General features: G+C 43.2%; 1 protein-coding gene across 2 annotated transcripts; it reads right to left on the bottom strand.

The window, feature by feature from the left end:
* Positions 1 to 25,696: 25,696 nt before the first annotated feature.
* ZWINT (ZW10 interacting kinetochore protein) lies at positions 25,697 to 57,046 on the bottom strand. Of its 2 annotated transcripts, none has more exons than XM_043596129.1 (9): positions 56,943 to 57,046; positions 55,968 to 56,058; positions 55,753 to 55,876; positions 55,451 to 55,617; positions 55,284 to 55,340; positions 54,583 to 54,725; positions 54,347 to 54,506; positions 54,155 to 54,258; positions 25,697 to 26,295 (listed from the first exon to the last, which is right to left on the bottom strand). In XM_043596129.1, the coding sequence occupies exons 1-8, from the start codon at positions 56,981 to 56,983 to the stop codon at positions 54,181 to 54,183; spliced, it is 861 nt and encodes a 286-aa protein (XP_043452064.1). In that variant the 5' UTR covers positions 56,984 to 57,046; the 3' UTR covers positions 25,697 to 26,295; positions 54,155 to 54,180. The 2 variants fall into 2 exon arrangements, with proteins under 2 accessions (XP_043452064.1, XP_043452065.1); XM_043596130.1 differs by lacking the exon at positions 25,697 to 26,295 and adding an exon at positions 51,772 to 53,723.
* Between the last annotated feature and the right edge of the window lie 15,043 nt (positions 57,047 to 72,089).

Here is a 72,089-nt window from a genome sequence, read left to right as displayed (position 1 = left end):
TATGAGGTTGTGGGGAATAAGCTTAGGAATTCCCTGAGCCTGCACGATGGGTTAACAAGGCAGAAAGAATTAGACAGCCATAGGATACTCACACCCAAGTTTGGGCAAACAAGATTAGGTAAACAGGGCAAAGGCCCCCAGTATAGGACAAATGGGGCCAAGGCATCCAGTAGAGGACAAAGGTATAGAAATAGGAAATCTCAGGATGAAAACATCCAAGACGTGGCAAACAAGATTAGGTATTCAGGGCAGAGACGCCCTGAACTTAGTTCAACAGCAGAAACCTGCTTTCAAAGGAAGGAAGGACCAAATTAGGTAAATAGGTAAATAAGGCTATAGACCACTGCTGGGTGAAGTTGCCCAGAGCAGAGCTAATTAGCAAAAGAAAGGTGCCTTGTTGACCCTGAGGTAGCATGCTCTGTCTGTCTTGTCCCCAGACCAGTTTAGGTAAACAGAGGTGGGCCCTCATGTCTACTGTAAACAACCATCGACTCAGCACCAGCATTTTGTTTTATATTGACCCAAGCCCCTAACACCGCATATCTTCCAAACCCCTTTCCCTCACACCCATGAGTTAATGTTCACAGTTTCACTGTCTCTTTGTGCACGTCCGTCATGCTTGTAAGCCTTCCAATCCTAATAAAAACGGATCAAGGACCCCTACTAGGGGCTGTTGTCTCCTCCCAGACATTAGGCTCTCTTGCATTTTCAATCCTGTGTCCCGCTCTCTTGCTGGACAAGACAGAACTCCAGACCCAGAGTCTACGACATGAGGTGGGGCAGACATACATCTAAAGATGAGTTTGGCCTTTTAGACTAAGTATTTGGGAAATAATGTAATTTGTAAATAACTTAAAGGGCACCTTTGAAATACATGAACTAAGGACACTTTAATAGTCTAATATCTCTCTGTACTGCGTAAAATTAAGAACATAACAGTGGAATCTTCAAAATGTTTTTCAGAATTTGAAATTTGACATATTATTGCTGGATTCTTGGAGAAGGGAAGAGCAAATAGGGGATACTGTGGTATGATAACGGAAATCTATTCTGAGAGGAGAACAAGATTCTAGGAAGCATAAAACCACTTGCTGGAAGATACCAAAAAGTTCTCACTGACACAACGTGCCTGCTCATATTGCCAGCGCACTTCACCTGATATAAATGGTAAGAACCAAGCACAAAAGATCATAAGATGGTGAAGAAGAGGAGGAAGACCAAGTAAGTAATGCTATTTATTATTTTTTGGAGATTCTTTTATGTGCCAAGACCCCTGGCAAGAACAATATATATGTTTTGTTTTCATTCCTCACTACGTTAACAGCAAGTTAAGAAAGTTATCCCTATTTTAGAAATGTTCCTATTTTATAAATCAGCAGTATAACTGTTAAAGAGCTTAAACAATCTGTCCTGCTTTTGAGTAAAAGCATTTCAACAAGGGATTTGAATAAAGGGCCATGCTAACATCTACACTTGTAACCGGTTTCAAAGAGATTCCCCCAAAAAACAATAACCATGAAATTCCATCTTCCAGAGCCACCTCTCTGTGCAGACCCATCCAGATTGCCTAGGTCAACTTTGTGAGAATGGAAAGGTCTCCAGCTCTGGAGACAGGGGACAGAAACTTGAGCAGACCAGCTTCATGTGGGATGAAAGTCTATGGCACTGACATCCCAGACCCAACTGTAGCCTTCTCTTCCTTTGGGGGGATCTCTGTTTGCAGGACCACTTTGTTTCAGACTTGTACATTCCACTACGTACCAAAGATCTCCCCCTAAGTTTACAAGGTGTCCTCAGAAAGTACCACTTTCCTCCTTTATCTTTGCTTCCCCACATTTATGCTCTGTCTCTTCATAAACACAGTAATGCAGTTTCCCAGGCAGCTACGTGGGATCATTCTACCAACTTCTCCTATCTTGCCCCATCCTTCCCATCTGCTGCCCAGCCAGGCCTAATCGTTTCTTCCCTAAGCTCCTCCAGGAGCCTTCTGAGGCACTCTCTTTCCCCCACCCCCTGGAACTAGGACCCACACTGATTCCATGATAGCCCTTCTGGAACATGTGTCCAGTCCTCTGCATAAGACCTCTCCATGTAGAGCATGGCTCTCACGAGATTCAAAGATGTGTGCTTAAGGCACAGCACAGTTCAGATCGTCTTTCATTCTCTTTAGACTCTCTCCCATCATCCCTGCAAACTCACTGTTTTCTCCCACCGTACCCTAGATCCGAGTTTGGGGAAGATGTTACGTGTTTTGCAACTTTGTGTTTTTTTTGATCCATTTGCTCCTTCGTCTGCCATGGTCCTTAGTCTCCTGTACTCTAGACGTCAGCTTACTTACTTCTCTCTGCCGGTGGATCCTGAGTCTCTTGAGGTTAAACTAGCACCAAGCAGTTTGATATATGAGGTTACTTATCAAATATCTGAAGAGTCAAGAAAAGAAGAAAAAACAGTATTTACATCGAGCTTTCTATTATACCAAGTGTTTTCAATTTGTATAATTGGTATTTTGAAAGAGAGATTCAAGCAAAGTATCACTACAGTTCTGAAACAGAAACAAAGAATGCTAGAATAACATTCATGAGAGTGGTAGACAGTGACTTAACACCAAAGAAGAGTGAATTTTTAGTAGTGTGAGTGATATTCTAGGGCATAGGCAAAGGTCTTGTTAGGAAAGCATAGACTGTGGTCAGAAATACAAATCTAAATTCTATTTTACTGGGCATTTACACATTGTTTTGGGCAACAATCGTAGAAAGCTTAGGCCATGACATAAAACACTTTTAGAAACAAGTGATTGCTGAGGCTAGGACTTCCAACACTATGTTAAACAGCAGCGGTGAGAGTAGACATTCCTGTCGTGTTCCTGATCTCAGGGGGAAAGCTCTCAGTTTTTCCCCATGGAGGATGGAAAATCTATAACTAATTCTGAAAGCAATAGGGAGTTAGTAAAGATTACTTCTGATTTCTCTGAGACCTAATTAAATCTCTATTCAAGAAGATCATGGAAAGTTCTATGACTCAAAAATGAGATTTATCAATATCCAAACTCCCAATCTTATTTAAAAGAAAGAATATTTCAAATTATTACTATCACACAAATATATAAAATAGTTGTATGTTTACTTATTCCTACTAATAAATTATAAGCAAGCTGGATGAGAAAAGTATCTTAACTTTTTCTCCAAATCACAAAGTACCTTGTTATGTACAGAAAAGATAGCTAATAAATGCTTGCAGCATTAAACAGTCCTCAAAATATTGGCATTCAACAAAATATAGTTAACCCAGAAATGAACCTAAATCTAGTTTACTTCTCTTTTTAAATTTCTCAAGACACTCTGCAGTCATCTATATAATCATTGTAAAGATCAATTCTCACTCTTTAGGATTAAAAAAGAATGCATATGTGAGATATTTTTTCCCGTGTTCAATTCTTAATACACTCAGTGCCTGGTAGTAAATGTTTGTTCAGGATCCGCCTCAAGTCAGACCTGTACTTACCAAACATCTCCATTCAGATTTACCTTATTATACCACATATGTAATCCATTTAAGAAGCTTTCAGTGTATTTATTATTGCACTAGACAATTCAAAGAGTTTTCTGTTGAAAGCACCAGCTTCCGTGTTATTTAGAAGATATTTCCTATACTGTCATATTCTGTTATTCCTGTAAGTATTTTTGTACCTGTTCTTCTTCTGCGCATTGTTGCTCCTCGCTGTTAGGAGGCTGAAGAAGGAGATATATACATTTGCATCACAGCTACACAGGAACTCGGTAGCTATTTTACAGTTAACATAATTCTTATATTTTCAAATCTTCTGTGTTCTTGGCTGTATTGGACACAGGATGATACAAGACAAGGGGACACAGAGTCTACAAAAGACAAGACCGAATATGATCACTTGATATGACCCAAAACACTCAAATAGTTCTCCACGTGCAGAATATATGATCTTCCAGGGGGTCAGTGTTGCTTCGTTAACTGGCTTCCTTGCATAATTGCCACCAACTAATTAAATTTAAAAAAATTTATTGAGCACCTTTTATTGTGCAAATTACTTTCCTGGGCGTCCAGAGTGAGATCTGTTTTCAAACAGGGAGTGAATATACTCTCTCCTTTGTTTTAGCTACAATTATTTTCAAAAGATCACTATTACGTCTTTAAGTCTCTTTACACATTTTCACACTTTCTTGTGGCCAAAGCTTGGGTATTTGAGAAAGTCCAGCTTAGTTTGTTGAGGATGTAACAGGGCAAAAAAGTTGACAGGTGGACTTTTTCTTTTCCTGTCCAACCATCTACTGTGCCTCCAGCAGTTGTTAACAGGCCGACGAGTTGAGTGAAATTCCCAAGACGACACGTGGAGCATGTTGCCTAGTGCCGGGCGACATCACAGGAAGCCCATGAAGCTGTCCATACTCTCAAGGCGACTGCCATTACTTGTTACTACAATGGAGCACTTAATTCGGGGTTATGCATTACTTGAGTGAACTAGGTGCCGTTGGGACCCACATCCCCATGTTATAGATGCTATAACGCCCTCCCCTTTATAGATGGGAGTGTTCTGGAAGTAAACGTGTAAAGGGCAGGCTGCTAGACCTCAAGTTTCTAGCTTAGCCTCCAGCTCTGGGCTCCGCTTCCGGTAACATACTTGCTTCTAAGTCTGGAGCCAGAAGAAAATGAGCTGGGGGTCCCAAAGTGCCCAGATACCCTATTCACAGTACATCATGTTAGACACACACACACACACACACACACACACACAAAATCTATTCTTTACCCACTCGAACATGAAATAGTTCAAGGAAAATCGAATCAAAGTATACTTTGTGTGATATAAGAGCTATTGTCAGAGAACAGCCTGGAGAGTTTGGGGAAGAGTGTAGTTTCCTTCCTGACCTGAATTCCAGCAGAACTATCTGGCAGCTGTAACAATATCCCTACGAGAAATACTGGATGTCTGCATGGCATTTAGTCTGAACTCAGTGAAAATGAAACTCCTGGAAAGACGTGTCTCTGTCGTGTGTCGAGGCCCAGCGGGTCACAGAGTCTGATATGATCCGAACTGTTAGAAGAGCTTGCTGTGCTGAGGATTTCCGTACCGAGTTAACTTACTGCTGTCATCTGCTTCCTACGCTCATTTGCAGTAACCAGCTTTGACAGGGAGTTCTTACATTTAACACCAGGAAACATGCATCTGGAAGCCAGATTTCTTGTAGTTTTTATAGACATCAATAATACACTATTAGAAAGGAGAGAAGCCATTCAGTTTTAGTTGTACAATTGAGTCACGATATTTATTATGGATTTATTTTACGTGTATGTTTATGTATTGCTTCACAATGTTTATTATGGATTTATTGTGTATATGTTTGTATATGTGTATGTACATGTGTGTACATATAACTTTAGTTTCAGATGGCCCCTCCAACCCATAATTCATAATTTTTCATTGGTCCTGAATTATAGTCAGTGAATTTTTTTCAATTTTTTTTAACATTTATTCATTTTTGAGAGACAGAGAGAGAGCATGAGTGGGAAAGGGGCAGAGGGAGGGAGACACAGAATCCGAAGTGGGCTCCAGGCACCGAGCCATCAGCACAGAGCCGGACACGGGGCTTGAAGATCTCACGAGCCGTGAGATCACGACCTGAGCCAAAGTCGGACGCTCAACCGACTGAGCCACCCGGGTGCCCAGATATAGTCAGTGAATTAAAAAAAAAAAAAAAAGATAGAGATTGCTATAAGTGACTGTAATATAGTTTATATATTGATAGGCTTCTGTTATCTGGTAATGAGTTCATCAGTAGCTGTGAATTTTCTATATAATGGAAAGCAAAATCTTTAATGGCCACTACAACAATTTAACTTTTTCAATGAAAAATACATTATAATAGATTCTTGGTGTTCTTAAGGGAAAAGATCCCGCTAACATTGTTAACCTTACATTTTGTTAACACTTTGATAAGCAGTTAGCCGATCCAATGGGGTAAGGTATATTCTGAATCACTGTACACTTACCAACCCAAGAAAAACAAGGTGACACTGAGTTGTGGGTGGGACGAGTGGGCTTAATCTCTTGCTGTGCCTCCTCCTTGAAATATTAATCTTGCTTAGGTTTTGTGTTTCAGGGAAATGCCAAACACTTAGATAGTATTAAGCTTCAAATTAAGCCTTGAATCATAAATTCCACGTCTATTAAAACCAAAAGAATTACTCTGGCTGTTTCTCTTCTCTTTTCAATTATTTCTTATTTTTGAACCATGACCTACAAGTTTTAAGTTATGATGACATAACCTTTAAGTAAGTAAAATGTTGTTACTCTAAACACATTACAGACTGAAAATCGTCAGTTGGGCCATTTGTGAAAAATAAGGGCTGAGGAATACAGTACTCTACATACATCCTTAAAAATACAGCATGCTTTAAAGAAATTCAGTACAAGATAATCTGAGAGGCATGTGTATTACTTAAATTATGATGATCTAAAACAGTATTTCTGAGTATTCCATAAAAGGGAAAAATTAGTTTAAAAATGATTGGAAATACATCAACTAAGAGCTACCACTTTAACTATGGTGATTAAAACTTCATAACATAGTTAATAAAAAATCTTTTAGAGTCAAGTGCACATGAGTTCAAATTCAGATTTTAGTTCTCCCTTGCTGTATAACACAATATTTCAACATCTCTGACTCTCAGTTTCTTCACGTAAAAATGAAGATATAATTGTACTTTCAACGTAAGGGAGATTGGGAAGTGTTAGAGAGGGCTTCATGCATTATCAACAACCTCAGCACTCCAATATCTGCTTACAAAATCATCTGTGTATACCAGATTATGGTAGTTTTAGAGGAAATTATTAAGTAGTAGTAGAGAAGGGATCTAACTTTGTTAATCTTGATGTCTGACCAAGGAAGTAAAATAATATACAAAATACCAGGGTGCCTGGGTCGCTCAGTCATTTAAGCGTCTGACTTCAGCTCAGGTCATGATCTCACGGTCCATCGGTTCGAGCCCCGCGTCAGGCTCTGTGCTGACAGCTCAGAGCCTGGAGCCTGCTTCGGATTCTGAGTCCCCCCCCCCTCTCTCTGCCTCTCCCCCGTTCATGCTCTGTCTCTGTCTCAAAAATAAGTAGTAAAAAAAATTTTTTTAATAATAATAATATACAAAATATAACCTACTATATGCTTAGAAAATACATGTGAATAAAATAATGAAAACTTGGCATATGTCATTCTACACGACTGCCATATTCTCCTTTTTTTCGGGCACAGTAACTTATTTATAAATTGGTAAGACCCATGGGGCACCTGGGTGGCTCGGTAAGTTAAGCCTCCATCTTTGGCTCAGGCCATGATCTCACAGTTCATGAGATCGAGCCCCGCATCAGGCTCTGTGCTGACAGTTCAGAGCCTGGAGCCTGCTTTGGATTCTGTCTCCCTCTCTCTCTCTCTCTCTCTGCCCCTCACCCATTCATGCTCTGTCTCTATCTCTCAAAATTAAACTTAAAAAATTAAATATACATATATGCAAAATATATGTGTGTGTGTGTGTGTGTGTGTGTGTGTGTGTGTGTGTGTAAGACCCTTAGTTCTCAGACCAAAGATATATTAAGAGAGAATTCAACAAAAGAAAAGGAACAGGACTATAAGATTTTCCTATAATCCCTTATTTTTTTAATTGTAAATTATTTAATTTGTTTAATATTTTTTGTTAATTGACATATAAAATAATATTAATTTCAGGTATAAAACATAATAATTCAAAAAAACCCACAATGATTCAATTTTTGTATATATTGCTAAATGATTGCCACAATAAGTCTACTTAACATCCTTCACCAACATAGCTACAAAATTTTTTAAATATCTTTTTAAATATATTTAAATATCGATTCTCTTAGCAACTTTCAAACATGCAATAAAGCACTATTAACTATAGTCACCATGCGTACATTACACGTACATTACGTTACATCCCCATGACTTATTCATTTTATAACTAGAAGTGTGAGCCTTCTCACCCCTTTCACTCATTTTGCCCAACCCCATGACCTGCCTCTGGCAATCACCCAGTCTGTTCTTTGCATCTATGAACTTGTTTTTCCTTTGTTTTTAAAACTGCACATATAATGAGATCATACAGTATTTGTCTTTCTCTGTCTGACTTATTTCACTTTGCATAATGAGCTCAAGGTCCATCCACGTGGTCACAAATGGCAAGATCTCTTTCCTTTTCATAGCTATATAGTATTTCATTGTGTCTCATTTACACACACACACACACACACACACACACACACACACACACACATTCAGTTGTTTCCACATCTTGGTTATTGTAAATAATGCTGCGTTGAACATGGGGATGCACATTATTTTTTAGAATTCATTGTCTTCTTTTCCTTCAGGTAAATACACAGAAATGCAATTGCTGGGCCATGTGTTAATTCTAGTTTTAATTTTTGAGGAACCTCCCTACTGTCTTCCAGAGAGGCTGCACCAGTTTGCATTCCCACCAACATTGTCAAAGGTTCCCTTTTCTCCACATCCTCACCAGCATTTGTCATTTCTTGTCTTTTTGATAATAACCATTCTACCAGGTATGAGGTGATATCTCATGGTGGTTTTAGTTTGCATTTCCCTGATGATTAGTGATGTTGAGCACCTTTTCATATACCTGTTGACCATTTTTATGTTTTCTTTTACTTTTTTTTTTTGCTATTGAGTTATATGAGTTCCTTATGTATTTTAAATACTAATCCTTTAAGATATCTATAATTTGCAAATATTTTCTCCCATTCCAAAGTTGCCTTTTCATTTTGTTGATGGTTTCCTTTGCTGTGCAGAAGCTTTTTACTTTGATGTAGTCCCACTTGTTTATTTTTGTTTCTGTGTCAAATAAAAAAAAAAATCATCACCAAGTTGGATATCACAGAACTTTTTCCCTATGTTTTAATCCAAGAATTTTATAGTTTCAGGGGTACACTCAAGTCTTTAATCCATTCTGATCCGATTTTTGATTATGCCGTAAGACATAAATTAATTGACCATATAGGCATGGGTTTATTTCTAGACTCTCTATTCTGTTCCATTGGTCCATGTGTCCATTTTTATGCCAGCACCATGCTGTCTTTTATTACTATACCTTTCTAACGTAGTTTGAAATCAAGGAGCATGATGCCTCCAGCATGTTCTCCTTTCTCAAGATAACTTTGGCGATTTGGAGTCTTTTGTGGTCTTACTATCTCTTCCGGAGAGAATTATTGAATCCCATCTGTCTGTTATTAATCACGATAGCTAATGAAGGCAATCCGTGTCGCAAAGTAAGAATTAATCTCAAACATCCCTGTCATGTAAAATTTTATCAACAATTTTTCCATCCATCCTCATCTGCCAACAAGCGAAAGTAAAATACAATAATGTATATTAATGATGAAGAACTAGGAGACCAGGTATTATTTTTAGTAGTATCCTTATAAGTGTGCAGAATCCATAAAAATTCTCCTAAATAAAAAATAAAAATCACAAGAACCTCTAGGGTCATCCTCTGATCCCTTTCTTGGCTTCACTCTAGATGCTGCTGCCGGACCATCAATGACCACAAAACACTGAAAGAAGATGGGGATGTGAGGCAAGGTCTTAACACTCAGCCAAGCCCATCCAAGCTGGTATTACTATCTATTGAACATGCAAGGTATTGCTGTGGTGATGTTAAAAATAATCATTTTTAAGTGAAAGTAGCTAGAGTTTTGCTTTCATTAAACTCATAAAATGGAAAAGATAAAATTTATCATCAGTAAGGGATTATGTAAAATACTGAATCCTTTTTTGATTCATAGGTACCTGAATGAGTGTCTGCTATTTGGCACTGGGGCGTAAAGGGTGTCCTGAAAAGCTGTCAGAATTTGAAGTGGACTGAACACGTTTAGTATAGATTGTGACATTCTAGAAAAGAGAGCAATTTATTCCACATAAAAAGACACAGATGTGTGAAGTAGAGAGAAAAGGAGGATGCTGATAAAGATGATGGAAATAATATTAGAATCTATATTGCATTATTTCAACAAATTTATTAATTTATTTATTTAAATTTTTTTTTGGATTTTTTTTTTTTGAGAAAGAGAGGGAGAGCATGAGCAGAGGAAGGGCAGAGAGAGAGAGAGAGAGAGAGAGAGGATCCGAAGCAGGCTCTGTGCTGACAGCAGCAAGGCCAATGTGGGGCTCAAACTCACAAACCACGAGATCATGACCTGAGCCAAAGTCAGATGCTTAACTGACTGAGCCACCCAGATGCCCCTCACCAAATTTATGATGCAGGTATTGATAGCTATTCCCATTGGACTGCTAAAGGACCTATGTCTCAGAGAAGCTGAGTTTTGCCCAATGGAACTGGTCAAATCTAAAAATTCTAAAATCTACCCTTGTAACACTGGCTGGAAGAAGAGTTTCAGTATTTCTATGACAGACAAAAACTACTGGTAAATAAAACTCATATATCCATATATCTTTTTTAAATGTTTATATATTTTTGAGAGAGAGAGAGAGAGAGAGAGCACACAAGTGGGGGAGAGGCAGAGAGAGAGGAGAACACCGAATCCAAAGCAGGCTTCAGGCTCTGAGCTGTCAGCATTGATAGTATGACGCAGGGCTTGAATGCATGAACCGTGAGATCACGACCTGAGCTGAAATCGGGAGTCAGATGCTTAACCAACTGGGCCACCCTGGCATCCCTCCATATATCTTTATGAACTCTGTATTTAACAATGCATATTTGAAAAGAGTATCTGATACAAATGAAAGACATTCCATGCTCATGGATTAGAAGAACCCATATTGTTAAAGTTTCCATACCACCTAAAGCAATCTACAGATTTAATGCAATCCTTGTCAACATACCAACAATATTTTTCACAGAACTAGGACAAATAATCCTAAAATTTGTCTGGAACCACAAAAGACCCTGAGTAGCCAAAGCAATCTTGAGAAAGGAGAACACAACTGGAAAGTATCACGATCCCAGATTTCAGGTTATATTACAAGGCTGTAGTAATCAAAACAGTGTGGTACTGGCCGAAAAATAGACACACAGATCAACAGAACAGAACACAGAGCCCAGAAATACCCACACTTAGAGGATCAATTCAACTATAACAAAGGAGGCAATTCAACTATAACAAAGGAGGCAAGAATATACAATGATGAAAAAGCAGTCTCTTCAATAAACAGTGCTGGGAAAACTGGGAAGCTACATGCAAAATAATGAAACTGCACCACTTTCCAACACCACATATAAAAAAAAAAAACACAAAAAACAAAAATAAACAAAAAAAACTTCAAAATAAATTAAAGACCTAAATGTGAGACCTGAAACCATAAAACTCCTAGAAGAAAACATAGGTAGTAATCTCTCTGACATCAGCGGTAGAAACATTTTTCTAGGTATGTCTCTTTAGGCAAGGGAAACAGAAGCAAAATTAAACTACTGGGACCAGAACAAAATAAAAAACTTTGCACAGTAAAGAAACCATCAACAAAACAAAAAAGCAACATACTGAATGGGAGAAGGTATTTATAAATGATGTATCTGATAAGAAGTTAATATTCAAAATATATAAAGAATTTGTACAACTCAACACCAAAAAGCTCAAATAATCCAATTAAAAATGGCCAGAATAGACATCTTTCCAAAGAAGACCTACAGATGGCCACTAGACACATGAAAAGATGCTCAACATCACTTATCATCAGGGGAATGTAAATTAAAACCACAATGAGATACCACCTCACACCTGTCAGAATGATGAAAATCAACAACATAAGCAACAATAGGTGTTGGCGAGGATGTGGAGAAAGGGAAACCCTCTTATACTGTTGGTGGGAATGCAAACTGTGCAGCCAGTGTGGAGAACAGTATGGAGGTTTGTCCAAAAAGTTAAAAATAGAACTACCCTATGACCCAGTATTTCCACTATTGGGAATGTACTCAAAGAAAATGAAAACAGTAATTTGAAAAGATATATGCACCTCTATGTTTATTGCAGCTTTATTTACAGCAGCCAAATTATGCAAGCAACCCAAGTATCTATCCATGGAGGAATGGATAAAGGAGATGTGGTACACACACACACACACACACACACACACACACACACACACACATTATCACAATGTCTGACACATAGAGACTATTCAGAATACAATAGCTAGAGTTATAACTGTCTTTAGTATTATACATGAATGGATATTGTAACATTCCTAAACCAAGTTCAGGCCCCTCATGTCCCTTTTTTCTCAAGCCTTAGATGATTAACTGCCGTAATAGAGGGAGAGTCCACATTTCAGTAATTTTCCGTGGGCCCTGACTCCACTTGGTTTTGCTTCTTTTTCTTGTTATTCATTCATATTTGTGCAACGTCAGACTGTAGCTAATTTAAGTAAAGCAACGTATCCTGTACATTTGGGATTGCTCTATAATTCTCATGGTAGAAAAGAGACTTAGAATATGGTGCCCAGTACAGTGAGACTTTGCCCCACCATAGGCCATCTGAATTTGTTAAAAATAATTTAACTCTAAGGGATACCTTAGATCTTCCAATGTAAATCAACCCTCTTTTATTTTTATTTATTTATTTATTTATTTATTTATTTATTTATTTATTTTACATATAATTTATTGTCAGATTGGCTAACATACAACCCTCTTTTAACGTTAAATTATAGGAAAGGCTCAGAATAGTCTATTCATGAAATTCTTATATTTCACCTTCACATATTCTCAAAATCTCTGATTCTTTTGTAGCTGACTGAACTCAGTCCCTGGAATTCTGAAGAAGCCCTGCTCTGAGAAAACACAGGGAAGAAGTGAAACCTATCCATACATATGGTTCTTTGATTGGGTGTATGATAAAACATCTGGATTATTTTAGCGTTTGTTCCACAAAGTCCTAGATGTGGAGGCAGTGGGGTAGAGTCTTGGATCCCTTCTATGTCTCCCTTTGTCAGAATGCTTGATCTAGAGCCCTGATGATCTGCTGTCCACTCTTTCCCCCAATTCATGCTACACTGACAATGAAGAGTCCAGAACGCAATGCCTGAGTTCTAATCCTTTCTGAGGGCATATTTTTTATGACTAAATGTTTTAGCTCTAATTAGCTTACCTAATGTCTGTCACTGCAAGTAGGAAATAAAATGATGAAATTCGAATCTAAAATGTAAAGTGATGGAGATAACTGTTTAACGTATATCTTTAGGTCTTGTTGCCATAGCTGAATGAACTAAGTCATATTGTACCAAATGAATGTGATTTGAAGACCTAAGCAATGATTCTTAACTCTCACCAGTTAATTAGGACCATGTTAAGTATAATAAGCCCCACTACTTACTGGGATTTAATGTCCAGACACATAGACTTCAGAGTCTTTGGATTCAACAGGCACTGCCTACAAGCAGGCTAGCTCCGTACAAATCCACCCCGCGACCCAGCTGCTCGACGCAGTTGTGTTTTAGGTCACTCAAATTATTTTATTATTTATTAAGAAAAATCGACCTAATACAAAAACTGCTATGTCTTTTAATCTTTGCTCCCATCCCATGACCACCAGTCATATGCTTTCAAGGAAACGTGGCCACGTGAACTGAATTGTAAATCGCATTTACATCATTGCCACTTGGGTGGTATCACTGTAACTAATAAAGCATCCTCTGTACGTTGTCAAGATTACCCTAAAATATTTTAATGTTAAGTAACGGTAAGTTTATGGAGCATATTCTTATATTTTTAGATACATTTTTTTTCAATAAAGTATCCATATTACTTAATTACACAGGTAGCATAATTCCTCCTGCTATGGACTAAATTCTTCCTTGCAAAGAGATGTGATTAAGTCCTAATCTCCACTACCTCAGAATGTGACTTTATTTGGAAATAGGGTCTTTATGGAGGTAATCAGATTTTAAAATAAGGTCATTAGGGTGGGCCCTAATCCAATATGATCGTGCCCCTATGAAAAGGAACAACTTGGACACAGATATGGATACATACAGAGGGAAGATGATGAAGAGACACAGGGAGGAAACCATATGAAGGCGGATGCAGGGGTTGGGGCTATGTTGCCACAGACCAATGAACGTCTGGGGCTGCCAGAAGCTGGAAGACGCAACCCTGTGGGGTCTGGATGGAGTAAAGCCCTATCAACACCTTGATTTCATACCTCTGGCCTCCCAAATCGTGAGGCAGTAAGTTTCTGTTGTTGTGAGCCACCCAATTTGTGATAGTTTGTTACTGCTGTCACAGGAATCATACATCTTTCTTCCTTCACTTATTAATTTTATTGTGTAACACTTTGGTAATGAGTCTATTCCTTTACAATTAGAGCCAATTAAGACTTATGAATTCCCTTTCTAAGTGCAAGGTTATGTTCTAAATGTTTTGCATATACAAACTCATTTAATACCTACAACGATCCTTTGAAGTAAATGCCATTATTTTGCCTTTTCCAGACGAGGAGGCAGAGTCACACAAAGGTCAAACAATAGGCTCAAAGAAACACAAAACTTTCTTGGATACATTACGTGTGTTTGTCTTTCATACCGATGGTGGTGTATGTTTCCTATGGACTTCACTTTGCTTGATAGATTACCAACCACTCAAAATAAATGTGAATTACTTGGGAGTCAGGTTGCTTCATCCAAGTGGTTACAACCTCTCAAGCATGAACATGTAAACATGGGAAGTGACCTCATCTTGTTATATTTGTCATTCTCCACTTGCTCAGAAAAAGAGACCAATGGAAAGACCCAAAGAAAAGGAAAAGTCAGTCCTCTTTATCCAAGAGGCTATTACTTCCTGCCACTCCTTATGTTTTGATATGTCCCAGACAGAATGGTAAGGCAAGCTGTAAAAAAATTCCTCAAGACTCACTTAGTTTCAGTGAATTTCTTTTGATGCATTGATGTTAAATTTGACTACCAATTCAGGAAGTGTGCCAAAATGTTTCCTTCGTTCCATTTACTCACTTTCAAGAGATGTTAGCATGATGTGTCATAGCACACCAGTGTGGTCTAAAACACCCTTTTTACATAGCTGTCACACATTAATAATGATTTAAAACCAGTAGAAGAAACTTATTCCCACTAATAATTCTATTCAACCTGTGTTTGCAAATTGTTTGCAAAAGCGCATCAAAACTGTAAAAAGTCTGAGATTTTGCCCTTATTTTAAATGAGAATTTACTCCGCCACAGGATCATGAGCATTGGCAGAAGACATAGGACTCCTTGGTCAGAGACACAGGATTTTATGACTCTCAGAAACAGCAGCAGCCAGAATACTAACAGTTTCTTGTGCTGGTTCCCTAGGTGCTAATTCCCAAAGGGCTACAAGGAAAGGGCCAGATTACAGGTGGGTAGAGAGTACAAGAGAGGAAACCTGAAGTCAGATAACCCGAGTGTTTTATAAAGGGCACTAAGCATGCCTGCCCTTTGCTCTGGAGGCACAGGTTATCTCTATCTTCCAAGACTGTAAGCAAACATGCCCTTCGCTTTACAGGACAATGTCAGTTCTCTCTTCCAACAAAGTCTCCATGCAAACATCTTTGAAAAGATAATCAAGAAGAAGTTACTTCCTCTGCTTACATGACACGCAGAAACACGAGAACCCATAGAGCTGTCTCCCCAAAAAGCATGCAATTAATTCATCCTGACTGACCCTTAGAAATAAATGACTTAGTTGATTTATGGAGATCTAGTAAGGTATTCACTCAATTCCATTGACAACTCTGGAGTCAACAGTAATGAGGCTAACGAAGAAGCACATGTCACAGCAGTAAGAGCAGGACAGCAAAACGAGTATGTAACAGACACGAGATCAAGAAAGGGGAGTGAAATAAGTGGATGTCAGGTCGACACCACTGGGTCTTCCACTTCTGGCTGAGACAGACTAACAGGGATAGGAATCACCCAGAACGAATGAGCAACTACACAAAGACACGAAACAACGGTGGTGAGACTGTGTACAACACAGATCGCTGAGGAAGGGGAAATAATGACGGTATCCCCACGATTGCCTCACCTGCTGCCTCAAGACAGCTCCCAGGCTGTGGCCCCAGCCCAGAAGTCCCCCTGAATTGAGGGGATGGAGCCGGAAGGCCAGGAGGCTGAGGAAGCCGGGGCACACGGGGAAGAATACTGGACAGGAAAGAAGTGAACAGAGAGACACCAGCTTGGGGATGTGAGAGTCCTCCTTGTGTCGATGTGTTCTGAACATGTGTGTGAAGAGGCCACTGGCCTCCAGAGAAAGAACCACCGGAACAGAGCACAGGGCGTAACCACAGAGCCACACAGGGCTAGGAACGGCCGGGCCAGAGACAATATTTGGGTGGGGCAAAGGTTTCTTAATCACAGCACCACATGCATGGGCCGTAAAAAGAAACAACTGATCGATCATAATGCATCAAAGTCAAGGATCTCTGCTCTTCAAAAATCAAGGGAGTGAAAAAGAAAACAAACCACAAATTATTTTCAGATTGTACATTCAATAAAGAACCTATATCCACAATATATACTCACAATAAATAAGACAACTAATTTCTCACAAAGAGGCAAATGGTTTGAGCTGGCCCGTCAGCAAACAGGATACATGATGGTAAAAATGCACTTGAAAAGATGCTCAACATTAGTAGCTGCAAACCAATTAAAGAGTCAAACTCAAGGACACACCTGTTAAATCCCCATAAAAATGTCTAAAAATAACAAAGCTGCACCAAGTGTTGAAGACAGGGCACAACCAGAATTCTCGTACACGACTGTGGGATTGTAAAGGGGCAGAAACACTTTGAGAAGCTGTCAGCTTCTTCAAAAGTTCCTGACACTTCCACGTAATTCAGCCCCTACAGGAATGGGGATTTACCCTTGATAAATAGGAACACATGTTCACACAACGACCGTACGCGAAACGTCACAGCAACTTTACTCGTGGTAGCCAGAACCAGGGACAGCCCAAACTTACAAGCCCATTAACAAGTGATGGAAGAAGAGAATTGTGACAGGTCTATATAATACATTAAAAATAAAATAAAATAAGCCAAAATGCAACAAGCAAAGGATCCACACAACGTGGGGATCCACACGACGTGGTACCTCACACTGACTGCGCTGAGTGGAAGCCAAAGAAAGAAAGAGCAGGTATTACATGATTCCGATTCTATAAAATCCTAGAAAATGCAGGCAAACTCAGGGTGACAGACAGCACATCAGTTGTGCCTGGGGACATGGTCAGTGGCTGGCGAGGTGGGCTGCGAAGGAGCAGGACAGTATTCCATGTGGTACATTCGTCATCGTGACCATCATAGTTTCACCTGTGTACGTGGATGTGAAAACCAACCGGATAGTACGTTCTCAATATGTGTCGTCAATTGCTCATTTGCTCATAAGGTTGTAAAAAATACGGGCAAAAGGGTCCTACAAATAGTCTTGTTGATTAAGAAACAAAATGCAAACAGCGAAAAGGGTTCATTTTGTAAAGTTTAAAGCCACAATATCCCCTTTATATGTCACTTTTACATGATCTCAGTTTAGATAATACATATATTTTTAAACCAAATCCAGAGGGAAAACAATACTCATTTTCCCGCCTAAAGTATTTTAACGGGATTGTCATGGTGATTTTAGGAAACAGGTGTAATACACATAGATATAATTATGGAATTTTCCAAGCGAATTACTATAAAGGACTTTGGAAACTTAAAGCAGGTAGTAGGATCGTAAAAGCGCCATTGAAATACCAGCGAAGACAAGGGGTCCTTCCCCCCTTTGTAACATAGTTGGCCGCGTACTATGTACCCAAACCGCCTGGAGGTCCGGTGCGGTGTGTGCTGCTTTACCCCTTCATGTTCCTAAATTCTACAAAGCACTAAACAAGGCCAAGCAACACAACGAACTTTGCCGAATAATAATAATGAAAAAGCAAACACTATTGATCACTAGGTAATAGAGACAAAAGTTCACGTTGTCAAGTATATGACTCCAGGTTTTTGACAGAAAAGTGTAATGAATATAAATTCGTGTAAAAGGAAGTAGGCGGACTGTATTTTTTTCGCAGTTTTGACTTAAAACTGCGTGGAAGGGACAGATGTTGTCTTTTTCTTTCCAAATAATGTAAGAAACTGATATACTTTAAAAAATATATGTATAACTGTTAATTAATTAGAAGAAAAACCAACCTTGAGGCAATATTAGTGGAGGTCAAGGTTTGTAATTTGTGTGAACACATTATAATTTCAGTCCAAATAGTCTTTTATTGTTTGGAGACTCCCACACAGCAAAGTGCTTACTTTGGGAGTATATTTTGATGCTGTTTCTGAGGTCTGAAATCCAAGAACACAACCCATTTTTAAAGTTGCCATTTGCTATGGACCTTGAAATTCTGATAAAAGGTTATGTGCTTCAGATATATTCCCTTTGAAAAGCCACATCCTTTGAGGTTAATTTTGTTTTAGGATTACCTCCTTCTGCTTTTTATAGCTACTTCCAGAACCTTCCTTGGTCCCCCCTCCTCCGTGGTCGCAGGTCACACACCACAGTAAACCCCATGCTCTCCTCCTTCCCCACTCCGTCCTAACGTCATCTCTGCACCCAACACTTACGCCCTCGCGACTCCCGGTGACTTAAATCTTCACAGGCTTCATGCTTCTACGTCTCAGCATTTCTGCCCCGGTCCTTCCCCTGACCTCAGGCACCTGCTCCCGCAAACATGCCTGTTTCTCAGGCAGGACACACCAGATGACACGTGACAACATCACCAAACGCACAGCAGCTGGAAACAACAAAAGGTTAATTCCCATTCTCATAAAAGTTTCCATCAATCTAAGTCCTCAGGGGGGCTCTCCCCCTGCACTCGGTCAACATTCGAGGCCACCTCAGCTCATACCAGGTCCTTTCACCAACATGACCCTCAGGTTTGTAAATGCTTCAGCCCAGAGGGCAGAAAACCACTCCCAGCTCTTCCTTTGGCCACAGCCGACCACATGGTCACGCCAATCCCCAATGGAAGGATTTGCTGAATCATGCTGTTTTCTTGGTCGAAACCATAGTTCTGGGTAGATTCAGTCGTTAGGCCACTGCGTATGCATACGTGTGCACCATGTATGTGCACAACACGGCCAAGCGGAGTAACGTGGCCCCTCGGTGAAGCCATCTTCCCACATCCCGGGATTCAACAGTGCTTACCTGTCCCACACAACATCTACAGACCTCGCTCTCTCCTCAAATCTCCAGCACATCCATCGAATTCTCTTTCTCGGCGGATAAAATGCCTATCTCCAGAACCATACGTTTCTCATTTTTTCATAAACCATAAGGTACACAAGTCACTGCGGAAAAGGGCAACGATACTGCCCCACCCAACGAATAAAAGGCCTCAGAAGAGACCATCCCTCCCTCAGCGCCCACCTCCCTCCTGTGCCCTTCCCTGGCCGCCCCCCAGATCCTCTGCACCGAGATCTTGACACTCCCGTCTTTAAATGCTGGCCTCCTCCTGGGTCGTGCTTTTTTCTTCCTACCCTTGCCGAGCACACACACTCTTATGGTCACAAATGATGTCTACCGCAGAAGCATCCAAGGTTTTATTTCCACGTGGACCGCAACCCGACTGCACACTCGCAAATGCAGCTGCCGACTGTCCAGCCCTGGATCTCAAACCCAACAACCCCTCGTTGAGGTCCTAGAAGGTGGTACACATCTTCACACCACACCACCTGCCATATCTCAGTATGAGATGGCTTCCTGTCTCCAGCTCCTCAACACAACTGTGAGAGCCCTATTTAATGACTCTAACCAGCACCCCACCCATGATGACCCCCTTTAACCAGCATCACACCCCATGATGATTGCCTTTAACCAGCACCCACCTCATGATAATCGCCTTTAAACAGCACCCAACCTCATGAAGATTCCCTTTAACCAGCACCCATCCCATGATGATCCCCTTTACTCACCACCCCACCCCAGAATGACCCCCTTTAACCAGCACCCCACCCCATGATGATCCCTTTAACCAGGATCCACCCCACGATGATCTCTTTAACCAGGACCCCATCCCATGATGATCCCTTTAACCATCCTATGATGACCCCCTTTAGCCAGCACCCAAACCCATGATGATCCCCTTTAACCAGCACCCCACCCCATGTTGACCCCCTTTAGCCACCACCCAAACCCATGATGATCCCCTTTAACCAGCACCCGAACCCATGATGATCCCGTTTAACCAACACCCACCCCATGATGATCTCCATTAACCTGCACCCCACCCCATGATGACCCCCTTTAACCAGCATCCCAACCCATGATGACCCTTTTTAACCAGGACCCCACCCCATGATGTCCCCCATTAACCTGCACCCCACCCCATGATGACCTCCTTTAACCAGCACCCACCCCATGATCCCCTTTAACCAGCACCCCACCCCATGATGATACCTTTAACCGGGACCAACCCCATGATCCCCTTTAACCAGGACTTACCCCATGATGATCCCTTTTAACCAGAACCCACCCCATGATGATCCCTTTAACCTGGATCCACCCCAAGATGATCCCTTTAACCAGGACCCCATCCCATGATGATCCCTTTAACCAGCACCCAACCCATGATGGTCCTCCTCCTCAGCTAGTTATCCTCTCCCCAGTGCTGTATTTTTATTCTCAGCACTTTTTGCTGCTATGTTTTATTTATCAGTCTGTTCAACACCTGCACTGAAGTGTAAGCAGCAGAATAGGGTAGAGGAAAAAAGAAGTCCTGAGCACACAACTACCACGTAGGGATGTAGGGAATTTAGTGCAATGGGCTCCTCGGATTAGGAAGTGATAGGAGCAAGGAAATAAAGCTGAAAAACAGGAAAAACAAAACAAACAAAAATCACATATCTGCAATGGTATTTTGCCTCAATACTTGTTGACTGGAGTTCACTTGGTATAGTTATGCATCATATAGAAAATACCAGGAAAGCGAATGGAGTCTAAAACCCAATACCACATTATGCTAATACTTACAGTTTATTTTGCAAAGTTACCTCCATTTTGCAGTGTTTATTTAGGCTCAAGACATTTTGGAAAAAGCTTTCTGGCATCGTAAAAAGAATGTGAGTTTGGGGAAAAGAAATGCTGACATTCTCTGTATCTGACTTCCTTAACAATTCTGAAAGTAGTCTCTCATCTGAATTATTTTTATAAATCGCTACTGGGAGAAGTGTGTGCTATTGTGTGTGACTGGCAAGTAAGCGTGTCCCGAGATGCTGCACAAAAGAGCAGAGTCGAATGTAAACTGGAGATGATGTGTGCCAGATGCGCCGACGGCCACGCTGGACGAGCCCGGGCCAGCGCGGTGCTTGGCAGGGAGGCCTGGCGTCCCGTCCACACCTGCTGTTGGCCTCTGGTGATGCACCAGGTTCTCAGGACGGCTGCTTGTGCAGCAGCGAGGGAGGGATTGTACGGTGGGCACATTTATCTGTGAGTGCCTCAACGTGCCTCAGTGGGCTGCATCACTACGTGGCATCCAGCTCCTAGACCGTCCGTGTTTATGAGACACAAAGGGGAAAACCTGGCTAAAGTCAGTGCTTTTCTTCCTAAACGTTTTGAGGAAATGATGCTCAACATCACTCATCATCAGGGAAGTACAAATCAAAATCACGATGAGATACCACCTCACACCTATCAGAATGGCTAAAATCAACAACAGGTGTTGGTGGGGAAGTAGAGAAAGGGCAACCCTCTTCCACCGCTGGTGGGAATGCAAACTGGGGCAGCCGCTCTGGAAAACAGTGTGGAGGTGCCTCAAAAAGTTAAAAATAGAACTATCCTATGACCCAGCAATTGCACTACTGGGTATTTACCCCCAAAATATAAAAACACTAATTCAGAGATACATGTAACCCAATGTTTATAGCAGAATTATTTACAACAGCCAAATTATGTAAACAGCCCAAGTGTCCATCGGCTGATGAATGAAGAAGCGTAATGTATACACAATGGAATATTATTCACACATAAAGAAGAATGAAACCTTGCCATTTGCAACTACGTGGGTGCAACTAGAGTGTACGATGTTAAGTGAAATAAGTCCGTCAGAGAAAGACAAATACCATATGATTTCACTCATGTTTGGAATTTAAAAAACAAACGAGCGAAGGCAGGAAAAGAGAGGGGGCAAACCAAGAAACAGACTCTTAACCACAGAGCATTGATGGTCACCAGAGGGGAGGTCGGTGGGGTTTGGGTGAAACAGGGGATGGGGACTGAGGAGGGCACTTGTCTGATAGAAAAGCATAAAAACAAATAAATACAAAAGGGAAAAAAAGAACTCAATTTGCACATTCCCATTCTTCGTTTTCCTAAAGCCACACAAAGGCAAACAGAACTAAGACTTCAGGGAAACTGCAGCCATAATAATCCACTCCTAAAAACAGGTACTTGGCACGAATTTATATTTAAATCAACCATCAATCCATCAGGACATAAGTTCTAAAGTTAGTAACATATAACCTTCCCAGTTTAACCTCCCAACCACCATATGCATAGAGTCGTGCTTTTTACCAAACAAGGTGCATTATTTGATGTTTAACCATATAAACACCTTGGGATTATGTTCCTTCAGCCCACGAATTATATTTTAAATACCAAAGACAATTCTTAGGGGCACCTGGGTGGCTTAGTCGGTTGAGTGTCCAACTTCGGCTCAGGTCATGATCTCACAGTTCGTGAGTTTGAGCCTCACGTCGGGGCTGAAGCCTGGTTCGGATTCTGTGTCTCCCTCTCTTTCGGTCCCTCGGCCCCTCCCTAGCTCTCACTCACACTCTGTCTCTGTCAAAAATAAATAAACTTTAAATACATACATACATACATACCAAAGACAATTCTTAAAAATGGGGAACAGTGCTGGTAACCCATAAATACTGAAGGGTGAAAACTTAAACAGTGAAAATAACATCACTGTCTCAGCAGTTCTAGAAACACACAGCTAAATTCTCTCATTTATACTGTATTTGGTATAAAGTATATACTTTCGTGTAGTATGTGATATTTAAATACAAACAGTTGACTTGGGAAAATTTTGCTATGGTCTAACACTCAACCCATCGAACTTCGCATGACTCTTTATACAAATCAAAATAAACCTTTAAAATATATGAGTAATGCATGCAAATAGTCAACTGTTCAGACAATAACAAAGATATCGAGATAAAAAGGCTATGATGAAGGAAAAAAAACGTTTTGAGAAAACTTTTAACCTTGATGATAAAATCTTGGGGTGCCTGGGTGGCTCAGTCGGTTAAGTGTCCAACTTAGCTCAGGTCACGATCTCACAGTTTGTGGGTTCGAGCCCTGCATCAGGCTCTGTTTTGGCACCTTGGAGCCTGAAACCTGTTTTGGATTCTGTGTGTCCCTCTCTCTCCGCCCCTCCCCCATTCACGCTCTACCTCTCAAAAATAAACCAGCATTAAAAAAAAATTAAAAAAAAAAATCTTAATGTGTGAGTCACATGGGCCGGAGAGGAAATAACATCTCTTGCCCTTAAATATCACACTTCATAGGTTCTGAGGTTTTTGAGGGAAACTATACCAAACGTCTACCTCCTCAAGTGGAGGCAGCCTTCATGAGGGAAAGGTCTCATGCCTACGTTAGAAATCTGCGAGAGAAACTGAATGGCAGTATCTTTGGGAGGAAAATCCAAATGAGGTCATTTGAGAGTGGCTGCTCCCATTTGTCCTAAGATCCGAGATGAGAACTGAGTTTAATATAAGAACCAGAAAAAACTTTCCTTTTCCTCGCAAAAATACGTTTCCAGGAGAGGATTAGAAAACGAGTTTTACTGTCAGCATCTCCAACAATTACTGAATATCCAGCTTTTCAGAGGCCAGCTTCTGTTCCGTCCAGACCTCCTGGCGCCCACTGCACAGGGCGTTGGGACCTCAAGCTGTAAGCTCTCCTTTATCAACTAACCAGTCATTTTCAATCTCGCTGGGCCTCAGTTCCCCTATCTTTAAATTTTTTTTAATGTTTATTCATTTCTGAGAGACAGAGAGAGACAGAGTGCAAGCGGGGAGAGAGGGAGACACAGAATCCAAAGTAGGCTCCAGGCTCTGAGCCCGACACGGGGCTCGAACTCACGGACGGTGAGATCATGACCTGAGCAGAAGTCGGACACTTAACTGACTGAGCCACCCAGGTGCCCCCTAACTATCTGTAAAATAGGGTAAAGTGTCTTAAAATCTGAACTCTTGACAGATAAAATGAAAGCAGTGTATTTAGCCCAGCGTTTGGTTCCCAGATAGCAGCCTGGATTAACAAATGTAAGGGAGGACATTCCTTTGTGGTTTCAAATGTTCCTGATCAGAACCAATGTGGCCAATGGCTGGCCTCACACATTACTGACGGGTCACTAATTACAGAATCAGCATGGAGGAGCAAGACAGCAAGGAGCCCAGGCCACCCGGGACGTGCGTCCTGGGCGACAGTCACTTCCACGCTCCCCCACACGGGCAGCTCTTCTCCCGGTCTACACCACCCCCAGGTCTCTGTTCCAAAGGCTGGCTGCTCACGTCTTTTATAACAACGTGATTTCTGCAGTCAGTTTACCTGACACAACAATTTCAAATGCAAGTCACATGTAGGCACACAAAAACGAGACAAGGCACCGGCACCGGTAGTTGCCAATGTGAGTTGGAGAACCACTCATGATCAGAAGCCCCATGTGAATCGTCTGTGACACATTATATCACAAAGACACACAACTGGCCCTGCCAAACCAGAGTGTACATGGATCGTCAGGACACGAAGAAACTAAGTCACGTTTTTCCACACAACGCGCTTGGAAAAAGCACCTTCTAGGAACTCTGCATGGGCAGAAAGGAATCCCAGAGGGGGTAGTATTCTCATGGAGACTTCAGGCAAATTATACTAAAGTCATCATTTCTCCCCTTTCTCACAGTTCACTGGCCAAAACTGGGCTGATAAAAATTTCCTACCTAATGTGTATGCATTCACTTTTTATTCCAATTCTCCACAAAAAAATAGGATTTATAAATGTTTACTATGAATTTTCTGGAGACCTCACATACGGTTTTCTAGGAGAATAGAGTTTTGAACATTGTTCCTTCTTTTTGTGTTTGCTTTTTGTTCAGCTCTGAGAAATAATTGACAAATAAAATTGTAATATATTTGAAGTGTACCGTGTGATGATTTGATACACGTGTACGTTGTGGAAGGATTCCCGCCAAGTTGATGAACACATCCATCATCCTCCATATTGACCTTTTTATGGGGGGGAGGGCGCAAAGGGGAGAACACTTATGTTCTAGTCTATTAGCAGATTTCAATCACGCAATACCGTCATGTGAACTCCAGTTATCAGTGCACATTCGATCATGAGACCTTACTCGTCTTGTAACTGACAGTCTGAGCCCTTTTGCCAACATCTCCCTATGTCTCTCCTCCCCAGCCAGGCAACCTCTATCCTAGTCTCTGTTTCTACAAGTTTGACTTTTTTAGATTTCTCATGATACCTCATGTTCTTAAGATTGCTTTGGTATTCACGATCTTTTGTTGTGGTTTCATAAGAACGCTAGGATCATTTTTTCTCATTTCTGCGAAAAACGCTTTTGGGATTGTGATAAAGATTGAAAGCAATTTGTAGACTGGTTGGGCAGCACGGATATCTTACGATATTTATTCTTCCATTTATCCCAATCCATGAACATCTGTATCTGAAGCTAAAATGTACGGGTCAAGGAACCAAGGTGCGGTGGTTAGGAGTGACCTATCTCATTATCATTCTCAGGATCCAGCGCATAATCTATACTTCTCTCCCCTATTAAATCAGTCTATGTAAACAGGTTCTGTCTTGGAGGAAGGCTGGGTGGGGGACATTCTTCGTAGCAGACTTGAATTTCGACACATAGAAAGCTATGACAACCAATGGTTATTTGAGTTTCTCCTGCCAGTAGACCGGCAGGTGGCCAAGAGATAAAATACTCTACTACCGGAAGCCACTAACCCTTCGGTCGGGAGGTGGGATTGTGACAGGCAAGGACAAAGGTGGGTGTATCCGGAGCTCAGGAGATTCACTGGGGTCCCTGGGCCATCCAGCCTCTGCGAAGACCTTCAGTGGGCAACTGTAGGAATCACGGTCTGGGAGCACAGAACCCAGATGTCCGTACACACGAATATCTTGATCACTTTGCGGAGCGGGCAACCTAGATCGTCACGTGTGTTGATGCTGGCTGCGGTAAATCTGGAATCTGTGGTACAAAAGGGAAAACCTGAGTGCAATACGAGAACTCCGTGTTATTTCTTAACAGTGCATGTGATTTTACAATTATTATTTAAAAACAAAGAGTTTTTGTAGGTGTGCAGTACAATCCTGAGCGGCCGTGACCTTGCTAAAGCAAGGATGAGCCCTGAGGAGCGGAACGTGAGACCAAGGCGGACATGGGGTGCCGAGAGGGGGCCGCAGAAGCCGCCGGTGCCCTGCTCGCTCTGCTCTAGCGCTGCCTTGTCTTGTACGGAACTCTGGCAGCCGAACACGCTGTGCAAGCGGAGAAAGGACCAGGAGGGTCATCCTCTGAGCAACCCGAATGCAGGACGACCGGCAAATGCATATCCAGCCTGGCTTTCCTGCCACCTGGCACACCGTACACGTTTTACACGCTGGCCCAGAGATGCGAGCGGCGGTGCCCTGATCACCTGCAGCGGCAGTGCAGGAAGGGCCTCCCTCCTTTCCCTCTCCCGTGCTTTTCACACTCAAGGCCAAAGCTCCCGAGAACCGCCTCTCGAATTACGTGTGCTCAGACCCTTATGGCAGGTGGTTTGCTTGAGCCAAAGACAATTTATGCTATGACTGTATCTGAGGGGACTTACTTTTGCCTCCAGCACTTTAAGGAATACCTGGAATAGGAGACAAACATGTTTGACCACACGGCATGTTGGGAAACAAAATTAAGAGCACAGCACTATCGCTTTATTCCTGTTTCCAAGTAGGTGTGCAGGACTTGTAAGTATGCTCGCCCCCTTATTAAGTCCCCCAGTTTTGCTGACACTCTTGGCCGCTCTGAAGGCTGGAAGTGGCCGAAGCTGTCTGGTGTGCCCCCCAGCCTTCATGCTCATCCCCTAATTCTTCCATGATCAAGAACGTGATCTCTCTTGGCTCTTCTGAGGACCCACAGGGGCACGGGAATTACCTCCCCTGGGGCACATTCTGTCCTGGAAACATGATCCCAAGTCTCTCCATGTGTGACAAAGGGAATAGATCGGGATTTTGTTTTTTTTAATGTTTATTTATTTTTGGGAGACAGAGACAGCGTGTGAGCAGGGGAGGGGCAGAGAGAGGGGGAGACACAATCTGAAGTGGGCTCCAGGCTCTGAGCTGCCAGCACAGAGCCCGACACGGGGCTCAAACCCACCAAGTGTGAGATCATGACCTGAGCCGAAGTCGGATGCCCAAGCGACTGCACCACCTAGACGCCCCTCCAGTCGGGATTTTTTTTGTTAGGATCATCATATTTCCTCCTCTTGCATCCTTTCTGTCCAGGCCAGAAAGTTCTTTATTGTGCAAAATCATTGCTTCCTGACATTCTTATCCCATTCAGTTCTGCAACCTTAACTGTCCACATCCACCACTGTGAATTGATCTTGTTTCTAATAGTATTTCATTGAAACCACAGAACGTTAGAGTTGGAGAGACCTTTGGTTCCCCCAGCATATAGATGAGGACAGCGTGGTTCTGACGGCCCAGTTCACAGATGAAGACGGTCGCTCACATAACCTCAGGGAATCACTAAGGAGGACAGTAAGTTCACGACAGAGCTGAGACCTGAGCAAATCAGTTTGACTGTGTTCCAGGGACGAGACAGACAGAACGTGGAAACACGGACATGGCATGCATATGCAAACATGCAGTCGTTTTTTCACTCCTAACCAAGCCAGAGGACAGCTGTTAATTCATCAGCGTAGCACTTCTAACAGCATTGGTTGTAAGGCTCACATGATCGTGAAGATATTAAAATGGAAAAGCGGGCATGTTAGAATTCCGTGATGATTGACATTTACAGAATGTCACGTCCAAGTGGCACACGTATGTTACCGAATCCTCACGACTTTTGTCGGTCTGCTCTATTACAAAATTAATTCCTCCTCTATACCAGTAACCCAACACTGAACTACTTGGAAATTATTTCTTCACTCTTTTAAAATTAAGAGTCCAGGGGTGCCCGGGTGGCTCAGTCTGTTAAGCGGCCGACTTCGGCTCAGGTCATGATCTCGCGGCCCGTGAGTTCGAGCCCCGCATCGGGCTCTGGGCTGACAGCTCAGAGCCTGGAGCCTGTTTCAGATTCTGTGTCTCCCTCTCTCTGACCCTCCCCCGTTCATGCTCTGTCTCTCTCTGTCTCAAAAATAAATACACGTTAAAAAAATAAATAATCTTTAAAAAAAATTAAAATAAAATAAAATTAAGAGTCCAAAGAAGTCTTACCTGCCATGTCACTACAGAAAATAAATAAATACATAAATAAATAAATAAATAAATAAATAAATAAATAAATAAATAAATGCCACTGGTTCACACATTTTATTTTGCATTAACATTATCTGGAGTATTTATTAAACAAAGATTCACGTGGGGCGCCTGGGGGGCTCAGTCGGTGAAGCAAACGACTCTTTGATTTTGGCTCAGGTCATGATCTCATGGTTCATGAGTTCGAGCTCTGCGTCGGGCTCTGTGCTGGCAGTGCGAGGCCTGCATGGGAATTTTTCTCTCTCTCCCTCTCTCTCTGCCCGTCCCCTGCTCATCCTCACTCTCTCTCTCAATAAATAAAATCAACATTTAGAAAAATCCCACAGACTGACGGCCTTCACTCAGTAATGGCCTTCACTCAGAATATTCTAAGAAGTTCCCTGCGGATGCTGCTGGTCTTCAGAGGATGCTTTAATTGGCATTTGCTTAACTGTCCTTTTTTACATTTTGTGTACATTAGTCTTTTAAGAGTTAAAAAGTCATCTTGCATGAGCGAGTTATCTAATTTGCGTGTTCTACAGTTTACATAGAGTTCGAGGGCGTATCAGTCTGTGTGCTCTCTGGTCACAGACACTAATAGGTGCCGTGATACGGGCACCGGGGTTCACAGTGTGAGCGGTCGCCTGAGGAGAAAGGGGTGCAAACTGGTAAAAAGGGCCACCAAACTTAAGCCTCCAAAGTGCAGAGCAGGGCCCCAGAGGGAGTCGCCTTGAAGCTGTAACAGCAGAAAAACGAACAAGGAACAAGGTGCCGCTGTGCTTCTGCCACGTTTCTGCAACTGGCGGCTCTTCTGTTCATGCCCCATGACTTCCTGAGCAGGTGCAATGTGCCCACCGTCTTGCACGTGCAACAGGCCCCTTTATCCCTTATTTCCCACCCACCACCCGCAAAGGGGATCACATAGTAGAAAGCACACTCTTCTCTGTAGTCGCTGGCGTTAGGGTGTGAAAGGGAAAACTGTCACCAGAGCTACAGGACCCAGAGAACAAAGGACTCCCTCTTCACAAGTACAGTAGCACATTCTTTGGGCCTTCTAGCCTCCTCCTCCCCCCTACACATCCCTTCCAAGACCACTGCAAAGGACGCAGCGCTTCTGACATTAGATAATCTCATTATTTAAGAAACGGTGAGGGTAGAACACCACAGAGAATAGGTTGGAATAATTTGGTCAGGTCTCCAAAGCTAACATGTAATGCGGCCTTTTCTATTTATCATAACATCCTAGGCAGCTGCCAAATGATCTCATATTTATTAAGTTACTCGTAACTAGCGCATGAATAAGAGACTCAAAGACAGATCCGAAAGCGTAACAGCTTTGGAGTTAGGAATAGGATAGGAAGAAAGAAAAGGACGGAAGGAGGGAGGAGAGGAGGGGTGGAGGAGGGAAGGAAAGAAGGAACCAAACACGCAGACTGAGCCCTAGTTGGGCCACATGTTCTAGGCAAGCTCTTGAGAAATCACTCGAAGGTTCACAGCTCCATTCTCTGCTTTTTAAAAACACCTGGTTTTCGAGTTTGTTGTAAACCTTAAATAAGATCAATATGGATCCCATCTGGCGGCATTCTAACAAGATCAACTGTTTCGAGTTTGATGAGAGCTTGCAAATACTAATATAGCAAGATACTTGGTGTATATTAAAATTTTACAGCTGAAGCCTAATTATTTGTTTGATGCCTGACTGCTCCAGGATCTTCATCACTTGTCCTGTCCTCTAATAGCAGTGTCTCTGGGACACGTCATAGATCATTTTAAAATTCCTTCTCAAATTGCTGCATCTTATCAAGTATATTTAGTCTATGTAAATTTTTTATTAGCAATTATCTGGGCTAATTTCTATCTTATTTTATACATTCCTTTACTACGTATTTATTTTTCTTTTCAGGCTTCAATTGGATTGGATGTTTTTTCCCAGAGACAAAAAACTTTATTACTCACAGCACACTGAATAGCAAAAGCATCCCGCTCCTCGAGGCCCAGTCCCACGGGGCCAACGTGGAGGGCCCTAGTGTGAGCTACACATACAGGGGATTTGTCACATCGGAGGAGCACAGGCCATGGGAGGCCATGGGGGTCATCTTTTACAGAAGACAGCGAACAAACCCACTTTCTCCTAGAGAGGTCACTTCCTTCCTCAAGGTGGCTGGCTGCACATACAACCCTGAGAAATTGCCCAGGCAGGGTGGTCGGACTGTGCATTCTTGCCATGCCCAGCAGTGACGCTCAGGCAAGGGCTGTTTGCCTGCCCCAATAACTGACCCTACACATTCCTGGCGGAACTTGAATATTTCTTCACATGAGTATACAGCTCCTTCTGTCATCCTGATCAATCTGACCAACAGAGACTCGGGCTAAAGATATTTAATTTGTCCTGCACAGAGTATAATTATGGCTATTATCAACAGAACTTCCAGCAGCAAGATGAGGCCAACCCATGCACTGGCTTCAACCAGGCTGCCCAGTCACTTGTGAGTCCCAGGGGGACGAGTAAGTCTTATTCAGACATCCAGGATATAGTCCAAGGCAGCATTCAGGGATCAGAACAAGACTGTGGATATTTGGAGGGCAGGTCCTGACTGCTCACCCTGACTTCCTGCCAGCTGGGGGCAAGCTACTCTGGGCGCACGCGCACGGCTGTTTGCCCCGGGGCTTGGGCTTCAGCAAAAGCAAAAGTTGCTGAGCTTAGAGATGAAATTGACTGAAATGAATCGCAAGGCATCATCTAAGCCATCCCCTGAAGTTGTAAGGTTTCAAGTCTCCAAAGTTCCAAAATAGGTGCAGGAGGCAGGTTCCATCAGGGCAACGTGTTGCCCTGGTGGGCAGACTGATTCCTGGTGCCTCCTACTCTGCCTGCTTCCCAGGGTCCTCTCCCTCAAGTGTCTGTATCGGCTACGTCTCACTGGGGAGCCAGGACGAAGCCAGAAGGACACCCATGGGGGCTCAGAAGGATGGGGCCAAAAGCACACCCCACTGGGGCCGAAAGGACAGAGGCAGAAGGACACCCCACAGGGGTGGCAGGACGGCACCCGAAGGATACCCCACGGGGGCCGGAAGAACGGAGGCAGAAAGATACCCCACGGGGGCCGGAAGGTCAGAGGCGGAAGGAAACCCCTGGTGGGCGGCAGCCTGGAGGCGGAAGGACACCCCACCGGGGCCGGAAGGATACCAGCAGAAGGATACGCCCACACTTTCTCACACTTGGGTCTCTGGTATTTTGCCTGAATCCAACTTATGCAAATAATAGAACCGAGTATCTTGACCAAATACAATAGTTTTTAATTCACATCAGTGAACTTCACTTTCATGAAACTTTCACTTTCACTTTCATGAAACACCTTTGCAAAGTTCATTAACTTTCACCTAGTTTTGAACTGTTTTATCCACACTGTGATGGATTCAGCATTTATACTTCAGCATTTATACTTCAGTTCTCTTTTCTCTATCGTTGCTGACATTAATGAGCAGAAGTGACATAACCAATGGTGCCACATGCGTGAAAACATGAGCTAAAGAACTATCTGAAAACAACAGAAGATAGTGGCATTTCACGTTTTAATAGGATAAGGAAATAAATGGCAACACCTATTACACATTTATAAAGTGTAACAACCTTCAATTATGCATAAATTATAAGCAAACAGAACAGCATATTTGATCAAAAGAAATATTTGTGGCTACTATTCATGAACATTACATTTTAACATGAAAAGTAAACTATTTATAGAATTTTGTTTCCTTTTAGAAGCCTCTTCAAGTATATTCTGTGTTCTATTTTCCATGCTATGATTTCCGAAAATAAAGAAGAATCTCCTTTGTGTACACAAATTTTCTTCATGGCAGTGTTAAACACACAGGCCTCAAGTCCTAAAATAACCAATAATATTTTTTTTTCGGCAGTAAGCAGTATTAAAGCAAACTTATTTTCTCTGGGATTTGAAGGGCCAGTTTGTGAGTTTTCTGGATGGTTCTTGCATTTGAATACCATTGAGTTCCTTCCACCTTTATGAGCCTAGTTTATTTTTCTAGTGACCCTGAAGTTGTTTGTGGTGAGTAAGTTAAGGAATTCCCTGATCTTGCACCAATCAGTTAACAAGGCCCAGGACAAAAGCGCCCGAGAATAGATAAACAGGGCAAAAGTGCCTCAGCATAGTATAAAAGCAGAAAGCTGCTTCCACAGGACTAAAGCCTCCAGAGTAGGTAAACAGATAAAACAGGGCATACCACCACAGCACGGAGAAACTTCCAGGAGCTAATTACTGAAAGAAAGGAGCCTTGTTGACCCTGCAGTAGCACGCACCATCTGTCTTAGCCCCTAGACCAGTTAAGATGAACAGATACACGCCTGGTGCCTGCTGTAAACAGCCATGTGCCCCGCGCCAGGATTTTGTTTTGTACTGACCCAAACCCCTAACACCGCATATCTTCGTAACCCCTTCCCTCACACAAGAGTTAATGTTCACGGTTTCACTGTCTCTTTGTGCATGTCCATCATGCTTGTAAGCCTTCTGATCCTAATAAAGACGCTTCCTCCCGGCTCTTGTTTCCTCCTGGACATTAGCCTCCCTCACAGTTAATTCTGCACCCGATCTCTTGCTGGACAAGAGATTACTCCAGCCTCAAAGTCTGCAACAGTTGTTCACTGTTTTTTTTTCCTTCCATATTTTCTTAGATTACATTCCTTCCATATTTTCTTATATCACGGCTTTTTCTGTCATACTCTTATAACCTTATTTATCAAAGAATTTGACCCATATTCTCCTAGGCCAGAATCAAACGATAGTTGAGGTATATCATATAGTATTATTCTCCAAAGACGCTCCCTGCCAACAATGAGCCTTTCCTCCAGGAAAATGTCCAGAGATGGGTCTATTTTACCCTCAGGGAAAAGTTCACAGACAACCTGTAACACTCTGTGAAAGGCTGGGGCAGGTGCATATTGATTTAAGAATCAGATTCTGTTTCCTTAGGTCCCAGTAACTTATTCCAGTGCCCTCTTCACTATTTTCATAAGGGCTGCCTGTTGACCTAATTCAAAGTGCTCCAGGTAGCTGTGTCCTGAGTAGGTACACAGAAAACTCTTCTCACGCTCACTTATCCTGTATCAAATTTTAAATTACTATCTACACTATAAAACCATAGAGTTAGATAAAACAGAGCCTTTAAAAAACATTTACTTTAACATTCTCATTTTACAGATAAGATGACTGAGTCTCCAAAACACTAGTGTTGTTATTCACCAGGTTTGGAACACGAATCCATGTTTCTGGAAAGCAGAGTCACCACCCCTGCACTAAGACATGTGCCTTCAGGGTGAAATACAGTCTTCAATCACAGCAAGGGAACTGATACGTCCTAGTCATCAATTTCAGTGGTGTAACCATATGTACGCCACATGCAAAAGTGAGAGGGAACAGCTGGCTGGAAAAGAAGGAAGCTCTTACTGCATGAACAGTAAGTGCTGCTGCCGATGATTTCCAGGACAGAACACAATGTAAACAGAGTGCAACAGACAGAGGTATAAGCCAGATGGGGGACTGAGATGTTCCAGGCCCTACTTCCCTCCCTTAAACATTAAAATATACACACAGACACACACACACTCTACCAAGACTGAATCGTTAAGAGATAAATCTGAATAAATCTCTAATTAACAGGTTGATTGAATCAGTAATCAAAACCTCCCAACAAAGAAAAGCCCAGCCCAGTGTCTCCAATGAATTCTGCCAAACATTTAAAAAGGAATTAAGCCAATCCTTTTCAAATTCTTCCAAAACACTGAAGAGGAGGAAACACTTCTGCTAGAGATTGTTTGTGTCCTCCTAGAATTCATATGTTGAAATCTTAACATCCAAAGTGATGATATTAAAAGTTGGTTGGGGTCTTTGAAAGGCGATTAGGTCATGATGATGGAGACCTCAGGAATGGGATTCTCGCCCTTATACAAGAGAACCCACAGAGCTCCCTCATCCTTCTATCATGTAAGGACCTAATGAGGTCAGGGGTATGAACGAGAAAGAGGGTCCTTGCCAGACACTGAATCTTCCGGCACCTTGATCTTGGATTCTTCAGTCTCAACAACTGTGAAAAATAAATTTCTGTTGCTTATAAGCCACCAGTTTATAAGCAGCCTGAACTAAGACAACTTCCTAACTCATTCTATGCAGCTAGCATTACTCTGATATCAAAGTGAGACAAAGAAAAACAGTAACAACAAACCTACAGACAATTATTTCTCATGAACATCGATGCAAGAATCTTCAACAAAATACCATCAAACCAAAATTCAAATTATATATTAAGAGAACTATTCACAAAACCAAGTAGGATTTACTCCTGGAATGCAAAAATGGTTTAACATATGAAAATCAAACAATGACATAAACCACATTAACAGAATGGAATAAAAAAAATGATTATCTCAATTGATTTAAAAAAAAAAAAAGCTCGACAAAATAAAACACTCCTTCATGATAAAAGCACTCAACAAACTAGAAGAAAACCCTCTAACAAAATAAAGGCCATATATGAAAAATGCATGGTAACCACCAAATTCAAAAGTAAAAATCTGAAAGTTTTTCCTCTAAGATCAGGAACAAGGCAAGGATCCCCTCTTTCTGCTTTTATTCAACAAGTAATGGAAGTCCTAGCCAGAGCAACTAGACAAGAAAAAGAAATAAGAGGCATCCAAATAAAAGAGGAAGAAATAAAATTATTTTTGTTCACAGATGACATGATCTTACAGGCAGAAAACCCTAAATATTCCACACCAAAAAAAAAAAAAAAAAAAAAGAATAAACAAATTCAGTAATGTTACCAAAAAAATAATAAATCCTCACGTGTATGGTAAAATATTAGACAATGGTACCATGACCATTCAATGGGAAAAGGGCCCTTTTCAACAAATGGTGTCGGAAAACCGGATACTTGTGTGCAGAAGAATGCAGTTAGACTCTTACTTATACCATATACAAACTGACTCAAAGTGGATCAAAGGCTCAATCTAAGAACTAATTAAACTCTGAAACTTTTAGAAGAAAACACAGAGGGAAAGCTTCACTACATTTGATTTGCTACTGTTTTCTTGGATAGGACACCAAAATCAAGGCAACAACAAAAAATTAGGTAGGTTGGATTTTATCAAAATTAAAAACACTTAATATTAAAATATTTTTTTAAAAGGTGCATCAGGGCACCTGGGTGGCTCAGTCAGTGAAGCACCTGACTTTTGATTTCAGCGCAGATCATGATCTCATGGTTCATGAGATCGAGCCCCTCATCAGGCTCTGTGCTGTCAGCACAGATTCTCTCTCTCACTCCCTTTCTCTCTGCTCCTACCCTGCTCTCTCTCTTAAAATAAATATACATTAAAGAAAAAATATATTTGTGCATCAATGGCTATAATAGAGCAAAAAGGTGACTCATGGAATGGGAGAACATATCTGCATATCATATATCCAATAAGAGATTAACACAGAAAATACAGAGCTCCTACAATTCAGCAGCAAAAAATCAAATGACCTGATTAAAAAACAGTCACAGGACTGAACAGACATTTCACCTAAAAAATGACCAACTAGTTAGTATATGAAAAGATGCTCGACACTGGTCACTGGGAATTGATGGGGAAATGCATATCAAAACCATGAGATACTACTTCATACCCATTAGTGTGGCTATTATCAAAAACAACAAAAAAAGCTAGAAAGTAACAAGTTTTGGTGAAGATGTAGAATAACTGGAACCTCTGTGCATAGCTGGTGGAAACGTAAGATGGTGCACCCACTGTGGAAAACAGTATGGTAGTTTCTCCAAAAATTGAGCCTAGGATCACCTTATTATCCAGCAATTCCACTTCCGGAATTTCAGAAGAAGTGAACACAGGGACTCCTATGGATATTTGTACATACACATTCATAGCAACGCTGTTCAAAAGAGCCTAAACGTGAAGCAACCTAAGTGCCCATTGATGAATGAACAAACACACAAAATGTGATATATACATACAGGAGGAGAATGTTATTCAGACTCAATGAAGAAAAATTTGACATTGAAAATACCGTGCTGGGGGGCCTGGGTGGCGCAGTCGGTTAAGCGTCCGACTTCAGCCAGGTCACGATCTCGCGGTCCGTGAGTTCGAGCCCCGCGTCAGGCTCTGGGCTGATGGCTCGGAGCCTGGAGCCTGTTTCCGATTCTGTGTCTCCCTCTCTCTCTGCCCCTCCCCCGTTCATGCTCTGTCTCTCTCTGTCCCCAAAAAAATAAATAAACGTTGAAAATACCGTGCTAAAAGTAAGCCAGCCACAGAGGAACAAGTGTTGCAGGATTCTACTTATATTCCGTCTCATAATAACTCTAAATATATTAAGTCTCATAATAAGTCTCATAAATTCATAGAGACACAATGTAGATGGTGGTTGTTAGGGGCTGGCTTACTGTTACTGGGTAAGGAGTTTCGGTCTGGGAACATGAAAAAGTTCTGGAGGCAGACAGTGGTGACAGTTGTACAACAGTGTGACTGCACTAAATGCCACTTAATTGTACACTTGTAGTTAGAATGGCAAATTTTGTCATGTATGCTTTTCCACCATAAAAAAATTCCAACTACTGAGACGCCTAGGTGGGTCAGTCGGTTAAGCATCCAACTCTTGATCTCAGCTCAGGACATGAAGTCACAGTTCACGAGTTCAAGCCCTGTGTCAGGCTCTGCACTGACAACGTGGAGCCTTCTTGGGATTCTCTCTCTGCCCCTCCTTGACTGTCTCTCTCTCAAAATAAACATTTTTTTAAAAAATTGCAAGATCTATATATTTCAAAATGTTACATTGTAGTACGAATGAGCCTCTCTCCTTCATTTGGAGATTTCCTAAAAGGCTGCATCTGCCCCAATTCGTGTGCAATTTTAAATATATCTTGACCCGTGCCTGGCTTGAACTGAGTCCGAGCCCCTGAGAAATAAGGCTCACAAGTTATAAGAAGAATAAGGAAAGAAACAACTCTCGGGTACCTGTAATGCAAAGGGCAGTGTATTCTGTAGTAAGAATACACAAACAAGGAAGAGAGAGTGTCAGCGATAATTTCCCTAAAACATGGGGAGTGCCAGGTGGAACCGGGCTCGGGGTGCGGAAGGTCACAGGAGCAATCTTGGGGCTCTGCTCTGAGATGCGCCAAAGATTGCTGAGGTAAGAACAGCTTTTCAAAAGGTCTGTCAAAGCGTCACAAATATATTACATATTTTTAAGATAACAATCATAAAGTTGTGATAGTTTCACTGTCTATAAAACAACTTCTAACTGCTGATAAATGTGTACTCCACTGAAGTGTTATGAAAAGATCAGCGGAAACACCGGAGAGGAGAGAGTACCAATTAGGAACAGACACGATCAAAACATTTCGTATTTAAAGTTTTCTTGCATTTCCACCGCTATCAGGTTGCCATGGCAACTCAGTCATCTGGAGATCCTCGGAGATTAGATTAAAACACCATACTGTTCAAAGTCAACATTTTCACTTTTACTAATTATACTTTTAACAAAAAGATGACAATTATTTGAGATTCATTAATTTTTTTAAAAGATACTGTTGCTCATAGGGAAAGTCTTGGAGACCACTGAGGTCAGGAAGAGTCTGTGACAAACGGCCGCCCCTGAACCCTCACCACCACCACCCCCCAACAGCTCTCAGCAACGCCCCCCCCCATGCGGGCTGCAGGGGGAGTCGGTGTGGGCTGGCCAAGGCCTGGAGAGCGCAGAGGGGGCGGGGACTTCATCACAAAGGAAATATCAAACAGAACAGGACCAGGACCGCACGTGAGACACGTGACTTTCGGAAACCAGAGCAAGGAGGAAGAAGCTCTTACCTTTCAGAAGTCTTCCCCGGAGCCCCCGAGTCCAGGCCCAGCACGTGGGCCTGGGGACCGTCGGAGGGAACTCGCGGGGCAGAGGGTCACAAGTCCCCCGGGAGGCTATACCTGTGTCACCGTGGGGGAGACGCAGAGACGGAGCAAGCCCGGGACCCAAGGCGCCTGTCACTGGTGTGTCACTCGGACGCGTCGCCGGGGCCCCAGGTGACAGGTAAGCACATCACACACCTGGTTGCAGGGCAGGGCCTGGCCAGGAGGGGTGGGGTGCAGCCGTCCCTCCGCTTGGTTCCCCTGGGATGCAGGGACGTCGGAGGACACACGTGCTCCCGGCTGCTCCCGAAGGGGCAGGGCTGAAGCTCCCGGGGGGGCGCACCTGCCTCCCCAGGTGAGCCCAGCGTTCCCGTGCCGCCTTGTAGGCTTGTCTCCCAAGAGGAAGATGTGTGGAGTGACAAGGGACAAGTGGCCGTTTCCAGGCACACGATCCTGTCACCGCAGACACCTGCCTGGGCACCAGGAGTGGATGCCGATGGCGGGGCCAGCAGGATCACGTGCCTGCCACCTGACACAGCTCTGTCCTCGCTCGGCGCAGGAGCACGGTGGGGGCCTGAGCAGGGCCACCGGCAGGCCTGGACTCCCGTCTCAGCCAGGCTGCACCCGTCGGGCTTCACTCAGCGCAGACGAGCTTCTACTTCTGCTTACGACAAACTCCGGCAAGTCAGCTCTTCGGAGACGGAAATGTGCACTCCCCCGATCAGGAGGTGTGCCCGTCCTGCACAACTCCGCAGGTGCGTGTGTTACACACTGCGCTCGCACAAGCCCGCCGTCACACCTCCTCCAGCACAAGTTCCACTGCCTCAGGACCACCCCCTCGGCCTCAGGCTGCGTCTCCTGCCACCACCGCGTCCTGTCATCCCACCAGGCCCCAGCCGTCCCGGGAGACCAGGCCCTCCCTTCCCTCCCGGCTCCCCAGTCCTGCTCAAAACGGGTCTGTCCATGGCTTCCGGGTCTCCCGCCCAGCAAGCCGGTAGCGCCAAGTGTGCCAAGATCGTCATGGGAATCATGCAGCGTTTCTCACGAAACAGCCCCTAAATCCACTGCGTCATAATCACGGGAGGGGGTTGGCAAATTTGCAAAATCTGAACAGGGGATTGGGAACCAGAATCTTCAGAGACAGCTGAAATCAACATTAAAAAAAACACATCTGGGCCACTTGGGTGGCTCAGTCGCTTGGGTGTCTGACTTCGGCTCAGGTGGTATCTCACAGCTCATGAGTTCGAGCCCCTCCACGGGCTCTGTGCCAACAGCTCGGAGTCTGGAGCCTGCCTCGGATTCTGTGTGTCCCTCTCTCTCCGCCCCTTGCCCGTTCCTGTTCTGTCTCTGTCTCTCAAAAATGAATAAACGTTAAAACAAAACAAAACAAAACAAACAACAACAAAAACCTCAACATGAGTCTACTGCACATCACACTTTAAGGTTAGCTATCTGTCTCCCCAGATAACACATCTGGGTCACTGCAGGGAGTCACTGTATGTGCCAGTGACCCGTGGAAAGAAACCGAGCTCGATGGCCCCGAATATCCCGGCTGCTGCTACAGTCGGTTTGTTTCTGTAGGTGAAACCATAGATCCTCAGTTATTTATACTATAATCCGTAACAACGCGATGTAACTAGTTAATGCCTAAAACCATTAAATGTCTATTACCTATGAACTGACTAATAATCCTGATTTAAAACTGTACACGACAGGGGCAGCTGGGTGGCTCGGTCGTTAAGCGTCCGACTTTGGCTCAGGTCATGATCTCGCGGTTTGTGGGTTCGAGCCCCGCGTGGGGCTCTGTGCTGACAGCTAGCTCAGAGCCTGGAGCCTGTCTTCAGCTTCTGTGTCTCCCTTTCTCTCTGTCCCTCCCGTGCTTTCTCTCAAAAATAAATAAAACATAAAAAAAATTAAAATTTATGCTGACAAAACTCTGCTATTTTCACTAAGATAATCTAAAAGATGACAAAATCAGTATGAAAATAAATGGATAATAGTTTAAACATCTATTCGCTTTTGTCTCTTACCTTCCAACTCCTTTTTAAAAAATCTTTTTAAATGTTTATTTTTGAGAGAGAGACAGAAACAGAGAGGGGGAGGGGCAGAGAGCGAATCTCCATGCAGAGCGTGGGGCCTGTGACCTGTGACCATCAGTTTCCATCACAAAGGTCAAAAGGGCAAATAGAAGAGTGACTGCTATACCAGAAGGACAAGAGGAGAAGGGGACAGTCTACTTAAATAATAGCTGGGAACTTCCCAAACTGGGAAGAAATTGGCACAGGTTCACAAAGCTACTAGAACACCCTATTATCTCAATGTGAAAAGACCTCCGAGACACATTACAATGAAATTGTCGAAAATCAATGATAAAGAATCTTTCTTTAATAATTTTTTAATGTTTATTTATATTTGAGAGAGAGAGAGAGAGAGAGAGAGAGCGAGCGAGCACAAGGCAGGGAGGGACAGAGAAAGAGGGAGACACAGAATCCAAAACAGGCTCCAGGCTCCGAACTGTCAGCACAGAGCCTGACGCAGGGGCTCAAAACCACAAACCCTGCGATCATGACCTGAGCCGAAGTTAGATGCTTAACAAACTGAGCTATCCAGGCACCCCTCAATGATAAAGAACCTTAAAGGCAGCCAGGGAACGTAACCCTTAAAAAGAACCCTGTTAGGCTCTCAGCAGAAGCCCTGCGGGCCAGAAGAGAGTGGAATGGCACATTCAAAGTGCTGACAGAAAAATGGCCAGCCAAATATACTTTACGTGGCAAAACCACCCTTCAGATATGAAGGAGAAATAAAGGCATCCCCAGATAAATAAAAGCTGAGGAAGGTTGCCAACCACGAGAGTTGACTCGCAAGAAATGCTAACAGGAGTTCTTCGAGCTGAAATGCAAAGGTGCTAATCGGTGACAGGAAAGCAGGACAGTGCACTGCACTTGGGTAGGTGAGAAGTAAACAGCCAGAAATAGAAAACTAACTCTGTATTGGAAAAGCACCGTGGCCACTTAACTACAGTAAAAACACTCTATAATGTAATAAATTCACAGCATAAAATAGGTAAACTGTGACATTAAAAACATAAAAGAGGAGGAGTAATAGGGTGGAGCCTTTCCAGGGGAATGATGATAAGCTGCTTTCAGCATCAAAGAACTTTTATCTGAGATGTTTTACATAAACCACAAAGCAACAATCTAGATTCACAAACCATTAGAAAAAGAGGGCACTGAACACATTACCATGGAAAACAACCAGAAGGAAAACAGTAAGATGGCGTTTCCAAGTCCTTACACATCAATAATCGCTCCAATGTAAGTAGACCGAATTATCCAGTCAAAAGACAGAGTGACTCAACGGATAAAAATAATAAGACCCAACTCTAAGCCGCCAAAAGAGACTCGTTTCAGCTCTCCACACAAATAGGCTCAAAGTGAAGAGATGGAAGAAGATACTCCGTGCAAGTGGAAATCAAAAATATGGCGAAGGCAGCCATACTTACATCAGACAAGACAGACTTCAAGCCAAAAACAGTGACAAGAGACAAAGAAGGCTGCTATATGATGATAAGAGGGTCAATACATCAAGAAGATAAAATGATCATAAACATATAGGTACCCACCATTGGGACACCTAAGTACGGTAAGCAAATACTAACAGATATGAAGGGAGAAATAGACAATAATACAAAAATAGTAGTGAACATCAATACTCTGCTGTCAGTTATGGATAGATGATCCAGACAGAAAATCAACAAAATAAACACTGGAAATGAACCACACTTTATAGCAAATGACTTAACCGACACAGATACAACATTCCATCCAATAGCATCAGAATATACATTCTTCACAAATGCACGTGGACCACAGATTGTGACAGGACACAAAACAAATCTTAGCAAATTTAAGGAGACTGAAACCATACCAAGGGTTTTTTTTTTTTTTCCTCACAATGGTATGAAGTAGGAATGAACAAGAGAAAAGGTAGAAACTCTACAAATATGTGGAAACTGAACGACACATTTCTGAAGAACCAGTAGGTCAAAGGAAACATCAAAAGGGAAATAAAAAATTATCTTGAAACAAAGGAAAATGGAAATATATCAAATCTTATGGGATGCTACAAAAGCAGCTCTGAGAGGAAAGTTTAGTGTTATGTGCATCTATTAATTAGATCTCAAATAAAAACCTAATTTTACACCTCAAGGAACTAGAAAAAGAACAAATTACGTCCAAAGTTAGCAGAAAGGAGATAATAATGATCACAGTAGAAATCAGTGAAATAGAGACCAGAAAAACAATGGAAAGGATCAATGAAATTAAAAGCTGGTTTTTCAAAAAGGTAAATAAAATTGACAAACCTTTTGCTAGACTAATTAAAAAAGGGAGAAGACTCCAATAAAATTAGAAATCAACTGACACTACAGAAATACACAGGATCTTAAGAGACTACTATAAACAATTATATGCCAACAAATATAACCTACAAGAAATGGATGAATTTCTAGTAACACAGCGTACGCAAAGACTGAATAAGGAAGAAACAGAAAATCTGAACAGACCAATAAGTAGTAGTAAAGTAATTGAATCAGTAATCAAAAACCTAACACAGAAAACTCCAGAACCAGGTGATTTCACTGGTGAATTCTACCAAACAATTAAAGAAGAATTAACACCAAGTCTTCTCACACTGTTCCAAAAAAACTAAACAGCAGGGAACACCTCCAAATTGATTCTATGAAGCCAAAATTACCATGTAACCAAAGTCAGAAGAGAACACTACAAGAAAGGAAAATTAAAGACTAACATCCATGATGAATATAGATGCAAACATTGTCAACAAAATATTGACAAACTAAATTCAAGAACACATTAAATAACATAAAAATGATTATATACCATGACCAAGTGGGATTTATCTCTGGATGCAAGGATGGTTCAAACACATACAAATCAATAAATGTAATACAGCACATTAACAGAATGAAAGATTTAAATAATCACATAATAACCACAATAGATGATGAAAGGGCATTTGACAAATGCACCATCCTTTCATGATAAAACTCTTAACAGATTGGGTACCAAAGAAACATGACATATAAAAGGCCATGTATAACAAACCCATTCCTAACATTACACTCAATAGAGAAAAATCGAAAGTTTTTCCTCTGAGATCAAGAAAAAGACAAGGATGCCCACTCTCACCCCTCTTACTCAATCAATACAGTAATGAAGTCCTAGCTAGAGCATTTAGTCAAGACAAATAAAAGGCATCCAAATTGGGAAAGAAAAAGTAAAACTGTCATTATTTGTGAATGATTTCATTTTGTATATACAAAATCCCAAAGACTCTACCAAAAAACTGTTGGAACTTCAGTAAAGTTGCAGGATATAAAATCAACATACAACAATCAGTTGCAACTCTATATACTAATGATGTAACATCCAAAAAAGAAAACTATCCTAGTCACAATAGCTTCAAAAACAATAAAATACCTAGGAATAAATTTCATCAAGGAAGTGAAAATCTGTACATTCAAAAATACAAGACCTTGCTGGAAGAAGTTGAAGAATACACAAACAAATGGAAAGACATATTGTACGTGGACTGAAAGAATAGTTGAAATGCTCATACTACCCAAAGCCATCTATAGATTCAACACAATCCCCATCAGAATTCCAATGGCTTCAAGTAAACTAAAAAGAAAAAAGACAAAAATCCTAAAATTTGTATGGAACCACAAAAGGCCCTGAATAGCTAACGCGATACTGGAGAAAGAACAAAGCTGGAGGCACCTCACACATCCTGACTATACTACAAACCACAGTAATAATACAATATGCCACTGGCATAAAAAATAGACACGTAGACCTAGAGAACAGAATACAGAGCTCAGAATTAAACTTCCACAAGAAGAGGTAACAAGTGTGGTGAGGATGTGGAGAAAAGGGAACCTTTCCGCTGATGGTGGGAATGTACATTGGTTCAGCTCCATTTCTGCGTGTACACCCAAAGGAAATGAAAACGGGGTGTCAAAGAGAGATCTGCACTCCCCTGTTCACTGCAGCATTCGTCACAATAACCAAGATGTGGACATAACCTAAATGTTCATTGTTGGACAAGTGGATAAAGAAGCAGATACGTTACACGTTATATAAAATAGTCTCCATATATATCGTACATATCCAGGTACCTACACTTATCATTATCTATTATCCAGCCATGTTAAAGAACATCTGCCATCTGAGACGTGGATGGACCTTGAGCAGTTAAGCTAAGTGAGGTATGTCAGGCAAAGGCAGGTAATGTATGGTTTCACTCATGTGGAATCTAAAAATGCCGAACTCGTGAAAACAGATCAGAATAATGACTACAAAGGACAGGGGCAGGGAAAACAGGATGGACACTATTTGAAGGGACAGACTTGTAACGGGTAGTAAATAAGCCCTAGAAATCTAATGCACAGAACAAAGGAACCCAGACAATACTGTTATATAATCACCAAGCTTGCTAAGAGCCTAGAACTTAAGTATTCTAACCACTGAAAGGAATGATTATTAATGTGACAGAGGTACTAATTATGGTAGCTTCACACAACAATGGCAATCATACTACAGTATATAAACACATCAAATTAACATGTTGTACACCTTAAATGTATACAACGTTATGTCAAATATATTTTTATTAAAAAACGGAAGAGTAACTGACACATAGCTACTCTGAAATGTTCATTAAGTGCGTGATCAATAAATACTAAGAGAACACAACTACCAGGGAGTTAGTTCAATTCTGAATCTGCATGTAATTAACAACTTAGTCTCAAAACATAAAGGAATGAATGAATATGACTGCGTATGTGTGTGTGTGCGTGCGCACACACTCACGCACACACAATTTCAGAAAAAGAACAAACAAGGCAAGAAATTTGCCAGAAATTGTAAACCATGTAAAGAAAATCTCACCACCACTGGCCAGACCATCCCCTGTTCGAGCTGGACAATGGCAAGGCTAAATTGCAGGCACTGTGACTCACACCAGTAACACTGTTGTATGATGTCGAAAACAAGCAAACCCAATTCCATTATTTAGCTATAAAACAAATTGTTTTCCTTGAGGCACATGGAACTCCATAGTTTCAGTGTTTCGCCTACATAAAAGATATACCACATGCAATAAAGACTATTAGAATTACCTGAATATCTACTAGCCCTTTCTTTCTGTTGTTATAAACGTAACATTGTTTTTCACTGCCTACTTCTTTAGACCACTGCCACCACCACCCTAACAGAGTTAATTAGTTCATTGGATCCTGAAAACTAAAAATCCCTGAGATGGGAGATAGATGGAAGGCGGAAAATGGAAAATCTCTTATGGTAGCAACCACACTTCTGTTTTAATCAAACAATATTTGTCTTATTCTTTCTCAAAAGAGTAAGAACAGCCTGTCGCCGGCACCAACAATGACAAGACTCCTAACATAAAGCTCCTCTCATCTTTACATTCTGGAAGTCTCCGAATATTGTTCAGTGTAATCATTAACACCAAAGTTATTATGGTAGTCACAGGGTAGTGTTTAAAAACCACAGTCATTTTGCTAATTGATGGGAAATACTTCACCATTCTTTATCACAAACATTTTAAATTATGGCTGAGGATTTTTCCCGTTTTCAACTGTAAGTCCCTAAAACCTTGATAAGTAGCCTACACCCGAGGCACAGTGAGTGATGTTGCGCTGTGATACTTTGAAAATTCTCACAGAGTCATGAGCCTCCAGTAACACGCCAAACAACAGTGAGCTGTGGGAGAGGCCATCCATCAGTCTAGTTGTTCTGCACTTGTCCTGACGGTAACTGTCACCAGCAGAGAGCACTACGTCATTGAGCTGCTCTAGTGACGGTCTTCCTGGGTAGAACATGAGAGCTCGTAATCGTGATCACTACTGCACTTAGTATGAAGCACCAGCATTCTAGAACAGAGGTCCATTCTGGAGCCTGAATGGATTTCAGCCCTCTGCTTGCTGCCACTGTGGCACGTACAGGAGCAGGCAGTGGATGCTCAGGGAGACTGTTCACCTCCGCACAGTGAAGGCAGTGGTACCGCTTGCTACAAGGGCATGTGCCAGGATTCACAAAGCCCTCCCCGGGGGCGGGTCTTCCCTGAGACTTTCTATTTCAATGGGTTAAAAGGGGCTTGGAGATTTTTTGCCAAAGGAGGAAAACACCTTGTTCAGCAGATTTCCTTGGCTCCTGGGTAAAGGCTTGGCCTCCCCCCAGCCATGGGGGTAACGGCCTCCCTGACAGTGTGATCCAGGCTCTGGCCGGCCTCTTGTGCTCCTGAGGTCACTGGTGTCACTTTCTGTGCTTTACTGAGGATGTGGCCATCCCGGTGCTGCTGAACACACCAACCCTCACTCCCTGAGAACAGTCAGTACTGCTTGTTAGTTTTTCTTTCCTGTCTCTGAATGTAAACTCAGATTGTCTTTATCATCTTCCTATTTTTTTTAATTCTCAAAACTTATGTTGAGCACACAACTGACATTCAATAAATGATGAAATCTGCCTCTGGATAATTGCATTTGTTTGAAATTGAGTTCAACAGGCAGCTCTTTGAGAAATCTTCCCTGAATATAATGCAATGAGCATTTCTTAAGTCCTTTTAAATTACGAGGGCACTGGTGTGAGTTCATTTGTGGACGAAAGTTACGCATATTCCTGAACAGAGGAATCAGAGCCAGTGTGAATGACAGGACCTGTGTCTGAGAAAAGGAGGCTGAAACCACTTCCCCCATCTGATCCGCGTGTTCTCCACCTGTTTTAGGTGTGGATGTGTACGTGTCCACGTGTTTATGTGACAAGTATTACGTACTCTGAACACACCCCTCCTTCGCGTGTTGAAAAAGGCACACCGGAACAAGGATCAGCATCTGGGTCACCATCAAGAGCAGTCTAAACACGAAATCTGCGTGTCTTTCCCACACAGTCCTGACTTCATGGTGACCAAGTGAAACAACCAGAGATAACGTTAAACTTCACTAAATGGATTACTTTAATCCCTCTTTTAACTCTAGAACATCTGGCCCAGGTAATCCAGACCTTACAAACATGGAGATGGTGGACTGGCCTCTGTGCCCAGAGTGTTTTCCCTCAAAGACATGCAAAACATGACTTCTTGTCCACTGCTAAGTTATATGGAAAACTTGAGAATTTAATATACCTCCTTTTTAAGCTAGTATTTTAATTAATGAAACATGCTCACTGTTTATGATTGGTTTATAAGATCAGACCTGAAGTTTTTGCAATGTAATTTCATAACACTGAGAATCATGAGGATATTTTAAACTCATTCTTCCCTAAGACAAACCTCACTTTGATTACTCCAACTCACATTAGCTTCTCCTGTGAATTTTTATAGTATGTGTAAATAGAACACTTCCGTACCAGATTACGTATACACGTATAGATTTTTGATGGTTTAGTTCTTTTATAATGTTTATACGCGATAATCTCCTATAGTTCTGGATTTACTCCTTCTTTTTCCTATTTCGAAATGCTATTTTAGGTGTATAGTAATCAATCCATTTAAGTAATTATCAACTCCTCACTGGGGCGTGACAACGAAGAAATGCACGATGAACTAAATCACGCATGTCCACATAGGTGGGTGTGCTGGAGTCCATCTGACAGTTTAGAAGTTATAGGTACATGGGAACAGGCATCCGACACCTAATCTGGTATACTGAGAGCTCTATGAAGATTTTCCTAACTATGTCAACAGTTATATAAATTCAATTTAACAACATAAATAAAAGAATGTACATGCCCTCAAAAAACTGTTTAATAAGTCCTGAAAACAAACTAAAAGATATTGATTCCTGAGACTGAGATCTAATGCCTAGGTTATCCCAAATTTCAAAAGCAAAGTTTATCAAGGCCCAAACACTAAATTCCTCAGAGCCCGGTGCTCAAAGTAGCAAAAGGGGCATTTAAAGACTGGGTTAGGAATAATAATGAAATTAATTTATTTCATCCTCTGTATTAAAAAAAAAAAAATTTTTTTTTCGGGGCGCCTGGGTGGCGCAGTCGGTTGAGCGTCCGACTTCAGCCAGGTCACGATCCCACAGTCCGTGAGTTCGAGCCCCACGTCGGGCTCTGGGCTGATGGCTCAGAGCCTGGAGCCTGTTTCCGATTCTGTGTCTCCCTCTCTCTCTGCCCCTCCCCCGTTCATGCTCTGTCTCTCTCTGTCCCAAAAATAAATAAACGTTGAAAAAAGAATTAAAAAAAAAAAAAATTTTTTTTAATGTTTATTTGAGAGAGAGACAGACAGAGTGTGAGCAGGGAAAGGGCAGAGTGAGAGGGAGAGACAGAACTTGAAGTAGGCTCCAGGCTCTAAGCTGTCAGCACAGAGCCCCACACGGGGCTCGATCTCACAAACTGTGAGACAATGACCTGAAGTCAGATGCTTAACCGACTGAGCCACCCAGGCGCCCCTCACCCTCTGTATTTGTTTCTTTTAACATTTATTTTTTGAGAGACAGAGGAAGACAGAGCACGAGTGGGGGAAGGGTACAGATAGGGGAGGACACAGAATCCAAAGCAGGCTCCAGGCTCCAAGCCATCAGCACAGAGCCCAGCATGGGGCTCGGACCACAAGATCATGACCTGGGCCGAAGTCGCATGCTTAACTAAGCCACCCAGGCGCCCCCTCATCCTCTGTATTTTAAAACTTACGCATAATTGCCTCAAAGAAGACCCATAAAAATTACAATACAAAAAGTTGCATAAATTCTGTAAGATAGGAATGGCCAGAATAGCTTTCTTTAATTATTATGTAATTTGTTATTATTTAACACATATCATATTTTATATTATTCTATTTTAGAATAGCTTTCTTTTCACAGTAGGGTAGAATATCCAAAGTGAAATCTCGGCTTTACAAATTTTAAAATTGTAAAGATAGAATGCAAGGGATTAACTTTGCTGAAACCATCCAAGTGTTGACAAGAATTATCTTCCTGGTGGAAACAGTCACATAAAAATAGAATTCAATAAAGAATTGTAGGGTGGCACCTTGGAAAGCAGTATTAAAATACGGCCGAAAGCTTGTGCTTTTGAAAGAGAAAATAGAAAAAAGTCTTTGAGAAATATGAATGAAAAAGAGAGTCTTCAACCAGCAAGAATGAGAAGTAGGAGAGACACAAGGAACATTAGCACGTCCACGAGCTGCTAAAAGAAAACACACCCACCCTCTCCCCCTGTGACCAGCCACAAAGTATTCGCAACAGCGAAGTTCAATAAAAATGGACACTTGGTAGTAAAACTAAATAAACCACACAAAGAAGCAAGGAGCACATGAGGAAGGTGAGGACCGAGGCAGGCCCGCAAAGATGGAAACTGCGCACCCTTCCAACGCCGGGGAAAGACTGGAACATGTTGTATGAGGGTCAGAAAGGACCAGCTCAAACTGTGGGCCAGAATAACACAAAAACTCCAAATAACGTAGACTGGGGTCTAACAGAGCTGCTTAAAAATTAATGACAAAAAAAATGAAATTAACGATTATCCAATAGGTTAGTAACATACAGTTAACAAACTAAATTTAAACAAAGAAAATGCATTCTAGAGAGAAAAAAGTAACTATAAATATGGAAGAACGTCTATATAACATGAAGAACAAAGTTAGAAAATTTAATTGATGTCTAACTCGTGTGGAAGAAGCTTATACAGAAGATACTGAAAATACTCCTAAACTGGAAAAGACTGGCAATTTCAGATTTAGAAAGCCCAACAAACCACAAGCATTGTGAATGAACGAATGAATGAATGAATGAACGAATGAACGAACCGGATGTACAGGAAGAACTTTCAGCGGCCAGCTGACTTCCCATCAGCAACAGTGAAAGCTAGAGTCACGTTCTAAACGAAAGCCCTTGTGCCCTAAGCATTCTCTACGCAATGAAAACCTCTTTCCAGAATGAGAACAGAATAAAAGCATTTCACAGTAAGAAACAGTGAAGTGTTGCACAGCCTACCGACCCTATAACTAAAAGAAAGTCCGACACATGTATTTCAGATGGGAAATCACCCCATGTGAAAGCTCTGACATATAAAATCAGGCAGGCAGAAAACCAAAGTGAATGAGTAAACATGACCAGAAAATGTAGGGAAGAGTCAGTCCGCTTTGTGAGGAGAGAACAGGCTGGAAGTAATGAACCAGACGGAAACATCTTACTAGTCAAGTGTGCTGACCCATCAGTGGTGCCAAGCTTCCTTTCTTGTTCAAGATCGAGACTCTTACACTTAACTTTAGACGTTATTAACTCAAAAGCTAAACTGGGGTAACAACCAGTGACAACCCTCAGAAGAAAAAAGATAAAAGGAATGAAAACAAAATGATAAAAAAATAAACAAAACCAAAGACAGAAAAATTATGAAACTGGCTTTTAAAAAATCATTCTTTAATGTGGTATAAAAGCAATAAAAATAAAAAGTGGGGGCACCTAGATGGCTCAGATGTTTGAGCGTCCGACTCCTGATTTCGGCCTCAGATCATGATCTCCTAGTTCATGGGATCGAGCCCAAATCAGGCTCTGTGCTCACAGCTCGGAGACTGCTTGGGATTCTCTCTCTCTGCCTCTCCCCTGCTCTCGTTCGCTCGCTCTCTAAAAACACAACACGACACAAGGATGAAGAGAAGTTGAAACTCACAAGGCTGTCAGAGAGGCGGACGAGGCAAAGGTACACAGGGAGCTGCAGTTTTCTTGGTACCGACGCAGGCAGATCGCAAGGCTAAGAGACACTCGCCCGTCAACAGGGGTACAGCCCGGCTCAGAGGAAGACCCACGTGTAAACTTGTGCCCTAACACAGTAGGCGCAGGGCAGGGGAAGCAGAATCTACCAGAATCATAAGGAGATCATACTCGGAGACCTGAACACACCTCTCAGGAGGTGACATTCAGAAAACAAAAAATTTGGTATCCGGGAGACAAAAACTGAAAAAATAACAAGCGAAATGTGACAGACACATAGAAACCACCACAGGGGACAATTCCAAACCAGACGTCCTTTCAAACCCCTGCGAAGCACAAAAAAAGAAAAGACAAGAGACCACATTCCTGGCTCTACCCGCATCCCTCGCCACCTTCCAAAGATTTCTTATATAGATGACATCCTCTGACCAAATTAGAGTAGACTTAGAAAGATTATCCTCCCATGCAGAGAAAACTGCAAAAGTACTTTTCTAAGAAACTCACGAATAATGGGAAATAGAAAATTCTATGAACTGAATGTGAACATATTTAGAGAAAGCCACAAGAAATGTGTAGCCTTACATTTTATTTGAGAAAACAAAGAACCAGATACACAAGTTTATTATCTGCTAAAAATTAAAAGTTCACAAAACAAGTACATCTTCTCCACCTAGAAACAGAAGGTAGGAAATGGCCAAGCCAGGCCTACGGGCCAATGAACCAGAGCAGACACAAACAAGAGCTGGTCACAAAAGGCAATTCTGAAGCTTTAAATATGTGAAAATGAATGCACAGCTGAAGACAGATCAAGGGGAACATCAGATACGGCACAAAAATATCAGCAATACACATTAGGCCACCCTGCAACAGTGTGCACACGTTAAAAGAATAAAAAATATACTATGACGGTACACCAATATGCTTGAGAAAAGAGAAATTCCTAGAAACACGTAACAGTAGCTGGGAAGCGGGAAATGAAAGCTAGCAAAGAAAAAGCAAAGCAGTGTTTCGCCACAGAAGAATATCATGTTTAAAAGGAAAACACTATTCTTAACTAGAAGAGTTTCTCTGGTGCTGGACTGAGCCGATGTTCCGTGTTAGTTACCATGGAGACTTCGGTTAGGACAGCGCAATGGCGTCCAGACCAGCGGTTCGGGGACTGGCCTCCGTCCCTCCAGCAGGTGGAAAAGAGAGCAAGTCCCCAGCAGGCAGCAGGCCCACAGGCCCACAGGCCCACAGGCCCAAGTGCATGTATGAGACCAGGGTCCCAGGATGGTCCGTAGGGGACCGGGAGCACAGAGCACCACTACAGCCGAGACCCTGCTCATCTCGGCGAATAAAGCCCGGTCCCCCAGCTGGTCAGTCCTGCAGCCACACTAGCCGGTGCAACACCAGCCCTCCCTCCCCTAGGTGTGACACCTAGGCGTGAGGCGCGCACTGGCTCCGCCCCCACTCGGGGAGGGAAGCCTGCTTGCCAGAAGTTCGGGTGTGCTCGTGTGATCACTGCTCGTCCACCCAGCTCTTCCCTCACCGGACTGGGAGCGGCCTGGGGGGCTCCGGGGACTGTGTCTTCCTGTCCCTGCAGGCTCCATCAGCCACCAGCGCGCAGGCACCGGGCAACCCCACAGCATCCCAACCGCACCCCAGCGCCCCTTAGCAGCTCTCCTCCCCAGGGCCGATGTGCCTGCTCTCCCGTGTAGAAATCCCAGGGCCCACAAGGCCACAGAGATAAGGCAGAAGGTGGGGGAGGGAGCCCCCCAGCAAGAAGAGGGGTGAGTGGGACTGGGCACCTGGGAGCTAGAAGCCTGCTCCCTCACACATGGTAGACTGAGAAGCGTCCTCAATCCTGACCCCTCACTCAGCCCTGAGGGGGTGTTCAAACACCTCTGAGATCAGACCTATCTCACACGTAAACAACGGGGCCAACACATCTGAAAGAACACTAGGGAACTCAGGCCCTCAGAGAAGCAGAGCCAAGAGCAGGACTCAAAGACCTCCATCCATCTCCACGTGCCGGAAGGCGTCTGAAAACACAGCCCCCGAGGCTCTTCCCAGAGCCGCTGGGGTCCCGCTCACTCAGGAAGGTCCCGTCCTCATATGGACGACGGGTCTTCCGCTGGGTGGTCGCTGGTGTCTCTCACACGGCAGTCCTCACACTCCCCACAGGGACGCGCTGTCCCCCAGAGAGCAGTGCCCCCAGTGTCCCCACACCAGCCACACACTCAAGAGCAACGGAGACAGTGAACACAGAAACACACACACAAATACGGACAGAAGTAGGAGCTCAGGCAGACACAGGGCTTCTCTCTGCTCTCAGGGCTGCTCTTCATCCCGGTTGTTCTGTGCGGACCACACTGTGCGGGCAGGTGTGCGCGCCCCAGCCAGACCCGCGGCTGCCGGGCCCCGGCTCGCAGCAAGGGGCCAGCCTGAGGCAGGGACGCCATCACCACTTCCATCACTGCGCCACATCCAACCACCTTGCACGAAGCATCCTCCTCCTCCAGTGAATACGCTCGGCGAGCTGGATTCCCGTGGATTTGGACAAGCAGCGTCAGGGCTGCGAGCCAGGCCCCTCCCCACCCACTCGCTCTCTGTCCACACTGGTCCCGGCACCTGCTGTACTGCTAGCTCCACGTGTGGCTCTGCCCACCGACACGTGACCATGGACACAAAAGGGGGAACAGACAGAGCTCCAGGCTCGGGAGCCCACCCCACCCAGGTCCCGGTCAGAAACCAGGCTGCACTCCAGAGCCCCGAGCATCCCGCAACAAGAATGGGGGCGGGGGACGGTGAGAAGACAGACAGGGGTTCGCCCAGGGCAGGCTGGGCACAGAGCGAGGTGCTAGGCTTCAGCCACAAGATGAATCCTTGCTCCTTCCCACTTCCAGCCCCCAAGGGACAACAGCTCAGACACAGAGAGGAGGTGGACTGAGGCCGCCCCTCCCTCCATACCTGCAGTCCGGGGACGCCGTGCAGCTCTAGCTTCCTTTCCCGTGGCGCTGCCCCTCAGGGAGGCACGGCGAGCCTGCGTCCACAGCAGGTGGTGGGCCGTCAGCCTTGGGGACACACGGTGCGGGTGATGGGTCAGGCCTGGCTCCCAGCTCCTCTGTCCACCTCCCTGCCCCCGGCCCACCTCTCACTCACCTCGGATGGCCCAGCCCCGTCTCTCCCCACGGCATCCCCGGTGTTCCGCTGCTGGGGCTCATCCTCAGCAGGGTCCAGCTTCCGTGGGGGCTCCGTCTCTGCCTCGGGAAATGGCAGCTGACCCTGCAGGGTGTGCAGCAGCTGGAGGAAGGTCTGGTGCCTGCAGAGAAGAGGTGGCTGGTGAGGGAGGAAAACTGGGCCACACGGGGGTGTGCAGCCCACTCTCCCAGCCTCACCTCTGTAGCCTGTCCCGTTCCTGCCCCGCCTGCTGCCGTAGGGCTCCAAGCTCCTGATGCAGACGCCGGAGCTCCTGCTGGGCCCCCGTCTGCCGCAGCCTCACCTCCGCAGAAGCTTCCGCCAGCTGCTGCAGACGCTTCTCCTATCGGAGTGAGAGCAAAACGCCTCAGCAGGTGTGGAGGTCCTTTAGCCACGCTCTTAATCCCCAGCCTAGGCACGACTTGGGGTGCAGACCCACAGAGGGAAAGAGGAACTCTACTCACTTTAGGGGAAACAGGGGCCTAGAGAGGTCTAGGGGTCAGAACGAGCTATTCTAGTGCAAAGTGTTCGGAGGAAGGGGGCACACAAACGAACGTTAGTCTGTGATGTGCCAAGTACTGTTTTAAGCACTTGCTATACTGATGACGTCATCCACCTGGCTTATGGAGTAGACAAAGAAACAGCACAGGAAGTCAGGGGACACCCAAGGTCCTAACACTGTCAGTGGCGAGGCTGCGATTTAACTCCCTGCTGGTGCCCGAGCAGTGAGGCCTACAGAGAAGGGGGTGAAGGTTTTCCGGGCAGAGGACGTGGGAAGAGGACCTGGCCCGTGGGGGGAGGCCTCACAGAGGAGAAGAGAATGGAGGTTTCCAGGGCAGAGGACGTGGCCAGTGCCGCGCAGGGGTGCAGAAGGGACACTCCCCCAGGGGCCTGGGCCCACCTGGTGCAGCCGCCACTGCTCCTGGGCTGTTCTCAGCTTCTCCATGGCCGCTTGCTTCTGCAAAGAAGGGGAACAAAGAAGGAAGAGTGTTTCTCTGGTTGGATTGGGGAGGTGGCCAGGGGTCCACCCCAGCGCGCCTGCCCTCCTCTCCCTCCTCCTGGCCCCACCTTGGCCTGGAGCTGTTCAAGGGCTTCCTGGAGCTGCGCCCGCTTCCTCTGGGCCTCCTCCATCCTGGGCAAGGCCAGGCTCAGGGCCGTGGTGATGGCCTCCACATGCTCTTGGTAGGTGGCCTTCAGCTCTTTCCACTGCTCCTTGGCAGCAATTGCCTTCTGCCCTGAAAGGAGCCACCGAAGACAAGAACAAAGATGAGACTGGCCTGCCTGTCTGCCTGCCACACTGGGGACTCCGTCCTCCCATCAGCCAAATTGCTGACCTGACACACCTCCACCCCAACCCCCCTCCTGCTCACGGCTGGCGTCTTCAGAAGCCAAGGGCTCTGGTCCCTGGGCAGTGTCCTTCCGAGCCAGGAAGTTCTGCAGGAAGTCTACCACCTGCAGCTGGCTGCACAGCAGCTTGTCTTTCTTCCGGGAGTCCTGTTCAGAGAGAGGGCAGAAGAGGGACGTCTGCCGAGTACCCCCACGAGGGTACCCCCGGAGCTTCCCTAGCTCCCAGGCTTGCCCATACCATCACAAACTCCGCCAGGAGCTGGGCCGGCAGCTCTGCCTCCTCTTGCAGGCCTGTAGGCTCCAGGATGTGTGCCAGCTTGCCCAGGGCCCTGCCGGGGCAAGAAAAAGGGGAAAATTGGACACTCCTGGGGCGCTAGTCCTGGCCGACCTGTGCGCACAGACGCATTCGCAGGTGCGCAACAACGCTGGGTCTTGCCCTAACCAGAATCTACAGGAAGGTCTGCAGTGCTGTCTGGGGATGGAAGGGAGAGTAAAAACAAGCAGAGCAGGGGGAGTCAGGATAAGGGGCTAGGATCTTAGGCAGAAAAGGTCTCACGGAAGAGGAACCACTAGGTGGAAGGTCTGAAGGCCATCAGGGAATACGGGACAGGGAAGGAAAGGGGCAGCGCTCCGATGGGCAGCAGGGGGTCTCTGGCAGGGGACACTTGGGGGCGGGGATCGGACAGAGAGCTGGGTGCCTGCTCTAGGCTCTGCGAGCCGCCTCACCAGCAGGCAGGGGTGCAGGTAGAACAGTCTCCCGAAGAGTGCGCGCTGACACAGGCCAGATCAAAATTAAGAGACCCTCCCAGACATCTGATGCCTGGACGGTGTTACCCGCTAGGGGACGCGGGGTCCTCAGGGATGGAGCGGCCTCCAGGACCCAGCTGGGTGGCGTGCTGGGAGGGGGGGAGATGCCTGCCTGCACGCCCCGCGGCGAAGTCCAGGGACTCGGGCTCCGCAGGGATGGAGCGGCCCCCTGGACCCAGCCGGGGTGCGGGCAGGGAGGGGGGTGCCTACACGTCCCGCGGCGAGGTCCATGGACTCGGGATCCGCAGGGATGAAGCGGCCCCCGGGACCCAGCCGGGGTTCGTGCAGGGAGAGGGGGTGCCTGCCTGCACGTCCCGCGGCGAGGTCCAGGGACGCCGGGAGTACGCGGGGTCCCGCAAGGTCCTCCCAGCCCGCCCCCGGCGGCCATCCGGCGGCACACACTCACTCTAGCGCGGGGCCCCGCACTCCGCCTTCCGCCACCTCCATCCTGCCGACGGCGAGCTCCCGCTCTTCCGCCTCCAGCCTTCACTGAGCTTTGAATTCGCCGCTGTGAGCACCGGGGCAGGCGATTGGCTACCGCGCCAGTGGGCGGGAAGCGAGGGTCAGCGTGCACTCTGATTGGCAGACGCCGAGGAGCCGTTGGAGTGACGGCTGTTTAGCGCCGGCGCTGTCTTGGCTGGGCGTGGCCGGCGCGCCGGCGCTCTGCGCCTGCGCGCGCTGCCCGTAGGCGGTGCTAGAGCCTGGGGGCGTGGCGTGGGCCGGGCAGAGTAGTTGAGCTGGTTTTAGTCCAGCGGGAGACCGAGGGCCAAGTTTGAGTTTGGGCTCTACTCGGCATTCAGTTGGCTTAAACTATGTTGGGGTGAAGGAAAGCACTGGGTCTACCTCCCCAGATGCTTGGCCTCAGTCGGGAAGAACACGTATCCCGGAGGCGCAGCGGTCTTTGGGCGGGGGCCGGGGGCCGCCCAGGAGGTGGGGGTCCGCCCACCAGTCGGCCGGGGTCCGCCCCCCCCCCCCCCCCGGGCCCTCCCGGAACTGGCTCAGGGAAAGTGGAATAAACAGCAGGGGCAGTTTCCTCCCATCAGGATGGGAGCCTCAGCGGCCGCGGGCCCTGCGCTGAGAGCTCTGACCTGTGTGCCTTCGCGGCAGGGAGCAGGTAGCTCTGGACTGCTAGCACATCACCAAGTAAGTGGCAGTCCAGAGCAAAGTAATATTTATAGAAACAAAAATGTCCAGCTGCCAGTATCACAATTTACAGTGTCCAGCAGCCAAATAAAAACTACCAAGTTTGCAAAAAAAGAGGTAAAGAAAATCCATAATAAGAAGTAAAAAAAAAAAAAAAATCACTGATCAGAGCAAATAGAATCAAACAGGCAAGGATATTAAAAACAGTTATGTTCAAACAATAAGAAGAGGTAATGAAAAAGATGATAAAAGGTGAGGACGTGCGGAAAGCGGAATGTTCACGTTGCTGGTGGGAATATGAAATGATGCATCTGGGGGCGCCTGGGTGGCTCAGGTTGCTGTGCCCCACTCTTGATTTCAGGTCAGGTCATGATCTCACAGTTGGTGTGTTTGGGTCCCCCCACCCCCACTCTGCTTTGAATTCTGTCTCTCTGCCCCTCCCCCACTCACTCTCAAAAAAAAAAAAAAACCATTAAAGAAAACTTACAATGATCACCTAGGGGGCACCTGGGGGGCTCAGTCGGTTAAGGGTAGGACTTCGGATCAGGTCATGATCTCATGGTTTCTGGGTTTAAGCCCCCATGGGGTTGTGTGCTGACAATTCGGAGCCAGGAGCCTGTTTTGGATTCTGTGTCTCCCTCTGTCTCTGCTCCTCCCCTGCTTGCACTCTGTCTCTCTCTGTCTCTGAAAAGTAAAATGTTTAAAAAAAGCTTTTTTTAAATGATTCATCTGCCTGGGGAAACAGTATAGTTGTTCCTCAAAATGTTAAACATGAGTGACCATATGGACCACAGTCCTTGTAGGGATAGATCTGAGAGGAATGAAACTGTGTTCACAAAAACTTACACACATGTGCCCACAGCAGCATGATTTACAAAAGTCAAACAGTAGAAACAATCCAAATGTCCATCAGCTGGTGAACTGGAAAACAAATCTGCATCCACTCAACGGGGTATTTTCAGAAATAAAAGAATGAGATATACTTACTGAAGCATGGATGAATGTCGAAAACATTGTGGTAAGCGGCAGAAACCAGTCACAAAAGAGTACATGTTGTATGATTCCATCTACATGAAATACCCAGATTAGGCACCTGTAGAGAATCAGAAAGCCAGCTAGTGGTCATCCAGGGTTGGGGTGGGGGCAGGGGAGCAGGAGGGTGGGGAGATGGGCATTGGTTGTCTGCTGAGAGCAACTGCAGGAGGACTTGGGGTTTCTTTTAGGAGGTAAATGTGGAGAAGGTTACATTTTCTAAAATGTGGAGAAGGTTACATAATTGTAAATAAAAGCTATTCAAGGGGTGCCTAGGTGGCTCCATCTGTTAAGTATCAGACCCATAATTTCTGCTAGGGTCACGACCTCAGGGGTCTTGGGTTGGAGCAGCACATTCTGCTGACAGAGCCCCCCCCCCCCCCGTACTTTCTCTCTCTCTAAACAAATAAACATTAAAACATTAAAAAACTATCCCAAGACATACCATGATTGCACAGCTTGAAATCACCTATAGGAGAAAACCTTGAAAGCAGCTTTATGTGGGAGGATATGTTATATACAAAGGAACAACAATAAGGATTGCAGTAACTTTCCTATTGCAACCATGGAAAAAACATGACACTAGAGCCGCATCTTCAAAGCACTGCTAGAAAGTTACAGGAAACATACCTTCCAAAAACAAAGGTTAAGTAAAGACACTTCAGACATACAAAAGCTGAAGGAATTTGTCATTAGCAGATCCATGCTACAAGAAATGGGCGAGACATCTTTTAACTTAGAAGGAAACGACATTAGATTGAAATCTGAATGTATACAAAGAAATGGACAGTGCCAGAAATGGCAACTACATGAATAAAAATCTTTTTTTTTACCACTAAATCTTTTTTTAAAAGTTAATAAACTATATTAATAAAAATAGCAATCGGGGGAGTTGTATGCACAAGTAAAATGTAGCCCAAAAAAAAGTGTGGGGAGAAAAGAAACACAAGTAAATTACACATCTTTGTTGTTTATTTAAAGTTTTGTGTGTGAGGTGAAAATAGACTGGGCTAAAGATAAAGCTGTGGACTGTGATCTCTTTAAGAAGCTGTGTGACCCGCCCCAGGGAGGCCACTAGTGAGTCACTCCCTAGTATAATCTGAGTGAAGGTGAAACTTGTGACTTGTTTCTAAACAACAGAATATAGTACTGGTGATGGGGTATCAATCTGTTGATTAGGCTGCATTAAGCAAATCACACACTCGTGTGATGCCCTTTCATTGTATAATGTTCCCCAGCAAACCAAAGGAGAGAGCTCTCCTGCCGGCTCGGGGAAGCAAACAGGCAGGTTGCAAAGGCCAGCGGCGAGGATCACGTGGGATCCAGGGCTGGAGAAGAGATCCTAGCGAATAGCTGGTAAGATGGGGCCCTCCGTCACACAACCACAAGAGGCTGAACTCTGCCAACAGTCTAGATAAGCTTGGAAGCCGATTCTTCCCTAATTGAGCCTCCCGAGAAGAACGCTGCTGGGTTAACATCTTGATTGCAACCTTAGAGTCCCCCGAGAGGAATGTAAAAATCCTGTCCCAGAGAAACTGCCTGAAATCCTGACCTACAGAAACTGAGACATGACATATGAGTGTTGTTTCAAGATGCTAAATTGTGGTGATTTGTTGTACAGCAATAGAAAACTAATAGAAGCAACTCCTAAAATATGAAAGTAAAGAGTCACAGCTAATAACCCCCCCAAAAAATAAATTTGAATCTGAATAATACCACATTTGAAAGAAGGCAGAAAAAGGAAAGGAGGAAAAGATGAGGGAAACAGAAAACAAATAGCAAAACGATAGACTTTAAGGCTAATTATATGAATAGTTACATTAACTGTAAGTGCCTTAAATACACAAAAGGCAGAGATGATCAGATTGGATCCAAAAACAAAACAATTACATTAAGAAATACACTAAATATAAAGACAAATATATACAAGTAAAAGGGCGGGAACACTTTACGTGCTAATGCTAACTAAAAGAATGTTAGGGTGGTTATTTTAGTATATATACATATACTCAAAACAAAACATACTACCAGAAATAAAAAAGGTAATTTCATAGTGATAAAGTGGTCAGCTCATCATTTGAATTTAATAATCATAAAAGTTTATGCACACCTAATAAGAAACCGTCAAAACATATGAATCAAACCTAGCTGATTGGCAAGGAGAAATGACTGAGGTTTAATAAATCTATAGTCACAGTTAGGATTTCAGTAAGCCATTTACAATATTTGATAGAATACTACCCCTAACAGGAGAATATCCATTCTCCCCAGTGCACATCACATGGTCAAACAAGTCCATATTATTGGTCATAAAATGCATCTTATAAATGAGTAGAACCATGGAAAGTGTGTTTTATTTCTGTAAAGGATCTAAATAATTTCCTCTATGTTTTAAAAATGATGATGTACTCTAAAGACAGAGCACCTGTTTTTTATTTTTTTTAATTAAAGTTAACTCTTAATCTTTCTTTAGATTTCTGCTCAAAATCCTTTACCTATGAGCCTAGATGAAGCCTCTTTATCATAGGTTCACAAAACTCTGTGGACTTTTTAATACTGACTACAGTTAATTGTTACATTTCATTACAGAATTATTTGAAATTTTTTTTTAACATTTATTCATTTTTGAGAGAGAGAGAGACAGACCTTGAGCGGGGGAGGGGCAGAGAGAGAGGGAGACAGAATCTGAAGCAGGCTCCTGGCTCTGAGCTGTCAGAACAGAGCCCATCGTGGGGCTCAAACGCACCAACTGCGAGATCATGACCTGAGCCAAAGTTGGATGCTTAACCCACTGAGCCAACAAGGCACCCTGAATTATAGAATTATTTGATTGATATCTTTCTCCTTTCCTAATGAGCAAGCTCACTGAGGGTGTGAGATGGATATATGTTTGCTCATAACCAATGGTAAGCAATTAATAATTTGTTACATGCACGTTATAAGAGAGGTAGTCTATGCCAGGTCTTAGTAGGCTGTTTTAAGGATGCTGGTTTTATCATAAGAGGAATTAAAAGCTATTGAAGGTTTCTTGGTTATTAGATGGCAAGTCAGATTTCAGTATAGTAAATTTAAACCTGAATTCTGGGTAAAAAAAAAAAAAAGAAGAAGAAAAGAAAAGAAGAAAGAAAGAAAGAAAGAAAGAAAGAAAGAAAGAAAGAAAGGAAAGAAAGAAAAGACTGGGAGATGATACCATTCCATTAGTTTTAGAAAAGATGAGAACATTTGTGGAGGATGACTCTGTCTGGTGCAGGGGCAGTGGAGGTGGGAATAACTTGATGTGTTCAAGTGGCATAATCCATACATGTTATGATTGAGTGGATCTGGATACACTGAAATCGATAAACTGTGTATCAAGTATGAGCTGAGATTTCTGACTCTGCGACAGGATGAATTATGTTATAATTTCTTAGATAATGGTTCTAACAAGAAGAGAGTCCTGTGTGGGGAATGACAGGGAAAGATCCTTGACTTGTTCCTGTTGACCTTCCAGGAATTTTGGCTAACCAAGTAGGTATTTTTAAGGCACATGGACAAGTAAGCTTAGGATGTGGAAGAAGGTCAGAACAGGAAATATATGTTTCATAGTTGTAAATATACAGGAACTTGAAACCATGGAAATGGATGCCATTCTCTAGGTTGACAATATATAGTGAAAAGGAACAGATGGCTGGAACCAGTATAGTTGAGCAACCCTGGTAGCTTATGGATTTATGGAGAAAAGATGGTTTTTAATGAAAGAGAAAAGTCTAGAGTGGTAAAAGAAAATGCAATCAAGTGTGGTGTGCTGTTAGTCAAGGGAAAAGATGGTTTCCAAAAAAGAGAAATACTGAGAGGTCGAGTAAGATGGGGTGGAAGTTACCAGCTGGATTTAACAGCAGGGTGATTGTTAGTATTTATTGAGAGAAATGTTTGATAAAGCAGTAAGAACCTAGAAGCCAGATTATATAGAGTGAATACAAAGCAGATTATATAGAAGCATTAAAGCAAAGAAATGGAGGTATGTACTATGGAAAGTTCTCAGAAAAATTTTGGCGGAATGCATTGGGATGCATTCGTGCCAGCTCTCAAATCGGTAGTTTTGCACTGAGGTCTTAATAAAGCTCCACTGTAATTTGTGTTTTGTACGTACTTCGAGTCTAATGAGAAATGCTTTCCCTGTGCTAGCAGTAAGGAATCTTCCTGGGGGGCCAGGTGGCTCAGTCGGTTGAGAATCCGACTCTTAATTTTGGCTCAGGTCATGATCTCACAGTCGTGAGATGGAGCCCCGCATCAGGCTCTGTGCTAAGCAATGAGCACGGAGCCTGCTTGGGATTCTTTCTCTCCACCTCCCTCTTCCCCTTCCCCAAATCGTTCTCTCCCTCTCTCTCAAAATAAATAAATGAACATGTAAAAAAGTTTTCCGTGGAAATACTGACTTTCGAATCATTTTTTCCCCAAATATAGTAAATGACCTCACTTTAGGTCTAAATTTAAATATTGTTAGGGTAAACTAAATAAAATTAAAAATTTAGTTTCTAAATGACATTAGCCACATTTCAACGCTCAGTGGCAATGTATGCCTAATGGTTTCCATACCAGACAATACAAATTTTATAATCTTTCCATTGGTAGAAAGTTCAATTGGACAGTAATGGTTCAAAGAAACTTTTAGGTACATTAGATATGAATATCCTGTATTTTCAGTGCACAAAGTTTACATTTACATTAATTTCAACGTAACCAACAGGTTAAAATAATTCCATAGTTTAGAAAACGTCACATTTGCAGCAAAGAAGTTGCAAATACACAAATTGTGTTTATAGGTTTAAAGAGTGCTTGTTTGCAGCTAATCAAACTCTGATGCCCTCCATAAATTATATACAGAAATTTTGTTTCACTCTTCCTCTGTTGCAGAAAAATAATAGCACAACTAGGAAGGAAGTGAAGTGAAGTGAATTCCCTTCCCATGTAATTGATATGGGCATTATATTTTCATTATTAGGATGGTAACATCTATTCAGTCACTAAACAAATGGAAGATAAAAAATAAAGCATATGTTCCTGGAAACAAAATTTCTTCACTCATGTTGAAGCTTTTATGTAGCGCATGTGAAATGGTTCTGAAAATAGTACTTATGTTAGCATTCAAATGGAACATCAACTGTTTTATTGGGATGCATGAAGTGATTATGGGGCAGATTCATCTGAAATTCATAGAGCATTAAGTAAATATAAGTAATGTCATAAGACAGATCTTTGCAATTGTCTACAGAAAAATGCCTCTAGTACTTTATAAAACATTAAAGACAACATATCATATTTTAGAGGCTGATTTCCCATTGCACAGAAACTTCTGGTTGGTATGTCCAGCTCTCCCAGCATTGTTTTAGGACTTGAAGTTGTATTTCCAGACTTTGTCCTGTGGCAAGTTCCTCTAAGTGAGTCATGGGAAATCCAATGAATAAAACATTATATATAAATAGGTCTGTATATTCATATATACATTACCTATCTATCTCTCTATCTATCTACCTTTTGATCGATCTATCTCTATCTTCACACATATCTTCATATGTGTGTTTGTGTATCTTACACCATAAACGTTAGCTGAAAAGTAATATTTTAAAATCTCTTAAATTTTCTCCTATAATTTTAACACTAGACCCTTTTCTCTACAGAATCACTGAATTTTTTGCTTTCCACATCACATATCATACACAGATTACTAAAATGTAATTCCATTGTGATTTGCATTAATTCAGAGGCTGCAATAATAGTGATTTAGGTAAATAAAGCACATGCGCCAGGATATTTTCAAAAAATCCCTAAATATGTATTAAATTTTATTCATTATGGGTGAGATAACTGTCAAGAGTGTTTCCTCTTTCCTATATGCCTAAACATAGGAATATTTCTATGTTTATATCATTTTAGACCATTGGCTGATGGATTTTTTTCTATGTCTCAAATATTCTGCAAGTAGGACCTCAGAACTTACATAATTTAGCTTGCTGAATTTTTTAAACTTATTTTGGTAATAGTAACTTATAGGGTGTTTTTCAATAGCTAATATTATGAAATACATAGTGAAAATTTTATTTAAAAACTTGATAAATATTCCTTTGGTGCAGGTGTTTTAATGCATTCAGGCAAATTGTATATCTGATGGGAACATCTACGTAGTAAGCTAATCATATGGCAGAATACAGTTATTCTAAAGGTGTTCATAGCGGCTCAAAGTCTTGAGGAAAACTTTTGTGTGTATCAACCAATAAACCAATAAATATTATCAACCAATAATATTTGAAGTGTGTGTTGTGTGCGTGTGTGTGTGTGTGTCTTCACTTTTGCTCTAGGAATAAGGACTTCCAATTGGCTTACTTAATTTTTAAAATAGCTTTATTGAAATATGAATTATTAATTAAAATGTAACATTCAATGATGTTATTATATCTACAGGATTGTACAATCAGTTTTGTCATTTCCTTCGCCCCTACGAGATCTGCTTTGCCTGTTTGCACTGAATCCCTGTTCCTGCCCAGAGTCCCAGACCAGCAGTGATGTATTTTTTTTTGTCTCTATAGAGACTTGCCTTTCTTGGAGAGTCCAGAATCATAGTATATGTAGAGTTTGCTTGCATCTGGCTTCTTTGGCTTAGCACAATGTTGTAAGCGTGCTCCATATTGTAGCATGCATCGGGAATTTGTCCCTTTTTACTGATGAATGTATTCCGATGTACAGACATACCACATGCAGATTATCTGTTCACCAGTGAAATTGGAAATTGGATTGTTTCTAGTTATTGACATTTATGAATAATGCTGCTCTGAAAATTCCCTAAAAAGTTTTTACGCAAACGGGTGCATATTGCTCTTGAGTAGATCCCTAGTAATGGAGGTGTGCCCAGTAGTTTCAAGTATAACCATCTAGTGGGTGTAAAGTGGTATCTTGTGGTTTTAATGTGCATTTTCCTCTAAAGACTAATGAGGATGACCATCTTCTCATATCTTTATCATCCATTTGCATACCTTCCTGGGTAAAACATCTTTTCAAATGTTCTGCTCATTTAAAAAAATGGTTACTTGTTTAGTTAATGTTGAGCTGTAAGAGTTATTTCTATCCTACATAGAAGTCTTTTCTCTCGGGTATATGATTTGAAAATATCTTTTTCCCAGCCTGTGGCTTGTCTTTCATTTTCTTAACCGTGTCTTTTAAACTGTTAAGAATACTTCGGCTAGCAGAAGTTATAAAATGTTCTTTTTTTCTGTTTTCTTCTCAAAGACTTTGAGTTTTAATCCTTGCATTTACATTTATGGCTCATTTTGAGTTAATTTTTGTGAACAGTGTGTGGTGTGACTGTACGTGAATACGGACGCCCCAGTTATTATACCACCACTTGTCAAAACAACTATTCTTTCGGCCTGTAATTGTCTTGGCACCTTTTGCTAAAAATCAATTGGCCATAACACATTGTGTTTCCTGAACTGTCGATTCTGTTTCATTGATCAACTTTCTTATTCTTACAGTGGCACCACATTGTTCGGACTCCTGCACCTTCCTAATCCATTTAGAAATTGGGAAGTATATGTCTTGTAGCTTTTTCTTCATTTCCAGAAACGACTTGGCTATTCTAGGTCCTTTGCATTCCTAGATATGCGGTGGCTGATCTATTTCTCCCAAAAGGCCTGGTGGGGAATGTTATGGATTGCACTGAATTAGGCTGGAAGATATGTGGTCTGGTTTCCATTTGCCTGGTTTTTCTTTTGTTTTTGTTTTTTATTTTTGTTTGTTTTGGGGGGGGTTTTGTTTGCTTGTTTGCTTGCTTGCTTGCTTTTTTACCTTGTTGGTACCACTGTGTGACATTTCAAAGCTTGGCTGCCAGTAATTTTTAGAGAAGACTTAGTCCCCTTACTCAAGAGACACGGGATCAACTGTTACCAGGTGTCCTGGAGCTGGTGACACCAAATTCCAGGCCAGTAAACTCTTGTTTCTCCAGATAAATATCTTAAACACAAACAGGGTTGGACCAGTTACACTTCTGGAAAGAATTTTATATTCAAGTCAAAGAACTTGACACAATTACTCAACTTGTTTAAAAGAAAGTAGGCATGGGGGCACCTGGGTGGCTCAGTCGGTTGAGCATCTGACTTCGGCTCAGGTCGTGATCTCGCAGTTCATGAGTTCAAGCACCGCATCAGGCTCTGTCCTGACAGCTCAGAGCCTGGAGCCTGCTTCGGATACTGTGTCTCCCTCTCTCTCTGCTCCTCCTCTGCTCACACTCTGTCTGTCTCTCTCTCAAAAAAAATAAACATTTAAAAAATTTAAAAAAGAAAAAAAAAAGAAGGTAGGCATGAAGATTGAATACTTCAGTAACAGGACACCAATATGTATTGACAAAGTCAAGACATACTAGGTACCTTTCTCCTTCATAAAAATGTAAAAAAAAAAAACAAAACAAAACCCTACCCTCTCTGAAAATTTCATGACCCAGTCATCTTAGTGTTTTGAAAAAAGCAACAGCAAATTCTAAACCAAGGTGCATATTTTGAGATTTGGAAAAGAAAATGGGCCACACCTGGCACCTGTGGAAACCTTGTGCCGGATGGATGAAGTTCACATTTATTAATCTGAAAGCTCTAAACTCGAATTTTAAAAGTAATAAATACGCTCTCATTTAACTGCCACCCAGAAGCTCTCTGAACTTTTATTATTCCAAACTAATAATTTTTTTTCAACGATTTTTATTTATTTTTGGGACAGAGAGAGACAGAGCATGAACGGGGGAGGGGCAGAGAGCGAGGGAGACACAGAATCGGAAACAGGCTCCAGGCTCTGAGCCATCAGCCCAGAGCCTGACGCGGGGCTCGAACTCACGGACCGCGAGATCGTGACCTGGCTGAAGTCGGACGCTTAACCGACTGCACCACCCAGGTGCCCCAATTCCAAACTAATAGAAAGGACACAGAAGCTCAAGAAAGCATAACCAGGGTAACTTAACCAAGCCCACAGAGCTAGTAAGTTGCAAAACTAAATCTGGAAAAAAATCCGTGCAACACCAGAGTCTGCTCTTTCCCTTACCTGTGCTCAGTGGAGTTACCTGCACCCACCTGAGGGGTTTGGGCCATGAAACCAGGCTTTGTGGAAGACTGTCTTCCCTCCAGGCATCAGCATCTTAAGCCCTCCCTGGTTCTCAGTAAATGGTTTAAAGTGGATTTGAAGTTGCTTTGCTCTTTTGTTCCTGTCCCGTTCTACTTACTTGCATTAGTAGTGGTTTCCCCCCAAAGCACAGATGCCTTATATTTGTGGTTTCTAGAACTTTAAAAACTTTATTTACTGATAGCTTCAGACACTGAGAGGGTGGAGAGGGCCTATGTTAATTACCTGTCAGTTACAGCGCTCCAACAACTAGCTTATTCATCATTTTATACCTTCAACTGTATTTTCTATACATTTCAGATGATTAAAGATATTTCATCAGAGGAGATTAGTTGTTCCCTGAGGTGCTGAAAACCAGGTCTCTAAGAGCACAGTTCATAGCAAAATGCGAAGAATGTCGTCTTTGTTTGTTTTTTTTTTTAATTTTTTTTCAACGTTTATTTATTTTTGGGACAGAGAGAGACAGAGCATGAACGGGGGAGGGGCAGAGAGAGAGGGAGACACAGAATCGGAAACAGGCTCCAGGCTCCGAGCCATCAGCCCAGAGCCCGACGCGGGGCTCGAACTCACGGACCGTGAGATCGTGACCTGGCTGAAGTCGGACGCTTAACCGACTGCGCCACCCAGGCACCCCCAAAGTGGACTTTTCTAGTGGTGGTTTCACCTTACCTTCACAGTAAACTACCTTTGTGGAGAGTAACAGAGTTGAGTGTTTAAATGACTTTATCACAAGGCTTAGCAACCATCAGTAGAATGTGCAACATTAAGTGAACGTCAAATATACAGAAATTACTAGAATTCGATCTGTTAACTCTTGATTCTGCTTGAGAAAAGGGGTTTCAAGTTCATGTTGTCAAATATTTCCATTGCACAGAATGCTAAAGATATTTTTCTTTGTGAGTTACCATCTGCTAAAATTAAGTCAGTTAAAATTATATCTCTTATTGTTTATTAACAAAGTGGATATAGTTTAAAAATGAATTAGCAAATAAGCAATCACTGGCTACAGTCCATGTAACAAAGCTTTCACTTGGTCGTTCTAGCTACAAAATCCTGTCGTCTGAAGGTCAAAAGACACATTTGGAAGGTACAAATACCAAGTCCAAGGCCAGGCAGTTGAAAATTATAGCCACATACAATACCCAGTGTGACATTTTGGATGTTAAATGCAATACAATTCATTTGAGATTGGATGGCCATTGTCAATCCAGATCACTGTTTGATCTGCAATTTATATTGAGATGAAGCAGAGAGAAATTTTCTGCCTCAGCTTCCTGGCTTTTAACACAATGTTTCACAGATGTCTGACCTTTGGGTTCTAATGTGATAATGCGGCTTCCCCTGAACAAAAGCCTAAAAGCTGATTGTCAGACAGAAGTTGTTTTTCAAAGAATGATCCCAAATTGTATACAAAAAAAAAAAAAAAAGATACCATGTATTTTTTTTATTATTAAACGCCTACACATGTCAAACATAGTTTCTCCCGGGGACGTTTCAAGAATAATAGATAAATATAAAATGTTAAAAGCAGAAATTGATTTCTTTTTAAAGTTTAATCACTTGAGAAAAATGTTTCCTTCTTCTTGGGAGGTACTTTCATTTTTTATCACTGTCGTCACTTTTTCTGGAAGCTTCTTCGCACACGTTGTTGTCACACGGGCTCACGGTTTCTTTTCCTTCTGCGTTATTTCTATTCCACATCATTTGCTCACTCAAGTGTCTGGGTGATGCCTTCACACCCTTCTCCACAGTCTCACCCTACGATAGCTGACACGCTGAGCTCTGATCGCTTTCCCGGCCTCCTCCTCAGACATTCCCAAGTTGATTCACAATAGGAAGATGGAAAAAAAGCCATTGTCTATATTTGACAGCTTTTTATCGAGTAGAATTAACCAATATCCTCAATATGAGAGAGAGCTGTTTTTTTAGCCCTTAAGTGAAGTGTTCATGTTGGTGTCAGTGTCTTTAAAAAATTTTTAAGTTTGTTTATTTATTTATTTTGAGAGAGAGCAAGCAAACAGGGAGGGGCAGAGAAAGAAGGGAGAGAGAGGATCCCAAGCAGGCTCCACGCTGTCAGCATGGGGCCTGTGGCGGGGCTTGAACTCACGAACCATGAGATCAGGACTTGAGCAGAAACCAAGAGCTGGATGCTGAACCGACTGAGCCACCCAGGCGCCTATTGTCAGTGTGCTTGAACTTGTGGTTCTGAGCGGTATCCATTCTCTACCCTCTTACTTGGTAAAGGGCCTGGGGGTGGCAGGGAGCGTGTCTTCACTCAGCTTGTAACCCTGTGGAACCGTCCATCGACGTAAGACAACGTTCCCTCCTTGCTGTTTGCATGCTCTCCTGCTGTTTTACGGGAATCTCTTCCAACCCCATTGTTGGTTAGTCTTTTAACCCCCTTCTTATCTGTTCAGATACATCTTGCCTTGGAATTAGCAAATATTCCTCACCATAGAGGTTCCTTCTTCTTTTTCCCCACCAGCGGCTGTAACACTCAGAGGCCAACCATCAGCAAAGGGTGAACAGAGGACACCATGTTCCACCCTCCCTGCAGCCAGATGCTCCCGCTTGACCCTCCTAGAAGCTTCCACCTGCCTCGGTTCCCCAAGTCACCCGACTCGGCTGCCATTTCCCCGCACCTGTCCTCGACCTTGAACCCACTGCCCTGTGTGCATGCCTTCCGTCTTCCTGATCTCTCCCCGACTTCGGACTCTTTCCTCCTATTCCACATCCTGATGCTACATTTCCTTTTCTGTGCTTCCCGGATAGCTGTGCCCCCCAAGATGCCGCCACAGGCGTGCCTGCGTGAAAGCCACTTTCGCTTATGCTGATGTGTGAGCTTCGCTCTTGCAAACTCTCCCTTCAGAACCTCCATGGAGGTAGTTCCTCTGGGTCTTGATCCCAGATCCTCTTGACTAGCTTTGGTGCAGAATTTACTTGTGCATAGAAATGACAAGTCCTCTTTCTTCTCACTATCTTCCTCCTTTATCCTCCCTAACCAAACTCAAGTCTCTGTTTTCTTCGAAGCATTTCTTATCCTTAGCTTTCTGTGCTGAGTCATCATCATTTTTCCCTTGCTGACGGATGATACATCACCATTTCCCAGCAGCATTCATCCATCTTGTAACATTCCATCTCCAAACTGTGACCGTCCAGGTAATAACTAGACTCTTATAGATGTTGTTAATGTCTTCTGTGTTTCACATGATTTCTCTCTGATCTGTGTGTGTGTGTGTGTGTGTGTGACAGATCTTTAGTACAGTTTTCTCTTCTCGGCTATAATTTATGCTCTATTCTCTAAGGTTTTTCAAAGTTTATATTAATTCTGTTTTTATATGTGAAGTCCCAGTCATAGCCTGTTGTTTTATAATCCACATGTTTTATGCAGATGACAATTCTTACGGATTTTCAAAACACCATAGAGGCACTTCTAAATTCAACAAACTTTATAAAACCAAGTCACGACGCTGGGAATAAAGATGCAAACAATTTTTTATCTACCCTCAAGGAGCTGGTGGTACGCTGGGATTACGGGGAAGTACGTGAGATAGTTCTATTTTGAGGAGAGTTACGATGGAGGGAGGTAGGCAGAGGATGTTGGGAGAAGCCAGAAAAGAAGCACTAAGTGCAGTCAGAGGGGATGAGCGCCTGGTTGGTGAGTTAGTTCCCTGAGGACAGAGATTCTGAAGGCCTCCTGTGCCCCATCCGGGCGATTCTCGGTGCACACTGCACCTGTGTGCCTAGGAAATACCCGGTGAATGAATGTATAAATTGACACACGTGCAGATTTCTGGAGTGTGCATAGTGGCTAGAACTATGCCCAACATCAGCAAATCAGGGATGGAGAGGGCACTGAGGGTTGGGGGGCCGCGGGAAGTTTGCCGTGACACATTTGTCGATGGTGCAGTTCATCCCAACGAGCTCAAAACTCACGAAATGAGTTCAGGGAGGAAAGTGACGTGGTCGAGGATGTATTTTAGGGAGCGATTCTGACCTGCCATGTGAAAAACGGATGTGGTTGGTAGAGAGGAGGTGCAGAGGAGGCTGTGAAGACCCTCGGGTGCTCGGGTGATGCAAGGAGAGGGCGTGGTGGCCGGGTGGACCGGACACGGCGGTGGGGAGGACAGCCCTCACCCCGAGTGATGAGCATGCAGGGAACGAGTCCAGGAAAGTCCAGATTTGTGGTCCCTCTGAATAACTTTTTCTCCCCCTAAGGGGATTTGGCATATCCTCTGGGGAA

This window comes from Prionailurus bengalensis, chromosome D2 (genome assembly GCF_016509475.1).
Source record: "Prionailurus bengalensis isolate Pbe53 chromosome D2, Fcat_Pben_1.1_paternal_pri, whole genome shotgun sequence".
NCBI classification, from domain to species: Eukaryota; Metazoa; Chordata; class Mammalia; order Carnivora; family Felidae; genus Prionailurus; species Prionailurus bengalensis.
The sequence above is the reverse complement of the archived record's forward strand: the minus strand, read 5'-3'. Positions and strand labels throughout refer to the sequence as shown.

What these genes read in the sequence shown, in the direction of transcription:
- ZWINT (XM_043596129.1), bottom strand. Translation starts at nt 56,983, where the DNA reads ATGGAGGTGGCGGAAGGCGGAGTGCGGGGCCCCGCGCTAGA. An exon ending in GTGCGGGGCCCCGCGCTAGA is followed by an intron (nt 56,059 to 56,942) that starts GTGAGTGTGTGC and finishes TTGCCCCGGCAG; the next exon opens with GGCCCTGGGCAAGCTGGCAC. An exon ending in GAACGGGACAGGCTACAGAG is followed by an intron (nt 54,507 to 54,582) that starts GTGAGGCTGGGA and finishes TCTTCTCTGCAG; the next exon opens with GCACCAGACCTTCCTCCAGC.